This window comes from Pinus tabuliformis, chromosome 8 (genome assembly GCF_031772625.1).
Source record: "Pinus tabuliformis cultivar Carrire ecotype Pingquan chromosome 8, CPIR1, whole genome shotgun sequence".
NCBI lineage: Eukaryota > Viridiplantae > Streptophyta > Pinopsida > Pinales > Pinaceae > Pinus > Pinus tabuliformis.
This window is the reverse complement of record NC_142294.1, coordinates 17,976,361-18,048,449: the sequence shown is the minus strand read 5'-3', so window position 1 is coordinate 18,048,449 and position 72,089 is coordinate 17,976,361.

Here is a 72,089-nt window from a genome sequence, read left to right as displayed (position 1 = left end):
ATGCAGCAGGTGATCTTGCCGGTGATCCTACAGATCAGCGACGTACACGTTCTCAGTTTGAAAGAGCCTCTTCTTTACTGGCTCAAGCTCCAGTAAATCATGATCCTGACACTTTTGCAGAAGCTTCAGGCCATCCACATTGGGAAGCAGCTATGAATGAAGAATATCATTCATTAATGACAAATGATACATGGGATCTTGTTCCTCTACCAAAGGGACGCAAACTTGTTAGATGTAAATGGGTTTACAGAACCAAGTATGGACCAGATGGGAAAGTTGATAAACATAAAGCTCGTCTCGTTGCTAAGGGCTTTTCACAGGTTGAAGGCATTGACTACACTGAAACCTTCTCCCATGTTGCCAAAATGAACTCTATCCGCCTTGTTCTTTCCCTTGCTGCCTCTTTAAAATGGGAAGTCCATCAGATGGATGTTAAATCTGCCTTCTTGCATGGGGACTTGCAGGAAGAAATCTATATGGAACAACCCATTGGCTTCATACAAACAGACTCCAGCCTTGTTTGTCGACTTAAGAAATCCCTTTATGGCCTCAAGCAAGCTCCTCGGGCTTGGTATGCCAAAATGGATAGCTTTCTTTTAGAATCTGGCTTTTCTAGGTGTCATTCTGACAATACTGTCTACACCAAGAAAGTGGGCAACTCTCTTATCATCCTTGTTCTTTATGTTGATGATCTTATTCTTACTGGTAGTGATCCCAACCTTATAAACCATGTGAAGTCCAGCCTTAAAAAGAAATTTGAAATGACAGACTTAGGACACTTACACTATTTTCTTGGTCTTCAAGTCTTGCAATCCCAAGAGGGTATTTTCCTTTCCCAGTCCAAGTATGCTTTTGATATTCTTCGTCATTTTCACATGGAAGACTGTAAGCCAGCCCCTTCTCCCTTTCAGTTTGGAGTCAAAATTTCAGTCTCTTGTACTTCTCCTGAAGTTGATGCTACCTTATACCGTCAACTTGTCAGAAAACTCTTGTATTTAACCCATACTCGTCCTGATCTTTCCTTTGTTGTTGGCCTTGTTGCTCGTTTTATGCAAAACCCCCGTGAAAGTCATTGGAAAGCAGCTAAAAGAATACTTCGTTATGTTCGAGGTACATTACAGTTTGGGATTCATTACAGTGCCAAAGCAGCTCCTCTGTTAGTTGGTTTCACTGATTCTGATTGGGCTGGTGACCCTGATGATCGGAAGTCTACTGCCGGTTATGTCTTCACTTTTGGTTCAGGACCTATTACATGGGCTTGTAAGAAACAGGCCGCCATTTCTCTTTCGTCAGCAGAAGCAGAGTATCGTGGTGCCGTGGAAGCTAGTAAGGAAGCCTTGTGGCTTCGTCAGATCCTATCAGAGTTTGGCTTTGAGCAGCAACATCCAACCACACTTTGGCGTGATAATCAAAGTGCCATTCAGCTATGCAAAGATCCAGTCCAACATCAGCGCAGCAAACACATTGAACTACACATGCACTTCATCAGAAAGCTCATTCATGACCATGTTCTTGAAGTGCAATATTGTCCAACAGATGATCAGGTTGCAGACATCTTCACAAAGGCTCTCACAGAGGTGAAGTTCACTAAACTTCGATATATGCTTGGAGTTCAGGAAGTTGTCACTAAGGGGGGATAGGCTCTAGTGCCTCCTTCCTTCTCCTATTGTGTCATATTTGTAAATCCTTCAATCCTATCCCAAGTTGTTCTTAAGGGGGGATGTTAGGATATTCCGACACATAGGATATAGTTAAGTTCAACTTGGTCTAGTATAGAGTTAGGTTAGAGTTAGGTAAAGTGTGTTTCTTTACCATTGTACATTTTGTAACTTACAATCCCACGGTCACGATATGTAGTGATCCGACGGTTCACTCTCACCTCGGTATTACCGACACTTGATCCGTGGCTTGACACCCGATTGGTCCATGAGTTCTATTTAAAGCGCATGGAGGGTCATTGTTCGGGTAATCCGTGCATGAGAGAAGCTTATGTAAATTTTCATTCTTTCATTAATAAATTGCCTATAGTACCCACGTTGGGACAGGCCGTGGACTGTTTCTCTCCTTGCACTCTGAGGGTTTTAACCACGTCAAAAATACTGGTGTATTGATTTGAGATCTGGTTGTGAGCGGTGTCCTTTTGGTATTCTTTCTGTGGAACTTACCCTGTAAATTCCTACATGTGGCAAGAACTAACAGATTTTTTCCAAAACAATAGTGACCATAGGAACCTGACACTCAAGGATAAAATTTGAAATATCGAGATGTAGAAGAACGACACCATTATGTAATACCTAAGAAATTTCACACAATGTCGTGATGAAATTGGTAGCATTGGTGTTATTGTTGTAGAAGATGATATGGTAAGCATATCCCTTCTAAGCCTTCCCAAAAGCTGGCACAACTACCAAGATTCGGTGAATGGGAGGGAGAAACTACCAAATTGGGAATGCTTATGGTCTGATTTGGTATAGGAGGAAATAAGGCGGAATACTAGAGACGAGACTTCATCCAAGTGTGAGGATGAAGAAAATTGTGCCTTAGATGGAAAGGAAAAGAAAGGAAAAGGGAAGAAATCCCAATCCAAAGCAGAATCTAGTCAAGGGGGAAAAAATAAAGACTTGTCCAAAATTAAGTGATTTCATTATCATGAACTCAGACACTATCCCATGAAGTGTCCACATAAGAAGGTAAACAATAAGATCTCAAGAGGAGAGACACGTGAAGCTTCGGCTTCACAGTTCAAGCTTGACTCCACTCTCATCTCATGCATGACGAGCACAATGATGGGGAGTGTGTAGTAATTGGAATCAGGGGCCTCATTCCACATGACGGGGAACAAAGAATTTTTTAGTGACTTGTAGGAGAAAGATCTCTAGATGCACATCGATATGGGAGATGATGGAAGGTACAACATGACTAGTATTGGTACAATCACCTTTTAGAGGGAGTCGGGATCCCCTCTCAGGCTCAAGGATGTGATGTTTGTTCTGGGTCTAAAGAAGAATCTAATCTCTGTTGCAGTGTTGGAAAATTGTGGTTATGATGTGATCTTCAACAAAGGGAAAGCATTCCTATGACAAATAGCCACGAGATAAGTGAAGTAAATCAGGGTTTGTGTGAAGAACCTATACAAGCTAGGTGTGGAATACTGTGCTACATTGAGCACAAAGATGAAGAAGTTGCAGAGCCGAGATGTCAGTGAACTTTGGCATAGAAGACTTGGCCATTTGCATCATGGTGCTTTGAATATTATGTTGTATATTACCACTAGTATCCCCAAAGGAGAACTAGAGAAACAAGATACATGCGAAGGGTGTACCTTGGGGAAGTACACTAAATCCACTTTCCACGACCAAGATAAGAAAGCACATGTAGTCCTCAAAAGGATCCACTTTGATGCCTGTCTACCTTTCTTGACAATCTCCACTGCTAGGCAGTATATTATGTTATCTTTGTAGATGATTTCTCACGAAGTGCTCGATCTTCTTCATGCGGAAGAAAGATGAGACGTTCTCCAAGTTCTTTGAATTCAAGGCACTGGTTGAGAAGGAAACCGAGAAGAAGGTGAAGGCTCTTAGGAGAGATAATGAAGGTGAGTACGTGTCAAATGAGTTTAATTTTTTTTGTATAAGAAGGAATTCAATGAGATATGATAGCACCCCACAACCCAAAACAGAATGGAGTGGCTGAGAGGAAGAACCATAGTATTGTGGGAGAAACAAGGATGACGTTTCATGACCAAGGCTCACCTCTACACTTGTGGATTGAATCATGCAACACAATGGTTTATTTGTAGAACATGAGTCCTCATCGGATTCTTGGCATGAGTACACCAGAGGAAGCTTCCTTGTGGAGGAAGCCATATGTGTCACACTTTAGGATTTTTAGAGCCTCAGTTTATTGCCATGTCTCCAAAGAATCAAGGAAGAAGCTAGAGTCGACAACAAAGTTGGGGGTATTTTTTGGGTACACATAAACTCCTCACAACTACCCTGTGTACTTGCAACCCCTTAGAATGACAATTGTGTGAAGGGATGTGAAGTTTGATGAGGGTAAAACAATGAGATGTTCTCTTGAAGGGGAGATTCAGTTGAAACCATATCAGGAGCTTTTGGATCAACCTCAGGAAGTTGTGGAGCAACCACAAGTTGAGGAGCAAAGAGTGGATACAACCACTGAAGTAGAAACATCTAGAGAAGGAAGGAAAATAATGTTATGTCCCTATAATACTAGTGCATCCCCCTTATTTTTATTTTTAGTGTGGCCCCATATTGTTATTTTTGTGCCCATGTAGCCCCCATATTGTTATTGTTGTGCCCCATAGAAGCCCACACTATTGTTATTATTGTTGTGTACACTCTAATTATATCGTGACCCCTTAGACTCCTATATATACCAAGGAGGCCTTGTCAGCTGTATCATCCATGAATTGTTCATTTATGTAATGTAAAGGAGGTTCCCCCCTCAAAGAGGATACTTTTTAAGTCGTTGATGTATCTTTTTGTGAGTTTGTTGCATAACATTTGGTATCAGAGCTTTGGATTCTAGGGTTTCGCTTCTCCAAATAGGTGATCTTGGAATTTTCGCTATATTTTTTTTTTATATGAGTCTTTTGAAGCTGATATTTAGTACATGTAGAGTAAAAATCTTGGTGAATCTCCTGTACAAATTTTAGATCCTGTTTCTCTATATTTTAGAGATATGATCAGAGAAAGTTAGGGTTTTTGCAGGCTCCATAATTTAGTCTCGAACAAGTGACCTAGGGAAAATCGCCATAAATTTCTCTCTGAGCATTAGATTTGAATTTCATAAAAAGTGTCTAAAAGAGCACATACGTTAGTTTTTCTTGTATAATTTCAGAGCTGGAGGTAAAAACAGTGACATATGGAATTCTGTACAAATTTTCTCTACTGAACTAGTCTATAATCAGGTCATTATGGGAGATTGGGCATAAATATTTATTGAAGACTCCAATCTCAGTATAACATGTTGGGTTGGAAATAAGACTCAGAGGGATACCACAAGATGGAATTTCAGACCTTGGAGATACGAAATTACAGAGTTATAGTAGACTCAATATCGAGCTCTTACAAAGCATGAAAAAGGTGTGTATTTTTTTAAAATTTTCATAAGTTTTGCTTGAACAATCAGTTTGAAGTGATTCAAGGGGCATAATGAAGCATAAATATCATTGTTTTATTGCAAAATGACTCGAATCAAGAAAATTGAAAGACTTATTAAGCAACCAGAAAGCTCTCTTATGACGCATGAAGAAGAGGAAGAAATGCAACATGATATATCAAAATTACGAGACCAAGTGCAACAAATTTCACTCTCGCAAAGAGTAACAAAAAATGAAATGGAAGCTAAGATGGATGGTTTTAAGAATGTTTTAAAATTATACATGGAAGGTTTGAAGGATGGATTAAAAATAATCATTGAAGGTTTGAAGGATGGATTAAACACATATATGGAATGTAGTATACCTAGGGGGATATTATGGGGTACAGAGGGAGGTACCCAATGGAATAATGTAATAATGGGATGGGCCATAGTTAATAAATAAAGTGGTTAACCTACATCATGTAAGGGACCAAAAGTATCTAGGAATAATGTGATAACACATTGTATTAGATATATGGTATTGAGATACCCATGGTAATGACCCATGGTATTGTATGTATGAAGCCTATATAGAGGCTAGAGACTCCCCATTGAGAGACGTCAAGGATTATTGTATTGGAAAGCATATGGCTTGGCAGGTTAGATACATTACAAGTGGTATACAAAAGATGCATTTCTTCAAATTGAACGTGATCTGGTATCTGCAACATGTATCCAATATCAAGCGTATACTTGTGACATGGCGCTTTACTAGTCCGAACAACGTCCAGTCATCAAAGTACACTTCCAAGAACTTATGAATAAAATCCTTGAACGCCGCGATGACTACGCAAGAAAATATCACAGGCACATTCTTGAGTCCAAACGACATCACAGTGTATTGAAAACATCCCCATTCTATCACGAAGGTCATTTTGCTCCTATCCTTAGGCGCGATCTTAATCTGTTGATATCCCTAAAACCCATCAGTGAACGAGTAGGCCTCCTACCCTCCAACATTGTCTAATACCTCATTAGTAAATGGTGTTAGAAATGGATCATGGACACACGCATCGTTAAGCTTTCACAGATCCACACAAATCCTTATTTCACCCTTTTGTTTCTTCTCCTGAACCACCATTGGGCTTACCCAATCAGATTCTTCGACTGGTTCTATGATGCCTACTTCCAGCATCTTATCCAACTCTAAGCGAACCTTTTCCTTGCATTTAGGATTAAGGCGACTCAGGCTCTGTTTAATAGGATTCATGTCTGACTTCGGAGTGATTTTTGTAACGCCCAAGTCTATTACTATGCCCTTCAAATACAAAAATTTGGTAGGAAACATGTCCTGATATTCGTGAAGTAACTCAACAACATTTTCCACAGTAGCATCATCTTACTAATCTCCAATCTTTGTAAACTTCGGTTTTGCTTCAGTCCCAATGTTTACTTGCTTTATTTTCAATGACGCAGTGATGTCCGGGTTATCAATTTGTGGTCCCTCGACTTCACAATGCCATTCTGCCTCTGGAATGTTAATATTCCTTAGATATTCATCCTCCCCTTCATCAGTCACATTATAACATTCTAGTGCATGGCACAGCTGGGTGCTCCAATATGGCTGGACCCATTCCAGAGGGTCTTGTGGCATTGTGAAGATCACTACCTTAATCTCCTATAAGGCTTCATCGATGCTTACGAAGCCATCTTCAAAACTGAAGGTCAATAAGAATCCTTCCCTTAATATATCCCACTCTGCGGTGCCATGGAAAAGCTCTATTTCCAAATACCAGTTCATGGGGATTGTATCCAAAGTATGGAAAAATAAGTGTACCCATTCTAGCTATGGTTTTGTTCCATAAGATTTAGTCCACTTCGCTAGATGATCGCACGGATCATCTCTCCCATCATATTTCTCACTCAATCGAGTGCTAGGATGGCCAAACTGCAACCTCATCATCCTTCTGTACTCCCTCCATCCATCAAAGCTATCCTTGTGCATATCCCACAATCATGCAGGCGTAGCATGTAGTGCCAAATCTAACACTTGTAAGTGGTGATGCTTAGGGACTTCACGTTCAAATGCATCCAAAAACTTATCCACATTAGTTAAACCATCATAATAAGGTAAGTTTCTCACCTCCGACGAAACGCAGTGCAGCGATTTAGTCATCATATTGCATCGCAGCATGGATACTTCATGCAACTGATTCTGCCGATGCTCCAACTCTTCATCTGAATCAAAGGTGCAAGAACTCTCACGATCCCATGTGATCCTACCTTCTGCAGTTGGATTGATCCAGTCCTCGTCTCACACTATTATCTTGTAAATCTGATCCAGCTCATCTTCACTTTCTTCACAATTGCAGACTGATTCAGTGTAGTGCGTCCCTTCTGCAGGGTCCAACGACACTACAAATCGAAGAGATTTATTTTCAAATGACATTTTCATCTTATTCAAGTTGATGACTCCATTCATGTCAATGGCCCAGTCAATTCCAAGGAGCGCGGGGTATGGATTGCTGTCATAAACGATCTCTATCACTTCAAAGTCAACCATTGCGTTGGAACCTTCTATATCAATTGTTACTCCATGTAGTCATCCCATCAGAATGATCTTCTGCTGGTTTTCCATTATGAGATGAATCAAAGACCACTGCAGCACAGGTCTCCCCATTCTTTCACATGTTTTCTTTGGAAAAATGTTCGCATCGGATGCCAGGTCCAAGATGACATGGTCCATCTCATAATCTCCTATTTGTGTGGTGAGCCTCATCTTGCGCCCTGTTCTAGCCTTATGTTCGCCAAATATTCTAACTATGTGGTGTCCATCAGGGGTGTTTTCTTTGCCGGGGCATTTTCTTTGCCAGGGCATTTGTTTATTATCTCATGCAGGCCTTTCACAGCTTTACTATCACGCATGTGTTTCATGCAGGTATCCAAGAATGTTTGTAAGGATAGAGGGGTCAAATTCTGTAGGCGCGCTGGTTTCTTGCACTTTGTTCTGGCTTCCTGAGGTGGAAGCCTCAACGAATATTTTCTTGGCTTCCATAAAAGTTTCCTTAGTGCACACCAAATCAAAACCAGCTTCCTTTTCTGGGGCCTTGTGGACCCATACATCCTCTTTAGTCTATTTTCCTTTATTTTCACTAATGACTATCCCACTTCTCAGCACTATATTCATGATCTGGTCCTCCTCGGGGGGTTCAGATCTCATCATCTGTAAGTTTTGTATAGGTTGCTGAGGCTGCGTTGTTTTCTCCTGCATCTTAGCTATCAACATTGGGCATTCTTCTATAGTGTGATCAAACTGGCTACAGTATTGACATGATGGGCGTGTTTGATTCTGACACTCCCACACGTAGTGCCTTAGTGTTCCATAATTTTAACAAATAACCTAACCCTGACCTCTACGAGGCCCTCCTCCTCCTCAACCTCATCCTCATCCTCGATATCCTCCGTGCACTCCTTTGGGGCCCTGCTTTGGAGGCCAAGTTTCTGCTTGCATTTGATAGGTAGGTGTTCTTTCCATCATTAGCTCATAGCTGCAACAATGGCACTCATCGTGGCCCATTGATTTGCAGAAGTTACAAAACAACTACTGCGGTGTGTGCACAACCTTTTGAAGCAGATGACAATTATCCATCACATGTTGTCCAACAACCTGGCAGATAGCACACCATAGAGCAGCCCTGATGATCGGTCCTGTTGGAGCTTCTGGCCTCAGGGGCATCAGTACCCCTCCTATGATATAGTTCAAAAATACGAGACAATGGTATTTATCATGCCCCTGGCTCTTACACTTCAGAGACCAGACTTCTATGCGCACCTCTAGCTTAGCCTCCTTGTCTTTCTTGAAGCTCTACAATTCTAAGCATAGGATCTATAACTAAGAGTTAATTTGCTGTACCCCCAAGGTCGCATCCTGAATAAGTGTCGCATGCAACCTCATTGTGATTCCAGGGCTTTTACCTGAGTTCCTATCTTCTGTTGTTACATAGAAATCCTCAGGTGGGGTAGAAGTGAAGCTATAAACCACTCGCGGTGCTGACCATTTGTGAGCTGTATATTAGCTTCTCAAATTACGCATTTCAACCTTTGATCTAACTCCCAAAGCATCTCATCAACCCTCATTGTGATCTCCTTAAATCCAACTACTGATTGCAAGTCATACTTAGGCTAACTAAACTCTTTGTTCAAAGATGCCTTAGTCTCTGCGAGCGTTTCCAGAGGATTATCAGAGTAGTACTTAATATGCCAAGTCAACGCGCGATCCTACAGAGAAGTAATCAACTGTACCTTCTTTATATTATCATCAATAATCTGCTGTGCTGTCCACACAACATTCACAAAAAACCATAAATGCTTTGTGTATTCACTCCCTATGCCCTTAGAAATTGGAAAATTCATTGTGTTGGGCATGTTGAATGGCGGTGGCGGTGGTGGAGGTGTGGGCGAAGGTGTATGTGGTGGAGGTGGAGTGGAAGTATGATGTGTCTGTGGAAAACCCTATCTTATCAGCTGAACAACACTCTATGGTGAGGCCTGTACTGCACCCTCATCATCGCTCGAAGGAGGTCCAATCAATGGGCTATGTTCAGGACCTGATCTCTCTCGATATCTAAAGAGTTTTCCCCTTTGTGTAGCTCCGAACATAAAGGTAATGGCATAACCCGTTTTTCACATAATAACATCCTAATCTAGGTATTCAAAGATCTTAAATACTTACCTCACTGTCCTTTGAAAAGTTTCCACTCTGCTTCGCTGTAGCCGACTGAGGTATCAACTGTGAATTTTGTAACAAACCCTCCTATAGTGATTGATAACCTGCATGATTTTGACTTTAGAGGCTTATAATCATCGTACCAGTTATGGAGTCCACACTGTTGGACCGTCAAGCTTCCACCTCCCTTGACCATCTGCCAATTTGGCTAACCACTCATATAATTTGATCAGGAAGGTGCATAAGAAATTTTTGTGTATCTCCGTATACAAATACCTATCCAACCACTGCTCCTTTGATAGGCGCGGATTCCTATTTTCCTGCATCGCTAATTCGTTAATTTTTATATCCAACCACTTTTCAACTTATTTCTTCATCGAGTTCCAGTGATGTGACATCACACATCTCCTTCAAGCAAATCTCAGTCCCAACAATGGAACCAGTTGTTGGCTTAGGGAGTCTTGACCCAGGTTCAGAGTTAGTTGCACTAATCAATAAATCCCTACACTACTGGCCCTTTCGGCAACAACCCGTGTAGCGCAGGCTGCAGTCTCACCCGAAGAAGTATGGGGGAATGCAAGAACCAAGTTTCTGCATCCAGAGACGAGTGTGATGTCTTTTAATGCCTCAGATCTTCCTTCGTGCAAATCGATAAGCCCTTAGTGCTTGGTACTACAACCCTACTGATACAGTATCCATACCTTCTCAAAGGTCTACGATCGGCTTTTGCAGACCTTTATTAGTTGATCTATCCACTTATGTGCATCATAGAGAAATTCTCCATTAGCATTTGCACATATATACTTATGTTAATTAGAAAGCATAACATAATTCATCACAGTCCTCGTGAAAGTACTTAACATGCATTGCATACATATATTAAGGCTTATTCAAGTGAATCATGCATCATAGATCAATATTTCATAAACACATTATTCATCCACATCATATCTCCTAAGCAAAAGGTAAACAAGAATAAGCAGATATACACAATATTTCTTCGGTAATCTTCTTTATTGATCTTCAATATGGTATTATAGACTCAAAACTACCCTGCGCACTCAGTTATAGGTGTTTGCACATTCAACTGCAGACTCTACCTGGGCCTCTGCGCACTCAACTGCAGAGCCTTTCTCCCCTATCTAACCCACTTCTCTGCGCTAAGACTTCCATTCTATTGACCCATTACATCCTTCATTATGCCTTAGACTCTCTAAGATACACCTACTTATACAATCCCATGGTCTGCGGACCGTGGGTGGGTCTTCAAAGCCGACTCATATTTTACATGAAAAAAGGACTAAAACCCCTTTGACTCCTAACTATCTATGCGCTCTGCATCCACAAATCATGAAGACTTTAGATTACTTAAAAAAATACATCAACACTTGGGTTATTTTAACCCCAAAACTGACCCAGGGGACCCTAAATCGACAAAACACAACTAGGGAAACACAAGTATCATATATCTGGTGGCACTTTTGGTCACCATATAACACTTCCTTGTTTCATTAATTTGTATAGTAGATCTAGGATATTTTATTGCATTGCATTATAGATATGATTTTCTTTTGTAAGAAGGTGTGGCAACATGTGCATGTCTAGTCTATTGGAGTAACACTCTCTATTTAGAAAAGGGTGTAAACCATAGATTGAAAGAGTTTATAAAAACAATAGAAGAAGAAAAGATGTATTCCAAGATGATGGTGGTGTCTAGAGACACTTTTATAACATTTAAGAGACACAAATAATTATGATCGAAACATCACAATGCATGATAAGTAATTCATCATAATATTTTTACACATTACAACATGTTACAATAAATCCATAGGGTCTTTATTTATGCTCATTAGATATAACCAAATTTCTTGAATTAGGGAAGATCTGGTCCATAATAAACAATCCATGACCATATCTAATTTAAAAAAATATAGAACATTTCACCATATTACTCAATTGTCCTAGTCAACTAAACCATTTAGCCAAACATACCATTGACCATTTAGCTAATTGTGCCACTAGTCAGAATCATTAACGATATATTAAACCACTAAGTCATTTCTTCCATATTTCAATCCACTGACTATCCATTTGATCATATATTTGACTACTCTACTAGATGATCCATTGACTATACAGGTAATTGTCTTATCGATTTCTCTACTAGTCAACTTAACCCACTATCTCCAGTAGAGGTGTGATGAACCAATATAATCTAGGGCTTTGAGACAAGTTCCAACACTCTCTTATAGATCTATCATATCACTCATCTTTAGAAAAAGTGGATTCAACACCTAAAACAACATTTTCCATGCCAATTATTTCATTTTCTTGTATTTTTCATCTCAACAAGTAGGTTAATTAGTTTACTAATGGGAACTCATAAATTAACCTTGGTTATTTATTTTCTTTTGTTAATTTGAAATTCTTTCTTAGTTATGTCAAAACACAATTAAATTTCTACAATGAAATTTTGACATGGGAAAATGTCCCTTTTTCAGCTTGTTGTAGTGGCTACAACCACCCTCAAAATTTTTCCTTAGCCTTGTTTTGGAGACTTCCTTCCAACCTTCACAGCAACTTGCCTTGCTTCGTCAAGTTCACAAGCTTCAGTGTCTGTCTTGCACAAAGGCAACCTACCGGTCACAACTTGATCCATTCCCCTCACAGGTTGTTCACCCGGACTTGGTCCAGCTGTAGGCTGAGCAGCTTCCCCTTGAAAATTGCGCATTTTTGGAGGGCAACCAACCTTCCCTCTAGAAATTGCGCAATCCTCTCTTGCAGCTTGCTAGGCTCCAGGATTGTGAAATCCTGCTTGCCAACACTCCCAATAGGATTTGTGCAAATTTCCCCAGCAAGGCTCCTCAGCCCAGAATTTGCACAAATCTGGGCAGTAGTTAGCTACTCTCCCAGAAATTGTGCAAATCTCCTAGGTAGTCAACCCAACTCCCAGCTAGAAATGCACATTTCCTTCAAGTAGTCAACAACCTCTTGCATGTGTAGCTAAGTTGACCAGTTCCCTCCGGGACCAAGCAAAGCAGACTTGCATGCATAGGCTTCTTCTCCTAAGGAAACATGCAAAGGCATCCCTTGTCTCAGGGATCTATGTTTAGCAATTGGAGGTTACATGCAAGGATTCATTCAAAAACCTCCCACCAAGTGTCGCTTCCCCTAGATTTGTGGCATGCGCATCACAACCTTGATGTTATCAAAACTCATCAACCAGATGCTACAAAGCTCATTCCTCACATCAACCTTTCAGATTTGACATCCCACATCACATCTAGGAGTAGTCTGCACATTCAACTCAACTTTTTTTGGGTATGCTCGCTTCCCATGCCTTATGTTGCATTTCTGTCGTTTTTTGTGATTTCGCTTGTGGGAGTACTATTTTCTTGATTTCTTTGAGTGCTTGTTATCGTTTACATGTATACTAGCTTGTCCTATCTCTATTTCAATTTTCGTTGCTATCTCAGTGCTGTCGCATGCATGAAAATGTTTTGCATGGATGTTCACCCAACCGACAAACTGCCTCACCCACATGCATGTTGATCTGTTTGCTGAATTTTTCATTCATGTTTTGCATGCATTATCAATCACTTCTGCTATCACTTAATGTTGCCATGCATTTACTGTCTTAGTTTCCTTCAATTGCCCATCGTCGAGTTGGGCCAACCTTGGATCGGAATCTACCTTCACCAAGGTTGCATTGCGTAATATGGGGAAGGAAGGCTCTCCTTCCTCTCCAGATTTGTGCATTCCTGCCAAGAATCGGGCTCCAGGACTATTTTACACATTTCTCGAGGACATTGGTTGCTTGGCCCATGAAATTGCACAAATCTGTCCCTGGCCCAGTAGTCCTTCTCAGCTGGAATTGTGAATTGCACAATCCCAGAAGTCAGCAACCAGATTGGACTATGCATTGCATAGTTCCAATAGTGAGTCAATCTCCCATCAGCCCAGACTGTGCCTTATGCATTCTTGGAAGTCGGTCCCCCGACCTCCCGGTCGAAATTGTGCAACCTTCATGATCATTCACCCATGTATTTTGCAAGTTAGTTCTCATATTCATTTTGGTTTTCGATTGACAGATTTCTTGCCATGAGTGTTGCCATGTCTCTAGGTATCATAGGTGTTCATCTGCCTCTCAGCAGTATAGGTACAATGGTTTTCGGGAGAGCAGAGACGAAGGCATCGTTTAGAGCACACTTGGGGATGCAGTCGATCAAGTGTATATGGACTTGCATACCCATGAAGACATCAAGTTGTTCATAGAAAAGGACATAAAGATATGAAAAAGGTAGCATCACAATGAGAAACATCATGAACAACAGTTGACGATAGCATACCAAATGCAACGAATGCAAGAGGAGGGTTGTTGACAACGCGGAGGCGGAACAAGGTTTCAAGCTCAAGCAGATCCATTGTTGATGAAAGCAACTTTGGGGACTCCGGCTATGAGGTGACGACACGACATGAATATCGTGTGAAGACAGAGAATGGAACAAAGAAGGAGTTACATGTACTAAAGCAGTAACTCAGGAAGAACATGAAGCTGCACAGACAGACGAATGGGTTGTAGTAGGAACAAGAACAATGATGAGCACAACATGCACTCGCGGATGAAACTACGCCTGTACAAGTTAAAGATCCATCCCAACAGCTGACACAGAGAAGACATGGTGAGCAGTGTTTTTGATCGCATGCAAGGGATTCAACATCATGCATGACATTGAGCGTATGCATGCAATCCAACCCATTCACACACTCACCAAGGTGAAGACAAGAAGCAAGTCCAACTAGCACAGAACATGTACTTCGGCAAGTTGATGCGCATGACCACTAATACACACTTGAAGATTAGCACGAACACTATGCATCAGTGTGTTGCCAGTTTGACCGCACCCAAGAAGACCATAAGCATGTTAGCAGATGAGTTGGATGAAGGGGACGAACCAATGCATCGGTTGCAATAGAGGCAAGAGTTCGCTTCAGCAAGATGTCACCATGAGGTGCATACACACCACCATAGACAACCAAGATTAGCATCAGATCACCACCTTCACCATCACAAGCATGTCAAAGAGTTGGTCTCATCACAACGGACCGAGTGTCAGTGATGTCTTGTAAGGCTTGGTCAAGCCATGTTGTCTCACATGAGTACATGTGTATTGTAATGTTGAGTCATGTCAAGTGTAAGTCAAGTGTCAATGGTTGGATGTAATAGTCATAGAGTAGGTGATGAGTCATGAAGGTAGTTGAACTATCACAAAGGGGAATGTCAAGGGTCACCCCACCTTTTGCTATAAATAGTCCCTCATAACTCATTGTAGAGGATTTTGGTCAGTCAAGTTTCTACTAAGATTATCTTGAAGAAGGCTTGGACAGTATTGTAGCGTGCCTTGGCTTCTCCACTGCATGGAGCTATTACATCTCTTTGGGGGAGCAGGCGGATGTGGCTATAACATTTCACTGTTGGGGCTAGCAGGTTTACATGGATGTGTTGTATGATTGAGACTTACACTTCTTTATATAGTAAGAGCCAATGCATTTTCATGCATATGTTGTTATTGTAGTTGGACTGCTCTGGTTGCCTTAATGATATATGTTGTTTAACTTACATACTTGTGTATTAACTGATTCACATGCAATTATATGAATATTGTTGTTAATGTGCTATATACGTTGTTAATGCTGTCACCGTTTGTGTAGACTGCTCTGCCAGACATCAAACAAACCTTTCACATGAACCTTGCTATACCAACCATCACAGTCATCTCGGACTGACCCGTGAATGTTGTATGTGTTATCTTACCTTGTATGATGTGACTTCCGCATCCGAGTGGATTGCTCCACCAGAAGCTGTGCATGTGCTTTTGTGTTGTGTGTTCTTAGCCAAGTTGGGACTGATCCCTTTGAAACTGGAACTCACCTTCACTTCCTTCTCCCTTCGAAGTGTTAGAACCTCTCATACACCTTCCTTGAATCACTGCATCAGTCACACCCTTGCTACTGACAAAGTTATCTTACTTGCCTCTATGTGACATCGCGGTCAAGGCATTACCTTACGACCCACTGCTGGGACTCCTACACCAAACTGTCTGAGGTCTAATTGGGACTTCTTACTAGGGAGATCCCCTTGACATGTTGGCAGGTCCAACACCGTCAACACAACTTCACAAACTCCCTAAACAAAAAAGTTCCAATTAGACATTCCTCCATTAGAATGGAAAGCCCTTTGGTATGGCTTAAATACCATAATATAGTTTAATAAATCAAAATTAAATGTAACTAATAATGCAAATGCAAGAATAAAGAATGAGATACAACTAACTAAATCCTATATAGGAGTTGTAAGGAACAGGTTGACATGAAACAATATTTAAACACAAATGACAATAGAAACATTCCACCAACTACAACTATGCAAAGTCAAGGAAGATATACCCAATGGAAAGTAGTCTACAAATCATTGATAGATAATTTGTTTCATATCAAATGGTAACACTAGAAAGAAAATTAAGAGCATACATCACAAGCACAAGAATGGTATACAACTTGAAATGTATATGCCTGTAAGCATCAAGAGATCTAGGAAATGAAAAAACATTCTACAACTAATCAAACTTTGCAAGGATATTTCATCCAATAGCTAACACCATATCTAAATATAAACAAATATGGCTTGCAATGCGAGGAAGAGAATCATTTTCTTATGCTATGGTTACATTTATAACTTTGTCCATGGCCCTTGGTATTTAGACTTATATGAATATTTGTCTACCCAAAGTGACCTTTGAGATTCTCAGTGAATTTTTGGCCTCATTACAATTTATCTTAATCTTGCCTTATTAAATATGAATGCAAGATTGTATTTTTGGCATCACTAAAATTTTTCATAATATTTCCTTAAACATGAATGTGATATTGAGTAATTTATGAAATAAAAATATGCAAAATTTCCACATGTGAGAGGCTTTGTTAGATAATCTAATATGATGATATCTTCTTCCTCTATTTGGTGGTTTTCTTCTCTTTATGTTTGCACGCTTTTATCCCTTTGATTATAGTTATGATCTCATGCATCTACACTTGGTTGAATTCAATATCATTTTCACACTTTCTACCATCTTCACATGTTCATTAATTTTATGGTACCATACTTCTTAATTATTTGATATTTATGTTATTATTTAATATTTCGATGATTAATAGTGATGGAGATACGATCCTTGAGAAAAACATGCTAACATATGTAGCAAGAGGCACTATGCCTATTTTCTAGGGATGAGAACACTTTGTCAAGTTATGAATCCAACAATTAAACAATTATACTTTTCATGCACAAGTGAAACATAACTAGGCTTCTCTAAGGTGACAAACACAGTGGGGAAAACTAGAAATTAATTTTTCACGAGGAAACCACCTTTCCTAGAGAATAGGAGTGACAAACATCACTCTAGGGAATGAGAACTCAATACCACTAGCTAGAATAATATTTTTTAACCCTTAATCAAAAGGAGATAATGAGAAACATCAAATCATTCTCACCTACAATGGTGGAGTCAAAGACAGTCTACCTAGGTGTTGGGAATTAGGATAATGTTGATAGGGTAGGGTGAACTAGTATTATATAATTTTTAACAATTATTCAACCAACCAAACACATTCAATAACACCATGATGTACAGTTCAAATAACATATTAAACATAGGGAAATAGCATGGAAGCACATACAAGAGAAAACCACAATTCCTTTTTTATTATGATGTAACTGAAAGCATCAACTTCAAATAAATTATGTAGAAACCAACATATTGGAGACTCCAACCCCTCTTTATTTGTAAGGACCAACGCCATGGTCTATACCAACACCAAACTAAAGGAGACTCCAATATCTTGGTCTGCAGGAACCAACCTTTTGTAACCACTCACATCTCCTTTTCATTAATTTTCAAACTCAGATCCATAGCTATTAAACTATTCCAAAAAAAAAATTAAAAAAAAAATTATTTCTCAAATATACTCATTCTTTCCTACACCAGTATATCTTCTTTTAATTCATGCTTTCAATTCATTTTGCTTCAAATATGAAATCTTCAACTTCTACATTTTTGATTCCACCTTCTTTTCTTCATCTAGATCGAGTTGCATATTTTTCTCTATGTAAACAATGGCTACTTCTCTTAGTTTTGCATGGGAACCCTTTTTATTACATCGTCTGATTTTATTTTATATATGTTGCACCTTTAAATTTTCCTTTAATCAATTAACTGTATTTTTGTGGCCATACGCCAAATTTATGTTCACAACCATTCATGGTTAGCTTCCAAGTTCACATGATTGTGGGCCCAACCCATAAACTTAAGGCCCAAAGGGTGCTTAGCTCTAGACCGTTGTGAACCATTCACTGGTTAAACCATAGAAACATCTATAGGTGCACCAAGTACTTTGATTTCGATTAAGAATTGAAATGACATAGGGGGTCCATGAATTTGTTACGTATGCGATTAAATGAACCCCACCTTTTCTAAGCATAGCAAACTAATCCTGTGAGTTGGTTATATCTAACAACTAGAAAACCACCACGCCCCCCCCCCATCTATCCAATAATTAATAAAGGGTGGGTGTTGGGTGTGGTTTTTGTACCTATTTCCTACACGTTCTTTCCCCCGTTTTGATCCTCTTTCCCTCCAAGCCAACAAAACTTCACATGTTAATCACCCTTTTTCTCATTATATACAACCTATTTCGCCGTCATGTTATTTTTGTATGTTTGTTGAATATAACGATGAAATATTTCTTTTTGTGGCTAACTGGGGTAAGCATTGGATACATCTTTTGGATCTTCTTCCCCTTTTCAGGTGTTGCTTACGAGAACGATGTTATGGAGTGAACAAGCCGCGCTGATCGGTCTCGGAGAAGGGTAGAGCAGATTGCTGTTACACTCTATATGTTGTTACAGATTGCTGTTACACTCTGTATGCTGTTATAGATTGCTGTTACACACTATATGTTGTTACAAGTGTTGCTGTTACACCACGTGCTATTAAAGGTGACCGTTGTTACACCTCAGATTTCGTTACAAGGATGCTGTTACCCAATGATTGTTGTTACATCCCAAACCATCGTTTGACCATAGGATGTTGTTGCACTGTAGCTGGAAAATTCGTGGGTAATATTCACACAACAACTATCAGAAGTTATGAATTTTTCATTTAGAAGTAACAGATCCAAACAATTGTGATCTTAACCAATGTATCTGAATAACATTTGTACTTAGGAACATGTTATAATGATTTCTATTTTATGATCAGCATGAGAACCATGAGATTCTCTTGACTGATCTATTCATGATTTTGGGTATGTAATAACTATAATAGAAACTTAATCTCTCATGTATGGAGATGACATAGAGAGCATTGTTATTTTGATCTTGTAAATTTTAATTAATTTTAATGTTGAAGACACTACGGTGATGCTGTTACTATTTCTCATTTGATTCTTTACTCGTGTTCATTCCTGTGCCCCTACTAAGGAGGAAGGACCCTCCTCTTTAGTAGGGACTGAATCAATAGAAGTAGTTGTATAATATTGTTTCTTTTATTGTTTATATGGTTTTCTTTTGTTGCTGTATAAATTGTAGAATATATCCGCTTCAGTTCCAGAATTATGTTATGATGTTTGTTTGGTATAAAATGCGGATGAAAATTAGAGTTTCATTTACTTTTAATATAGGTAAGTAATCTTCGAGGATCATCCAATATATATGGACTTAGAGACAAACTAGACTAAGCTAGGTAAATAAATGCCAAAGCTCCCTTACAGGAGGTTTTTCATTGGGATCTCCAACATCTATTTAGTCATTTAACAAAATTAAATCTAAAAGCTAAAAGACATTGTGATAAGTGTAAGAAATATTAAAGCTCCCTTACAGGAGACTGCTCATTAATATTTCTAATCATCTTAATCAACAAAACCTAATTCTGATTGATTGCATGAAATATTAAAGCTCTCTTACAAGAGACTATTCATTTATATCTCAAGCATATAAATAAAAAACTTAAACTAATGAAATCAAACATTAAATAACAAATCAGATTCATTGAAGGAAACATTAATACTTTCTTATGAAAGGTCATTCATTAATATTTCAAACATATGAACCTAATAATTTAATCTAATGAAATTCACAAACAAACATAAAATAAAAGCCTACCAAAATAAAAGTGTACTTTCTAGGTGATGGGGATCCTTCCAAGGATTCAAAATCACACCAAAAGAGAATTCAAATGTAGAGGACCAAAGAAGCTCTGTTTTATTCATCATCAATTGAAAATTGCAATTACAACCATTACAATGATTCTCCAAATCTAACTTCTCATTACCAACCTATAAGATACTAAGATTACAAATGAAGGACTAGGTTCTAAAATTCTAAAAATTAAGATTACAAAATGAAGATTAAGATTACAAATGAAGGAGATAACACTCCTATTTATACAAAAGCTATGATAACAAACTCATAAATGTAAATCCACTATTCCCTCCTTTGATCCACATATTTCTCAACCAATGGTGACACATAACCCTATCCTCCATGATCTCCTCCATGAGGTCCATGATCTTCTCCATGAGGTCCATGATCTCCTCCCTGAGGTCCATGATCTTCTCCATGAGGTCCATGATGTCCTCAAATTCGAATTTGAACATAGAGTGCCACATAAAGATGCCTTGGAAGCTTCCTTTGTACCTACACATGTCAACAAACTCATTCTAATTGTTAGGTATAAGTATATGGATATTATTTTCTAAAGTTTAACCACAAATTCACTTAAAAATACTAAGAATTAATAATGTTTTGAAAAACACAATGGTAACCCATTTAATGATGAAAGTGAAGCTGATTTGGTGGCATGGTGGTGGAATAGAGGTGAGAAAATGTCTGAATGGAGTGAAAGTGGATGTATTTTAAGGATAATTCTTAGGCCCAACAATGTTCCACTGGTTTGATTAAGTAGTATGGTAGTTGACTAGTTGATGTAGTTATTAGTTTAGTGTGGGGCGCATCCTTGCTATGGTAATCGTGAAGTGTGATTTCATGTCTGTAGAATGTTTTAATTTCTACATGAATGATTTAATTTCTGCAATTGATTCAACGACATTCTTTATTGTTTTTTCGATTTTCATTCTTGGCTGTAGTGTATTGGCACATATAGTGCAAACTCCATTGAAACAACAAGACCTATCCTGGGTTGAAAATTAAATGGTTGCAGTCTTGGCCGATTAGGATTGATTAAGACAACACTACATTTTGGCGCCGTTGTCGGGGATGGTAGTTGACAATACAGTCAGCCAAGTTATTTGTTTGATGATAGAATGTTCCTAATTCATGATCGTTGGGAGGTAAGACGAGAGGTAAGAACCTGCGCATTGCTCTAACATACCTGGGCGGGCTCACCATTGTGATCACTAGGGAGCTTAGAGTGTGGCATTTTGGTGTTTTTCTTAAAGTGTGTCTTCAGCTCTTCAGTTGCTGGGCAGGAATGTGAGAGGTAAGAACTTGCACATCGCTCTAACATACCTGGGCGGGCTCACCGCTGTCGAAGACTAAGAAAATTAGAGTGTGAAATAACACACATAGAGTCCATGTGTGCAATTGTATAAATTATAGAAATACCAAAAATACCCCCCCACTCTAATTATTCACAGGAAAAATGGGTCATAAAAAGGAAAGGAAGAGTGTAGATTTGGGAAGGAAAACATTTATCTAGGAACTGATCTCAAAGGTAGAAAAAGAACAATCAAGTTCTCAAAGGGACACAAGGAAAACATGGCCACAAAAATCTGTTACTCCCATAACAAGGATAGAAACCTCTGATTCCTCTATCTTGGGGCCATACCATTCTAAAGCTAGTGAAAATACTCCCAAGATTAAGCATCCAATTCAGGAACAATAGGGGGAAGCTAGTAACCAGAACCTTAGGACTGAGGGACAAGGGGAAACTGAAGGGGGACATCAAAAACCTGAAATAGGAGAGCACCTATTGGTTTATCAATATCTAGATTCAGGCAGTGTAGTGAAACAACTAGCCCTAAAGTCACCTGAGCCATCAATTTCACCTGCAAGACAATCACAAGAACAATTTGAAGAACGTCTGTTACAGCAAGGATTAGAAGGGTTAGAAATGGGGGACAACAATGAAAACAACGCTAAAACAGATGCTACTATCACCACCTTTGAGTTCCCAATTGGGGATATCAAAGGCGAGGCTCCCACAAGAAATATTCCTTTATCATCCTTACCATCCTTTCAAGGAATAACTATGGAAGACCTAGACACCTTCTTATTCGAATTTGATGTCTTATGTAGGAGTTATGACTATGTTTCAAATGCTCAGAAATTAAAATTATTTCCTGCTACTCTAAAAGAAGCAGCCCTGAGATGGTTCATGGGGTTAGACTATGCTTCTATTCGAACATGGAGTGATATGAAGGAGACATTCTTATCAAAGTATCAAGACTATTGCAGAACCAAGGACTTAAGAGAAGAAGTATTTAGGATGACACAAAAGGAGGATGAGAGCCTGGAGGACTACGTAGAGTGGTTTCACTATAATTTGTAGAGGTCTAAACATAGTGATTTAGATCATGAGATCTTGAAGACCATATTTATAAGAGGAATGAGGATGACTGGCTTGATACCCTGAATCTACTAGGAAAAGGGGACATATCTTAGGAACCATTCACCAAAATTGTAAAACTCTGTATAAGATTCTCTAGAGGATCGTCGAAGGGAAGAAGCACAATCTGAGATGCCTCTGCCTGAATACAAAAATATGCAAGTGGAGGAGTAACCAGAGCAAAGATTGGGAATTTATTCAAAAATTTCAAAACTAAATCCTCAATACTCGATCTACCCAGATAATGACAACACATATCAAGAAGGCACAAGGAGAAGCTGATGCACCTCTGGTTGTGTTATTTCCAAATTGCTGAAAGAAACATCCCTTAAGGGAGTGTGAAATGAATAACATTAGTTTGTGCAATATTTGTGAGCTAGAACATTCTACAGGTTAATGTCCGGAGCTTCCCAGACTGAAATAAATACTTAGAGAATCGAGTGAAGAAGTTCAGTCCTATTATTTCATCGCACCTAGGAGACCAGGGTAGCCACGACCTCTAGGTATGTCCCAAGATTTTTATTCTTTTAATTCATGGAATAATGCATATAACACTCAAAAATATCCATGTTAATACTCTTCTCCTTCTCTAGAACATTTTCCTTCACCCTTGAACCAGTGGTCCCCATCTCCCTCTATTCAATATCCTCCATCTCAACCATACCCTTGGAATTAGAACTGGAGGGGGGATTCCCAGAGTACAGGTCCACCTGGACTACCAATGCAACATCAACTACAATTTCCCCCTTTCCAAACTCCTGTTCCTACACCGCCTGTGCGACCCCAACTACCTGTGCAACCTAACCCTAAATCTAATAATAAAGCAGCCCAAATCATAGAGGCTCTGAATACCTTCAAGTCTTATCTTATCACTCTTGTTGGACTTAATGAAATTCAACTATGGTCGGGTAAGGTAATTAAACCGAATCACTCCACTATCATTATCGAGGAGGAATGTGAACCTTCCAGAAGAGGTACAGGAGATAGTGAGGCGGTTGTTACAACTGTAACAACTGATACAGAGAAAAATATTATGTCTGTAATAACCAACCTGAGAAGAACTGTTAGTCCTGTAACAACCAACTTGGATAAGGTTGATACACCTGTAGCAACCGACTCGACTGTTATGACTCAGAATCCTCCATATCCTCAGAGATTAACTGAGACTTGAATGACCTCACAATGCAAATCTGATTTCCTTAGGGAGTTGCAAAACCTGCACGTATGAATTCCTCTGTTGCAAGCTCTTAAAGAAGTACCTATTTATGCTAAAATAGTACAATACCTATGCATTAAGAAACCTGGAACAAAGCCTAAGGACCCTACTACTATACACGTGATGGGAAAATTATTTGAATTAGTGTCTTCTCAACCTCTTCTAACCAAGTATAATGATTCGGGAAACCCTACGGTTACTGTCTATATTAATGACCAGCCCATAATTAACACATTGATTGATCTTGGGGCTGCCATTAATGTGATGATAAAGGACCTATTTACCACCTTGGGGCTACATGGGCTTAGACATATGCCTACTGTACTTGAATTAACAGATAGGTCCCATGTTAAACCTGAGGGGGTTTTATAAGACATAATAATCACAATAGCTTCCTGAAAGTATCCTGCTGCATTTCTTATATTACAAACCAAATCCAATCTAGGGGGACATCCTTTGATCCTAGGGAGTGTTTCCAGGAAAACTAGTGTCTATTCGATCTGCTAGTCCCACTAAGACGGGTAGCTATCTCAGAAACAAGCAATCAAAGCAATTCGAGATTTCCTTTAAGTGTAATAGATGAGAGGGAAGAAAAGAGGACCAACCTGGATCTTCCGCTTGGATCCTTGCTTGATTTCTCTTTCCCTTGATAGAATTTGCCACTCCTCTCCTACTTGTCCCGCTTTAAAGAGTACCTGTAGAGTCAAAGTAACAGAAAACCATCAAAGCATCTCTATCTAAAACATCATAAACAATGCATAATCAGAAACACATTGACCATACAATTGCATTCATAAACAGTAAGATTCACAAACACATGATTATATGGAGGAAAACTCAAAGAACTTTATTAATAGTAGAAGAGAGGATTACAACCCAACTGTTTAATCCAGCATCATCCTCCTAGCATAGAAGCCCTCTTCACCTCATGAAAATGTCTGTTCTCACAGATAAACCAACAACACTTCCTTACAAATTACAAAATTCCAGCCTCTAGATCTCTCATATGAGGGATCCATTTATAGATGTCTTGCAAGGGTGTGACCCAGCTCTGGGTTTTTGATTAGTGTCATTCCATTGATAGTTCTTGGTTCCATTTGGAGATTTCATAGCTCTTACTCATCCTTGGGTGAATTCAGAGAAGCAAGTGTCAAATGAGAAGTTTCTGGAAGATTTCATGATCATCCACTTAGCAAACTATCTCTTCCATTTGTCTATTCTCACTCATTGCACCCCACAGAAGGCTCTTTCAGTATGCATTGCACCTGGATAGTGTAGCAGCCAGTATGCATCACACCTTGACCATGGAGTAGTCAGTATGGTCCAGTTTTGGCCAGTTCTGAGTGGTTTGTTTGGTGGAACTTCTGGGAAATGATGTAATCAGTTGACCATGATCCTTTAGGGTATGAAACAACACTTTTCAGGGTTAAAGATCCCTTGGTTTATGGACATATGAGTTTGGGGTTGCAGTGCCCAAATATGTCTATAACAGTTGCCCCCTAAAGCATGAGGTCATAAATCTTTTGATGTGAGGTGAAATGCTTTATGATGAGGATCCGAGGTATTCGAACTAGAAGGTGACCTGTATAAGATACAATACAATACATTATCATCATATTATTTTTATGATCTAGCTGAGTTGGGCATTCCCATGCTCAATTTTATAAATTCATTTTCATGTACATAGGACAGACAATCGTCCGCTATTGTAGACTGGTGATTCTTCGCATGAAGAGTCATCTTCCCTGGCTTAGATGAATATCTGTGCAGCTTCTGTGTACAATTGATGTTTTTATTTTCCTGAATATATTGCAGCCCAAATGGATGAAACTAGATATGGGGTCTTCAAACTCGTTCAATCTTCACCCGATGTACAAGTCGATCCATGTGAAAAGATGTTCTGAAGTCGAACATGGAAAGACATCACCTAATTACCAGCCAATAATGTAAGCTGTTAACATGCGTGAGAGGAATCACTGATAATGATAATGACCCTCAAGGTACTATAGTACAATTCACATGGTGTGAATATATGATTTGATGTTGAACACCAGGGAAAATCTTTCGGTCAAAGGCCATTGATGTAAACCTGTCGCCGGAAGTGAGAAACTTGCCATTGAGGCATGCAAGCTTCAAAGTACTGAAAGGGTTGTTTCTAAGTCAACTTCTTGGATAATGAGATGATGTTGACAAGAAGTGACTCACCATTGGAGGGCCTTAATGTATCCCACATCTACGACATGAAACAGAACAAAAAGATCTTCTGGATGTGAAAACGATCTAGTGATATAAGGTTCAGGAATGGCGGTCATGAAAAATGAAGGGCAGAGGTATTGCAGTGGATGAGGCATTTGCTGGATGGTGAATTCTCTGAATGACTTCTCTTGAATATGTCGGCAAACTGAGATGGATTGGTAGCGTTAACCCCAAAAGATAGATGGTACGGAGGACCAATGGTGATATGACCGGTGAACGGAATAACCCAACCTGACTCAATCATGGTGATGGAGTGAAAGTGTCATGTTCAAGAGTGACCTTCTACCAATAAAATTCTTCAAATTTTCTTCCCTTTTTCCCCAGTCATTGCTGACCAGTACCTCTTTATTTTTTTTAAGCTTGAGGAGGATAACATATGCTAGGTCTATAATTTTCCATTCGAGAAAACCTGTCGCTATATTTTAGCGAGCCTAGCATCAATGAGACTCTTTCTTGTCTGGGTGGACAAGTTTGTCGCTATTGTTTTAACGAGTTTAACAACAAAGATAACTCGGTCCTTTTCATGTTTAGAGAGTTTGAAAAGGGACGAAAAGGAAACTGCAACAGTCCTTTTTCGTAGCATAATCCCTTAAGTCCAAAAAAGTATAAAATAATACGGAAGGGATGACTTTTCGATTGCTTTAGTGAGCCGAAAAAGACAAGCTCTCGATCTTTTTGTTTGATAATCCCTCAGGTCGAAAAAGATTAAAATATATAGGAGGGATGTCACTTCCCCTTAATTTAATGAGCCGGAGAGGCCAATAGCTAGAAAATCTTTTTATATTTAACGAGTCAAAAAAAAGTTTAAAAGAGACTCGTTTCTGAGGAACGAGTGGTGTTCTTGGGTAGAAACTGGTTCCAGGTAAGTTTGGAACTTCTCAAAACATGGCAGTGTGAAGAGGGTGGCTAATAGAACCACTCGTCGCAGCTGTTCCTCAAAAGGGTAAACAATCAAGTGGAAGCGTATGATCGGCCAAAAGAATGGAGGTGATGGTAAGAACACAACCAAAGCTCAAAAGACTGATAGCAGGGCGATCACGAAGGTTATTTACCGAGGGTTGATTCATTTTTTATTGAGCTTGAATCGGAAGAAACTATGCTCAGTGGTAGGTTTATTTTTTAACGAGCTTGAACCTTGCAGAAACATTTCTCTTGCTAGTTGTTTAAAGATGTCTCTTATTGGTAGGATTATTTTTTAATGAGCTTGAACTTTACTATAACATGTGCTCATCGCCTTTTTATGTAAGTTAGAAATGACCAAACTACAAAGCTAACTATGCTAAAAAGCTAAAAAATGAAATTGGTCATTTTTCACTTGCATATAAAAGGTTGCATGCCCCCAGGTATTTAAGAAAAGGAGAGTTCCTAGGTCACCAAATGGAAGTCCCTGTGGTTAGGTAGGACTTCCTTTGCTTTGTCCATCGAAATAGATGAAGGTGAATGGTGTGAGCTTCCAATCACATAACTTACAAGGAAATAGCTGTTTCAGACCGATCACATAACCTACAAGGAAATGGTTTTTCAGTCCAATCATATAACCTTCAAGGAAATCTCTCTTTTCATCTGGGTTTGCCTGTCGAAGTAGACCAGGGTGCATGCCCCCTAAACTTCGTTACATTCACCAAACTACTCGCGGTAATTAGGTGGATGGAATGAAGGTTGAAGAGACATTGTTGACGCAAAGAGACCATTTAGGGATGATGGTTGATTTATAGCTGTGTTTGAACTGGGAAATGAAAAATGGTCGACAAATTGCACCAGTTTTCCTTCATGTGGAAAACACATCACTAGAAAGAGTGTGGAAACAATAGCTTCCATGTTATATATATAGTCACGTCCAAGGAGTAGATTGTAATCTAGTGGCCCTTAGGCTACCATCACATTCAAGTGAGCGGTTTTCCTTTTCAAAGTTATTGAAAAATTTGGAAGGATCCCTAACAGTCAACTGGTTCCTTTGTTGAAGCTTGCAAATTTTGTGTTTCAGGCAGAAGTGATGGTGAATCAAGCGCTTTCCAAGTAGTTGAGGAAAGGATACTCACTGAAGCCCCTTCATCTATGATAGTGCCAGACACGATCATTTTGTAAAATTGTACTATGAACCGAAATGGTACATTAGATGGAAGGTGGGGTCTTGTTAGTTGATTCCAATTGAAGAAAACGACTAGACTGCTCAGAGGAGGTACCGGATAAACGGCTAGATAAATCTCATGAACTTGAGGGCTTTCCTCCTGTTGTAAAAGAACGGGTGGATTGCCCCCAAGTTCACCAAATTCTGTATTGACAAAAAGAATTTGAAAGGTGTCGTTCTCGTTCTCTTTGGAAATTATATCATTTGAAGGTGGACTTTCTGAAGGCAAGATTGGGTTGACTGCCATCTCGACCTGTTGACTTTGGTCCAGCATGGACTCAGAAGGTTCACTTTCAATGATAGGCATTTTGACTGACAATTGAGTTATGTCAGTCGGGTTTTCATCTAGCAATGGACTTGGTAAGAGTTTCTTGTATCCAAGTGAAAGTCGATGCGGTGAAGCAGGACGATTATACAAGATTCTCTTGGCCTCATCTAGAAATGGACAACGGGGAAGGTGATGGTCTCCCTCACATAGTAGACATGGAGGTTTGGCATTTCTTTCCTGTCCAGGAATTTCATTTTCACTAGTTAACGGTGTGTTATCAATCTGATTGTCAGAGGTTGATGACACCGGGTGGTGCGAACAGGGATACCATTCTCTCAAGATCCGCAGAATGCAAGGACAATCTCAATGAAAATGGTTTTCTTTGCAAATTAGACAAGGATATCTAGGAGATTTAATGTGTGGATTTTTTCCAGATGATTCATTATTTCCCCCTTGCTTAACTGGCTTCTTCTTCTTCTTCTCCTTCCCTTCTTCTCAGCTAGTTGGTTTTTAGTGTCACTAGTTTCACCAAGCGAAGAGGAAGAAGGGGAGGGAGAAACAAGCAAAGTAGAAGGTGAAGGGACAAATTCAATATCATCTGGTTGCTGATTTGATTGTTGAGGAATTACGGTGTTTTGAATGACAGAGGTCGAGAATAGCCATACCGGTAGGCCGATTGTGATTCCTGGAAGGGACAATGTAGCCATATACAGAGCACTAATATCTACCCAAGAGGAGAAAGGAATAGGATTCCTTGATTGGTGAACTCCATTATCTCAACCTAAGATCAACGAAGGAACGAGGATGTTATTCCAATTTAAATAAAGTTTAAGACACTTTGACACAAATTTCCTTTTTAAATTTTTAAGAGTTGAGAAAAAGCTAAAGGTGACTCTAGTCACCTTCGATTTTTAATGAACTTGAAGTGACAAGTGCTCAGATGGACCTTTTCTTTTAAGGAGTAAAAAAGGAACGAAACTGACTACTTTGGAAATCTAGACAGAGGGATTACCAAACCAATCGCAAAACTGCAATATACACCTTGGTAGTAAATTAAAGAGAAATTACCAAGGACTTTACATATGGCAGTCAATATTCCCAAATGGTGTGTTTAGTGCATTGCAATCGATAGGGTGGCAGACACGACTTCCTAAGGATAAAGGATAACAGCCTATTATGGTCTCCCAGTATATACTCAATGGTACATGAAGCACAAGTCCGTATTGGCACTTGTCATATGAAAGAGGAGGAATCACCCAACCTTCGATGAAAACAATAGTTACCAGGTTTTACGACGTCGGAACACATCTCTAGCCTAGACTTCTAGATGTGGTGCGTTAGGTCCCAAAGCGTTTTTATGTTCATTGAGATTTATTTTAGAGTTGATCTTGCTTAGAATTTTGTCTTTCAAGGTTCACTGTGTGATGTAGATGTAAAATTCTTAAATATGCAATCTAAAATGATAAATAGTTGTTTATTTTCTTTTAGCAATGAAAATCCTAGCTACTAAGGAAAGAAGATTACGATTCTTTTGATAGAGAGCAAAGAGCACACACTAAATGCACTTTTCCTAAATCATTTTTGCACACAGTCTAAATGCAAATGCAAATGCATGTATTTGTTTTTCATTTCCTTAATGTGAGAATGCTCAAAAGGAAAACTAAGTATAGATCTGAACTATTTTCTTTAAAGCGACATTTCGACAATTTATTTTCAAAACGAAAGGAAGACTTAAAACGACACTTTCAATTTCGAAAGAAGAACTGCTTTCGACACTTCAAAAATTAACAATCCAAATCAAATACAATGACAAAAGTATAATCAACTATCTAGAGGAGGAAGACTTTACAACACTCTTCTTTTTGACTAAAAATGACAGTTACGACACTTTTTGCATCAAAAATGACAGTTCGATTAAGCTACTTTCGACCAAAGAGGAAAATAAATGATGGAAACATACATAAAAAATTTACAAATCCTAATCAATTGAGGCTGAAATATATTAATGAATAAGGTTTCAGCAAGGAGATACTAATCATAAGTAGAAATACAATCAAACAGAGCTGAAAACAAGGTCCAAAAACTGTTAAACACAAATGGACAGTAAGAGAAATATGAAAGATAAAACATGAGAGTGCGATTTTTATTAACAAATGATTTACATTTATAGTACATGTTGTGACCCTTGGGTTTCACATCTCAAGGTCTCTTGGACTCCTTTTGTCCATTCGGCGTCCACACTAACCCATTGAGGATTAGGTGTCCAACATTCCCCCCTTTAATCCGAAGGGTTATGTATGAGTCCAAGAAGAGAGTTGTAATACAAAATGTGCAAAAATGCATGGTAGCACTAGGCTGAATGTGCTCTCTGAAATGTTGGTATAAAGGGCGATGGTTTAAGGATGACCACCAACACTGGAACGCGTAGTGCAGTTCCCGGAACTCTTCCAAAACTGGCAAGAAGCTGAAGTCTTCTGCGAGAGGAAGTGCTCCTATAGTTTTGAAGAGAGAAACCTTAAACCAATAAAGGGAGGTCTCACCTCGCATAAAAGGAAGAAATTCAACCTAAAAAGGGAAGTCTCAACCTGTGATGGTTTAAGGATGACCAACAACTCTAGAATGCTTAATGCAATTCTTGGAACTCTTCCAAAACTGACAAGAAGCTAGAGTCTTCTGCTAGAGGAAGTGTTCTCAATTTTGTTCCTGGAATTCTTCCGAAACTGGCAAGAAGCTGAAGTCTTCTGCTAGAGGAAGTGTCCTAGATTACCAACCGAAGGCATGCTCAGGGGCATCTTTGTTTCTGGCTACAACTCTGAATCTAGTGTGGCAGGTTGTGGCTCAGGCTCGCTTGATGTCACTTTGAAACTTGTAGATGACCATCATTTCCCCCCCTGTCAGATACAAGGTGAGATGACGGAACTGCAAGATTGTTCAATACTCTGGAACAAGTTCTGACATGTGTTTGGAATATCTTCTTGGTTGTTGATGCCCATTGCCAAGAAGCGATCCATCCAAGATGAATCTTTGTTCTTGCAGGACGTTTATTTCTGAAGCATCTGTGTGAAGAATGACTGGTTTTATGACAGTGCTTACATGGATGAAGATCAAAACAATGATCTTTCAAATGGCCAACTCGGTCACAATGTTGGCATTTCACAATCTGTTGTTGTTGTGGAAGAGGGGCAGAGTCTGGAACAACTGGAGGTGAACTGTCATCAGGAGCAGGTGGATTGTCATGAATGAATCTAGCACTCTCAAACTGAATTGGTTTGGAGTAGTCTGGAATATGAAAAGACAAGTCCTTCTCATATCCAAGACCAATTCTATGCTTGTTGTGGACAAGCTATTCCCAAGGTTTGATGATGGGCTTGGGAAGTGCAGGCTGAGTTTCTGCATCTGCATGTACAACTACTGCTTTATTGGGCATTGGATCTGAATGAACTTGTTGCTTATGGGAGACTGTATAGAAACAGGTTCATAATGATGACTCCACTCTTGTAATTCTTCCTGCTGTGGTTGAGATTCAAGCTGCAAAAATTCAATCTTGTCATGTACATCTTGTAAGCAACTGTGAATATCGGTTAGAAAATCCTTGCTGTTTTTGATTGTATTATCTATAGTAGAGAGTATTAGATTGTCCAGTGACTCTAATATTGCACCAATTGGAGCCATTTTTCAACCTCAAAAAAATAGTAAAACAATGAGGAAAATATGGACACCAATTTCTCTTTTATATAAACTTATGGCAACAACTTCAAATCAATCTTGACAGCTTGCAATAGATTCAACACACAAAGAATGGTAACATCGAGAAAACACACTCCTCATTCAAAAATGAATTTTCTCCAATTCACCTGAGAATTTAACTTCCAAAAAGGCAACGAGAAATTCAGGCCTCAAAAAGATAAGTTCTTGTACCAGCCTTGAAACCAAGAGAACCTGTCGTGGGAATAATTTTCTGAAGAATGGAATTTTGAATGCCAAATTGACAATATGACTGGGTGCTCAGAGTAATACAATAACAGGTATTCTGATCGACATAGACTAATTTTCTGTGAATTGTTCTTAAACCTTAATTTGACAACAAAATTGCAATGATGAATAAAGAAGACGATCAGAGGCAACAACTTCTTCAATCTGGTTACACAGGAAGAAAGGGCACCAGAACCTTCCCAAGGGCTTCCTTCAAAGCCTCCCACAACACTGTCCACTGGCTGTGTAAAAATAAACAGTATCCACAACATAAGCAACTGCCTGATCAATATTTCAATAGAAAGAAAGAGCATTCCTCAGTGGGTTTAACCATTACAACCATTTCAGGCTCCACCTCAACATCTAAATAGGTTATCAAGAGTGAGTTAGCTATTGTTAGAGAGCCTATTGTGCCAATCCACTGCTAACTGAAAACTCTACTAGAAATCTTACCAAAGATTTAAGAAATATATCTATATATCTATCTCTCTCTCTCTCTCTCTCTCTCTCTCTCTCTATATATATATATATATATATATATATATATATATATATATATATATATATATATATATATATATATATATATATATATATATAAGCAGAGTGGGATATTGACATGACGGGCACTGGCATGTGTTCTTTATTTGATCTCTGTTGTCTATTTATGAAATATTTCTAAACGTTATATGATTCAGATGGATATTTTAAACTCCAACCATTATTCTCATTTTTTTTCAAAAAACAGTAAAATATATGAAAGAAAAATTCGAATCGTAACATTATCACTCATCGATTTGCTTCTACATATTTTAACTATGCATGTTCATGTTTTTTTGAAACGCAGATACGAGTCTTGTACTCTCCACGAGAATTGAATGAAGCCACTAGGCTTGTCAATTCAGAAAACGTTTCGGCCTTCACATCACCAAGAATTGAATGAAGCGATGTTAATTCTAGCAGATGGTACTATAAATACTACTCGGGATATATGAATAATTCTTCCATCACCCCGAACAGAGAACCTTGCATGCATCACCTAGTACCGGTATCAATCCAAATCGATCCCAAGCATAATAACACCAGCTACTCTTCACAAGTGACTTCTTTCAAAGGGTCGACAAAGTCCTACGATTTTCCATCAATAAACATGGCAGTCACTGGTTACAAAAATAGATATTTATATGTGGGAGGATGCTCAAGCGGATGCAAATATTTACAACACTTTCCTTTCGATACAATTGTCAAATCGAAAGGTACAGAAAAAGAATCAGTTTCAACTTGGTGGGCAGGAAAGCGTTCATTTATAGGAAAGCCAATGTTTGTGTCCAAATTATTAGGCTTTTGCCAACCTTATCTCTCTGGATTTGAAAAAGAGAATGGATACATACTAGTCATACAGTACACAGGTTTGATACGTAACAACCTGCCACAACATTACAAGGCTTTACCAATGCAGCAGATGTTCATTCGATGGAGACAGTGCTGACATGAATCTCGTCGACTGAAATTAAGATGTTGACAAGACAAAAAATTCTAGTCGCCCGGTTAGCGATTCATCTTCCCAAAGAGAGCACCGACCAAACAGTTACTCGATGGATGCACAAATAGCTTAGGTTTCCGACTGCTGAACTCGCTAGACGGAGCCCTTTAGCAATTAAAAACAACGTTAATGTAATACCACAGACTTCAGGCAAATGCATAACATAATGAAACTTTTTAATCAGAGTGGAGCGACGTATGGATGTTTATGAGCAGCTAGAATAAATGGTGAATAGCAGGTGGAGCAACATATATATGGAAAACTAAATTTGGTCAGATGGGCAGGTGTGAATTCATTCAACGGTTTTCAAATTTAATGCAGGTTTCTACGGCTTCAACATCTTCAAGCTTTAAAAAACTACCCTCAACGCATTCTAGAACATTTACACGCAGACCTCTGAGCACACAGTGCACGGTCTCACATTCATTACAATGCAACAAACGCTCCAAATTCTGGCAGAGGGACAGGGAATAATGAGGACAATGACATAAAACTTACGGGAGTTACAACACAAAAAACTAATTTGGGAACCTGGGACCTGTGGTAGCATCAACGCATAGTAACGTGAGCCTTGTAATGAGCAGCATCAATGCATACCAATGTCAGAGCAGTGTACAACACACAGTAAAACACTTTATAAGGTGGCAATTCTGATAAACTTTGATTAGGAGAAAGGCAGAACTGACATGTATATAGAGACCACAAAACAAGTGGCTCACATTGGCACAGGACCAGTAATCGCCTGCTCTGATACCATGTTAAACACACATGGACAGTAAGAGAAATATGAAAGATAAAACACGAGAGTGCGATTTTTATTAACAAATGATTTACATTTATAGTACATGTTGTGACCGTTGGGTTTCACATCCAAAGGTCTCTTGGACTCCTTTTTTCCATTTGGCGTCCACACTAACCCATTGAGGATTAGGTGTCCAACAAAAACCAATTTTCAAGGAGAGAAAACAATATCACTCAGTTAGTGCACCTGTCCTTAAGGGAAACAGGGATGCATCTCACCTGCAACACATGGGAGGTGAGATGCATACAGGCTACTAGTTACAGGCAGTGCAATGGACCAGGGAGCGAAATTGAGCTGGGTTTTTGGCCAAATTTGTAGCTGAGTTCAGGGATTTAGGCTGAGCTATGATGGATAGTAAAAAAAAAGTATAAGGGTATGATCTTATGAGATTATGAGATACCACAAGGGCATTTAGAATTCTTGTAAGTCAGATGTTTAGTTCATAAACCAACCCGGAGATTGACTGAAGCATCGTTCATCTACTTCGCAATTGCATAGAAAAGGCGGTTCGAAAGCTAGCTGGCTAACTTCAGGCTCCATTTGTAGTTTATAAAGCAAACAAAAATAACAAGCAAACAAAATATTCACTCCCCAGCGGAGTCGCCATTTTTTTCGAGAAAACTAGTGTCTATTCGATCTGCTAGTCCCACTAAGACGGGTAGCTATCTTAGAAACAAACAATCAAAGCAATTCGAGATTTCCTTTAAGTGTAATAGATGAGAGGGAAGAAAAGAGGACCAACCTAGATCTTCCGCTTGGATCCTTGCTTGATTTCTCTTTCCCTTGATAGAATTTTCCACTCCTCTCCTACTTGTCCTGCTTTGAAGAGTACTTGTAGTCATAGTAATAGAAAACCATCAAATCATCTCTATCTAAAACATCATAAACAATGCGGAATCAGAAACACATTGACCATACAATATCATTCATAAATAGTAAGATTCACAAACACATGATTATATGGAGGAAAACTCAAGAGTCAAAGAACTTTATTAATAGTAGAAGAGAGGATTACAACCCAGCTATCTGATCCAGGATAGAAGCCCTCTTCACCTCATGAAAATAAAGATCACCCAACAATACAATGTCTCTTCTCACAGTTAAACCAACAACACTTACAAATTACAAAATTCCAGCCTCTAGATCTCTCAGATGAGGGATCCATTTATAGATGTCTTGTAAGGGTGTGAGTCAGCTCTAGGTTTTTGATTAGTGTCATTCCACTGATAATTCTTGGTTCCACTTGGAGATTTCATATCTCTTACTCATCCTTGGGCGAATTCAGAGAAGCAAGTGTCGAATGAGAAGTTTCTGGAAGATTCCATGATCATCCACTTAGAAAATTGTCTCTACCATTTGTCTATTCTCGCTCATAGCACCCCACATAAGGCTCTTTTAGTATGCATCACACCTGGCTAGTGTAGCAGCCAGTATGCATCACACCTTGACCATGGAGCAGTCAGTATGGTCTAGTTTTGGCCAGTTCTAAGTGGTTTTTCAGGTGGAACTTCTAGGAAATGATGTAATCCGTTGACCATGATCCTTTAGGGTATGAAACAACACTTTTAGGGGTTAAATATCCCTTGGTTTATGGACATATGAGTTTGGGGTTGCAATGCCCAAATATGTCTATAACAGGGAGACTTTGGCTGGCCAATGTAGATGCATTTATAGGATGTAGATCTAGATCTATGATGATCTGAGATGGCCAAGATACAAAGAACCTTAATCATTACCCCTAAAAAATAAATATGGATTTGAACGATCACTGGTGGATTGGATTTGAGACTGAACCAGATCTTTCCCTACCGCTCATCACTCTGGGAAAAGCCTAGTCTTTCAAGGATGAGATAAAAGATGATATCATTAATGGCTTTAATAGTAACTTGCTTTCTGTCACTTCCATTGAAAATTAAAAGGGGGAAGAGGAGGTAGAAGATAAAATTTTTGAACAAATGAGAACCATTCCGCATACTGACAGTAGTCCAGTTGAAATAGAACCAGGGAAGTTTCTGAACATTAACCCCAACCTGACTATTGAGAAAAACCAACCGCTGTTACGGCTGTTATAAAAATAAAAAAAGGAATTTGCATGGGACTATACGGATATGAAAGGGATTCATCCCAACCTGTGCACTCACCACATTTATTTGAAAGATGGCTGCAAACCAATTAGACAACCGCAACGCCGCATGAACCCTACGTTGAAGGAGGTAGTGAAGGAAGAATTACAAAAAATCCTGAGTGCTAACTTTATTTATCCGATATTTGACAGTCAGTGGGTGTCTCCGCTTGTCATTGTCCCTAAGAAGAATGGAAAGTGGAGAGTCTGTGTTGATTACAGAGAAATCAATAAGGCCACTTAAAAGGACCATTTTCCTTTACCATTTATAGATCAAGTTCTTGACACCCTTTATGGGAAAAAGGTTTTTTCATTTCTAGATGGGTTTAGTGGCTACAACCAGATACGGATTGCCCTAGAGGATCATGATAAAACAACCTTTAATTTCCCTTGGGTAACTTTCGCATACAGAGCACTCCGTTTTGGACTCTACAATGCTCTAGCAACTTTACAGAGGGCAATACTGGGGATTTTTTTTCTTCTGATTTGTTGAATGACTGTCTTGAAATCTTCATGGATGATTTTACACCTTATGGTGATGCTTTTGAAACAACATTAGCCAATTTAGAAAAAGTGCTGGAATGTTGTGTACAGACTAATGTTGCTTTGAGCATTGAAAAATATCACATGATGATGATTGAAGGGATCGTGCTAGGAAATTACATTTCTGCTGACGAGATCAAGGTAGACCCTGCTAAAATAGAGGTAATTTTGAAAATTCAAACTCCCAAAATGAAAAAATAGGTACATAGTTTCTTGGGACATGCAGGGTATTACAAAAGGTTTATAAAGAATTTGTCAAAAATTGCATCGCCATTGTTTTCTTTGCTCATGAAAGATGTCGACGTCTTGTGGATAGGAAAGTGTGAGCATGCCTTTTTGAAGTTGAAATGCTGTGTATCAATAGCTCCAGTTTTATGTGGACCTAATTGGGAGCTTCCATTTCACATAGCTACAGATGCATATGATATTGCTGTAGGTGTTGTTTTTGGCTGACTGGAGGACATGAAACCTTATGCTATTTATTACATAAGAAAGAATTTGACTCCAGCTGAGCTAAATTACACAGTGACCAAGAAGGAATTCTTAGTAGTAGTGCACATCATCAATACCGGGTATCAAGTATTTGGACACACTGACCACTTTGCCATTCGTTTTTTAATGAATAAGCCAATTACCAATGTTAGAATTACATGCTGGTTATTGCTGTTACAGGAATTTGATACCACAATTGTTGATAAACTTGGAAAGTGTAATGTAGTAGTTGATTTCCTTTCTAGGTTAACTATTGATGACAATTGCATTCCTACTGAGGATTCTTTCCCTGATGAGTATCTCTTTGCTATTTATACTTACTCACCATGGTATCCTGATATAGACAATTATCTTGTTGCAGGGAAGTTTCCAAAATATTTGTCCTCTAAGGAGAAGAGAAATATCATACAACATAGTGCTACCTATAACTGGATAAATGGGAATCTCTATCACACTGGACCATATTTCCAGATCAGATGTTGTGTTAGGGAAGATGAGATCTTTGATATCCTTAAGGCTTGTCATGAGGAACCTTGTGGAGGGCACTTCGCAGACAAGTGGATATGATACAAAGTTCTTTCAATAGGGTATTATTGGCCAACAATATTTCAGGATGCCAAGAAGTTCATGAAAGTATGTGATAGTTTCCAAAGAATGGGCCAAATGCTGCAGTCAGATGAGATGTTGTTACAGCCTCAAATCGTCTTAGAACCTTTTGAGAAATGGGCCTTGGATTTTGTGGGACCAATTAATCCTTCATCCAGACAGAAATCCTACATTTTTTTCTATTGTTATACAAAAAAATGACCCCCTCATCAGTTTAGAGGGGAAAGACAAGATGGTTGAAGCAAAGCCCAAGATCACATGCCTTGTTTCCACACTAACGCTGGCTATGCACTGACAAGCTGCTTTATAAAGTTTCTTTGCAAGCCTAAGGGTGTGTTAGTTACCCAACTAACTCTAGTTGCTAGTTCGGGAACAACATTAGTGGACCCTAATGAAGTTTTGCGGGCCAAAGGAGCGAATTGACTCATAAATATCTAGATATTTGCTCCTAGATCTACGCAAGAAAATCAAGGAAACATCTCAAGTTCGACCTATTTGGGGGATTTATAATCCTAATGAAGGAGGCAAATGGGAAAGAGCTGAAAAGCATGGCAACTTCATTGCTTTTACCCTAAGGAACTCATGGAGGAACTTGGCAACCATAACTCAATTGCTACTTAAGCAAAGCTAAGGCTATGGTGATAGAGGTCAGATCATTTGAAAGGATAGCATACTTGATTGTTGAGCATTGTCTCAAATCAGAAGAGGTTGGTAAGAAGAGAGAGAGAGAAGCTGGAGGGGTAAGAGAAGGCTGATGCAATAGATGGTCGTAATCACTGTTTCGACATTAATATAGAATTGCAGTTATACTGTCTACTCCATGGTGTTGGTACTATCATTCATTAACTTGTTTGTCCAATACCTTTTAGCATGAGTAGCTTAGTTATGTGTAACTAGATGTTCTTTTATGTATTCCTGTATTAGTTATCAAGGTTGTATGCTATGATTATGCTTGTCTCTTCTATGTGCAGGACTTGATCTGGAGCCAGCTTAGGGGACTTCCACCTAGCTGCATTGTGCTCTCCAACAAATCTACATGGAGCCTTGAGGTAATCTATTTGTCATACTTTGATAGTTAGTTATTGCTAAGGAACATGCATGTAACTTTGTGATGGTTGTAGATAATATTACAGTCTGCCAAAGGTCCTAGGAAGACCTTTGAGGGTATCTTCATTCTCCATACACTGTGCATTTTATCCTATAGCAGAATTAGCGACTCCACTGGGGACTATACATCTAGTTCCTGGTTTACCCAGAGATTTCTCAGTTTCCTCCTGCTTCTAAGAGATCCCTATACTTATGCATTCCATTTTTGACCCACCAAAACCTTGCTGCATCCTGCCTACATATATTCATCATTGAATCTGATCCAAGAAGCCCTGTTTTGAACTGTTTTCCCACACTAACGTAGGTTAGCAGACTACACAGTGCTTTATAAATCACTGTGTCTGCACACAAAGAGTGTTAGTGGACCCAGTAACTCTTTGTGGCCACTTCTAAAGAGCATTAGTCTCCCAAAATCTTGATTTCCAACTGTGTCTACAAACCCAAGGGGATAGGAAGCTTGCTCATGGACTGTAAGAGGATCTGCTACTGCATGTTGTTAGCAAGATAGGTGTCCTGAAAGGAATTTTTTCTAGGAATTAAGTTTTTTTTTCTTCCTTAAAAACATTTTTTATGAAAGAAGATCCACACTTTTTATTCATCCTTCTATTTAGCTGGTTAAAAGCTGCTTTATTTTGGTTTCAAATAGTTGTTAGGAAAGCATTGGAAATATTTCTGTTGGTTATGCATGTGTTCTAATGAATAAGATGCATGGAAAAAATATGAATATGTGAAAGACTCTCACCTATAGAATACAACTTGTTTTCATCGAATTGAATAATTTTAAAGCATTTTCTTGTGCATGATTTTTGAGTCAGAGTCCCATCACATTTCATATGCCAACTCCCCTACCGAAGACAATAAAAAAAAGTAAACATAAAATTTACCTAAAATCAATCAGTAACTCTTTATTGAGCAAACAAACAATAATTCAGGCTAGGATCTTGGGATAGGCAGTGTGAGTAAACTTCCCAAGGTCAGAAACCCAAACTAGTGTCATTAAAAGAGAGGAAATTCCTTTTGCACTCATACTACCAGGACCACTCTAGTCAAAGCAGAGAAAGATACGAGACAACATCAGACTGTAAGTGAAGGTAGCCTGCCTTCACTTGCAACTCCTTTGGGTATTCTGTGTATTGGGGATCCCTTCGGGGATTTCGGAGCTGAGTCGGGGACTCAGGTATCCTGCCCACACAGCGTACTGTCTGTGACTATGTCCCCCCCAGTAGTGTCTATGATCTGAGGTATCCTTAGTGGCCAAGATTTTAGGGACTTACACAAGGTGACTGGGGTGGGCTGCCCTGGTACCTGACACAAACGAACCTACTCTGTCTTCAGTTTTTGGGAGGGTGCTCGTCTTCATGAGAGTACTTGGCCCCTCAATATGAGGTTCGGGCGAAGCTCTAGAGTAACCATAACTGTACATTTGGCCAACCCTCTTTGTTATTCATTGTGATACTAGGTTTCATCTCCAGTGATTAGTGCTTATCAGACAAGGTCATTTCCCTCTGTTTGCTGATTGATCAACTTAGTGTATTTTTTATATTTTTTAGGCATCCGTGTGCTATCATTGAGACTTTAAAAAATATCACGATAAAATTTATTGGAAAAATTTAACGGTCACTATGGCTACATCCGACCCTCGTCATCAATCTAGATGATTGTTAGGACTTCCTTAACTCATTGTGGAAGATCCTCCGAGCTCCAGTGAACCAGATTCCCCATCTTCAGGGAATCAGTCTCCTAGATCTCACACAGAATTTGTTTGGACAATCGACTATTCATGTTTGCCGGAGGATTTCTATACCGAAGGATTTCTTCCTCCCTTTAACCCTTCGCTCATGAATCTGTTGGACCCACTCTTAGTTACCATGGCACCTGTACTCCTTGTCTCTTTAGAAGGAACATTTCCATTCATCCCATCGACGACTAACGGGTCATGGAACTTTGTGGACACTTTTGGTCCTCAACCACTTCCTGAATCGATAGTCACCACCACACCATTGATGGCGAACCCCGCTATCCCATTTGTCCCAGGTACAACCACTCACATGACACCCTCCACGAGTGGAAACCAATCAATGCTAGGTTCCACCCCTTTAGTGTCAAACTGTATACCTTTGACAAGTGCTACATACAACGCTCCTTATAACACCCAACATAACACTATTAGCGTGGTTCCTGTCCACAAACAAAATGGTCGGAAGCCATTGCACAGTTCAATCCCCCAGATTCAAGTATTTGAGGGCATTCCCAATCTGCACATACCGGTCGGGAACGTAACATTTCCCCCTCCATTCTCAGGCATGCATGGTTAGTCATTGGTTGACATGAGCGTTCCTTATGTCAATCAAGGACATATGGTTAGTTCTGTGGCGGGCGGTAATCCTCAAGGAGGACCCAATCAATCCATGGGGATCCCCTACTCACAACATCAAATGAGTCAAGGGGGCACCATTTATCCTGGGGGCAATGCTATAATCCAGTATCAAAATCCCCATGGAAACCCACATTACAATGCCATACCCTAAGGCAGCTACTATACCATGCATCCTATGTATAATATTGGGACTCAAACAATGGGAGGACTGCAAGGTTCCTCAAGTCATATGTCATCGACTTGGTCTGAGCCGGGGGCACCACAAAATATGCCTTTCTTGGCAACGTTGGATATCCCCGACTTATACAAACTTACAAATGACCCCATGTATCATAACTTACAATGGCTGCCAATCCCGCATAAAATACCAACAGACATCCCCAAGTTCGATGGGAAACAAGGGAGGATCTGAGCACTCAAATCACCACCTGCCATATTTGAAGTGTTTCTAACTCCATGATGGATGATAGTGTTCGGTTACGTCTTTTTCCTTGCACCTTCACTGGTAACGCAGCTAAGTGGTACATTGAGTTACCACACATGCCATTAAATACCTTCAATGCTCTAGAGATGGAATTCTTAAAGCACTTCTAGCTACCCATCCACTATGAGACTGGAATAGAGCTCATCACTTCATTACATCAGGATACCACCACCCACATCTCTGATCATATACATTAATGGAGACATAGGTGAAGGTTAGTTAAAGCTCCCCTCCCAGACTATCTCTTAGTGGACTAGTTCTGCAAGTCCCTACTCCCTCAAATCGCTAAGGATGTCGCCTTAGGTGGTGCGTTTGCAGAAGACCAATCCATATGTCATGCCTAGCACTTAGATCTGATATATTCATAGTCTGGCACTCTTTATGATGTAATCCCCAATGCTCCTCGCAACTCCAATGCTTCCACTACTCAGCACCCCGGAGCGCACGCCGATGGGATTGTCGGTGCAACCTCTAGGACTGCTGTAAAACAACTGAGTGGTCACATTGCCTAGATGTCAGTGGACCCCTCTACCAAATCGATTTCTCTTCCTACCATTGCAATAAACTCTGTGCGGTCTACACAAAATCCCGGTGGTAAGAACAAGAAGAATAAGAAAAAGACCGCTCCTTCTGAAGAGCAGTCAACAAAGCAGTATAGTCCAAAGCAGAAGGCTATTGCACCCTTTGATGATGGAAAGGATAAACCCGCCTAATTCCCTTGCAAAATATGTGCGTAAGACCACATGACATATCTATGTCCACGTCTTCAGGAATGCACAAATTTCATTGCTAAAAAGGATGCTGGTAGGACCCCTGTTGTCCTGAATAATCCTTTCCCCACTCAGCAGCAACAACACTTGATTGCAAACCAACCGTTACCCCTGCAAGGGGGCAATGGTAGTTTGCAACATCCTTCAGCTGGTGAAGGATCCTTTATCGTTTACACCTTTGAAATGGTAGATATACAAACAAGAGCCAAATCCTATGAAGCTCTTGTCGCTCATGTAGAGGAACCTTCCTCAAGTCAAAACCCACCACCTCCCAATGATTTACATATTGAAAGGTCGGTTGCTGACCTTGTAATTCACCCTACCAAAGGGGCACTTCGATGCACAATGCACAATACATCTACATGTGCCACCCAAAATTACAGCATTGTAGAAGACTTAGCGCAAGCGCCGTCGGCTATGTTAGTGATCAAATTATTGCAAACATGCTCAGCACAAAGGAAAGCTTTGCTTTTGGCTATTGGTGGTATCGACCCATAGGATTCCATGCTTGTAGTTTTTGACATGGAAAAGTGTAAACCTCCCCTTTCCCACCAGCTTGCATTTCAAGTGCAAATTACTTCAAAAGGTAAAGTTATACACAGAACTGTCATCGACGAAGGTGATTCTACCTGCATCATGTCGGCTTCATGTTGGCTTGCTTTGGGTTCTTCAAACCTATCCCCGTCATTGAATTCCCTTAAATTTTTCTTTCATCCCAAAAGGTTACCTTGCTGACTACCCCATCACTCTTAGTGGGAAAACGGTAACGGTGGATATCAAAGTTGTGGATCATAAACTCGACTATAATATGCTTTTGGGCTGCACTTGGACTTATGCCATGAAGTCCATTGTGTCTTCGGTCTTCTGTATCATCCTATTTCCCTTAGATGGAAATATAGTCACAATAGACCAACTGTCCTTTTGCACCCCAGACTACTCCCCGTTACCTAGCAACTCTATACCCTTAGTGGGTGGTGTACCTGACTCTTACGTGAGTATCGGTACCGGTCTACTAAAGGCTTCTTCCCTCATGGGTTGTTTCCCTCTTTAGCCGCCCAAGGTTTCACAGATGGTCAATATGATTTCATCTATTCCTCATGAATAGACTGATCCATGGATCCTACTAGCTCCTTCAGACATTGACACTTACGGAGAACAAATGCCGCTGTCACCAGCTGAATTGGCCTACCAAGCCATTCAATCTGCATTCGAGTCTCCGGTCACTTTGGTCACGGCCAACGGTACCATTTCCCCTCCCATAACTGCTCCTTCTTTCGATCCCCTCAATCAAGTCCTACCTAAGGATGAAGCTATTAGAGAGATCATAAGTTTAGAAGAGCGACTTTGGTAGGACTCGCACCATCGTGTTTCGATATCTGATTTGGACATGATGCCTCTTCAAATCCTGTCACCTAACACACCTGAAATTGTTTCCTCACCATATACAACTATCCAAACTTTGGACTCAGAAGGAAACATGGGAAATATTTCAAAAACATTGCTCATATATATTTCTGTCATGACAGGCATCATGGAAAAGATACAGATTGGTGCCAATCACAATCCTGAGGAACTTGTGAGCTTCAACTACCCTTTTAAGGATTTCTACGATGTTTTCCCTTGGTATTATGAGGAAATGCATGGCATAGACCCTCCTATTATCAAGCATGAGATCAAGAAGTGTCGAGCATTCTTTTTACAGTACTTTTCTTGCTTTTTAATCCGAAAAAACCTCGAAGAAGATCGAGTGTTCTTTTTATGGTATTTTTCTTGCTTGTTGATCCGCAAAAACATCGAGTCTCCTTCTTTGGGCTCGTTAAACTACTACAAAGAAGATATGAGCACTATTATTTTATGGGATGTTTTCTCACTCTAAAAACTAAAAAATCCCCAAGTTTGTCATCATTAGGCTCGTTAAACACATACAACGACATTCTGAGCAACTCTTTTTCGCTTTTTTTCTAGCTCATTAAACTAAAAAAGACCGTTAGAGCATTCTTTTTAGGAACCTTTTTCTTGCTCATAAAACTGAAAAAATCTCGAGTTTTTCTTTAGGCTCGTTAAATATTTATAAAGATGACCTGAGCATTCTTTTAGGTAGTTTTATCGCTCGTTAAACTGAAAAATCCCGAGTTTTTGTCACAAGGCTCGTTAAACATATATGACAGAAACAAGCGAACTTTCTTTTTTGGGACCATTTCTCGCTCTTAAAATTGAAAAATCCCCGAGTTTTTCCCCTTCTTTGGGCCCGTTAAATGTATGAAGAAGGAATGAGCAGTTCTTTTACCTCCTTTTCCTTGCTCAATAAACTGAAAAAGATACCTGGAGTTTTCTTCATTTGACCTGTTAAAATTTGATGAAGGTATTTAGTTTGTCGTCATGTGACTCATTAAAAATTGACGATGAAAAATGAGTTTAATCCGTCTCCTTCTACTCATAACAAAATGAGGTCGACATCTATTGAACATAGGTTTCTCTTTATCCGGATTCAATAGATTAACTCACGAAAAAGTAACCGATCCAGGTATACTATTAACCTTTTGTCGCACCTGGTTAACAAACATGACAAAGGGACCACCATCGAGTCGTTCTTTACGATCTTTTCAGACTCTCTAAATATGAAAAGACCACTGAGTTGTCTAGTCTAGACTCATTAAATTACACACACAAGATATAGAGTCACTCTTTTTACGATCCTTTTTAGACTCTTAAAACATGAAAAGATCAACGAGTTTTCCTATTTGGACTCATTAAACTAATTAGATAGGGCATAGAGTCACTCCTTTTGCGGTCCTTTTCATACTCTTAAAATATGAAAAGATTGATGAGTTTACCTGTCCGAACTCACTAAACTAATCAGACAGGGAAAGTGGACAATACAACTACATTCAGTATTAGAAAGCGTGGTTTGGCAGTAGTTGTTCCCTTTAACATAACACTCCCTCAGATAAACCTTCCTTGTGATGGCCTCTCAAATATGAATCCTACCATTCTATGAGTTTAGCCTAAATACCTCGATGTTCTTGCATCTTTGTATCCTAACACTCTTTGGTGTTCATGAGTCTAGTGCTGCATGGTTAAAACCATTGTCATGCCTACTATTGTTCAAAGGTTAACCTTTTGTTTCCTCCATCGACCCATCAAGCATGTCCTTTCATTACACCCTCTGTTGTTTAGACCCAATGCTCAAAGATTCCTAAAAAAAAAATCATTCTTGTCCCATTTCGTGTCGATTGATGTAGGACACATTATTGCGTACCTTTCGACAAGTATCTTGCTTTTGAATTCAACACTCTATCTAGGAAGACAACCCAGAAACACATTCAGTGCCTTGGTACTTGCAGACATTAGTAGCAGGTCGCCTTGTGTTTGATCAGGGGTTCTCATTATTGGCTCTTGGTTAAACGATTCTATGGGTGTTCGAAGACAAAAACATCTTTCACACTCGCTAGATTGTACTGTGCATCTTGGAGACCATCACCATTATTGGTGGCCTTCCTCGCATATGTTAACGGTCTCCATTATTGACTGGTAATCAGATGATTTCGTTCATGTTCGACATCAACACATATATTCACATGTACCGATCTATGCTGTTCAGTGAAGCAGAAATCAAGACCTTGGGTAGAGGCTTGCATCACTCAACCTTGTTTCCTCTCCCAAGTTGTGTATATTGTTTTTTGGAGACAACTTATCAGGATGATTCTATTATGACACCGGATTCGCATGTGCTTATTGGCGGCCATCATTGTCATATCTCTTTGGAGAAAATCACTCTAACATAGCTACTGAGCATGGGAATGCCGGATTCAGGACATGATTTTAGTAGTTATATATATATATATATATATATATATATGTATATGTGTGTGTGTGTGTGTGTGTGTGTGTGTGTGTGTGTGTGTGTGTTGTATCAAGTTTCCAGTACCACTTGAAGCTACGATCCTCTCTCTCTTTTTGTCAAAGAAGGAAAATTACAGTTCAGTAAATTATTTTGGCCATTGTTGTAGCCTCTGATCTCACACTTTAGGGGGCATCTGTTATACAACAAAATGACACCCTCATCATCTTAGAGGGGGAAGACATGATGGCTGAAGCAAATACCAAGATCACATGCCTTGTTTCCACATTAATGCTGGCTATGCACTGACAACCTGCTTTATAAAGCTTCTCTGCAAGCCTAAGGGTGTGTTAGTGACTAATCCAAAATGGATTTTGGATAGACTCCTAAGTCTAAGTGTTACTCACAGAGGAAAAATGAAAGTCCAAGGAAGTTCCTAGAAATAGCCCCATTGTAGAGATCATTTCATTCTGAATCTATTGCAACTTGAATGGGAAAAAATGGACTTAGGATGCAAAAGTTATGGCAGAAAGAAGATGCCCTTGCTTATATGGAAAAAGAGGCAAATATTCAAAAAAATGGCCTAAACGGCTTTATGAAGAAAATCGCATCAGAGGAGGTCCAAGGCAGATTTAAGCGGAAAGGGGAAGCACCCCCGATTGCTGATCCCCAACATATCGGGTCGGAGGCGGGCATATGCATATAATATGAGCAAAAGACCTGGGCCGATGTGACACTGTGATCGCTAATCGACAGACTGACATCGGAAAGGGCATGGAACATAAGAAAAGGACTGGGTCATTGCAATATCGTGATTGCGGATATCGGTGGATCGCAATTGGTGATGCCATATGGAAAGACCCCAGGTCCATGCCATATAGGATTGTGATCAATCACATCGCAATATCGCATTGGAGTCATACGACAGAGTGGGGCCACACACACACACACACACACACACACACACACACACACACACACACACAGATATACATATGCGATGCGATATAGCTGGACCCGATGGGGTTTATTAATAAAAACACATATATTTTGAGTTCCGGGAAACGAAGTTTTTATGTGTATTTTGTGTTTTCGTTAAATAAATGAAATACAAAGGATAAAGTGCCGATGTGATGAAACCAGACCCGAAAGGGTTTATTAATGTTGCTGCATATTATTTCAAGTCCGTCTAAAGCCATTTTACGGGGTTTTTCAACGTTTTAATGTATTTTTAAATATAAAAGGGAAATCATGATACAAGTGGGTTTTCGGGCGGGCCAAAGGCAGTAAGTGGTTTTGGCCAGGCTCCGCCCAATCCCATACACTGGCTGCCACATGTCCAGGCTAAGGAGAGAGAAAACCACCCTTATCGGGCAGTTAACCCCCGTACGAAAGAGTCGCCCGAAATGAACCATAGTTGTTGGATCCAGATCTCCCAAATCAGTGGTGGAGATGTGATGCGATTAAAAGGCGGATTCGATAGGAGTTTTAAGGCAAGATTTATATCTTTTCAAATCCGATAAAAGGCATATTGACGGGTTTCCTGTGTTTTTAGTGTATTTCTCTGTGAAAACAAAGAATGCTATTTCTGGAGATTTCAGAGGCCCGATGACCCATTCTATTACATAACAGGTGGTCACCATCCCTAAAATCATTTAGCAATGATTTCTAATGCTTAGAGGGGGATCTGAGCGAACAGAGGCCAGAAGCTAGAGAGCCTAAGAGCTGAAACGAATAAACAAGTACTGATAGGCTTAAAAGCTGTTCAATGACAGAGACAGAGGGGTTGCTAAGTCTGCGAGCACTATTGAGAAGCTAATGCAGAAGGTAGAAGCAAAGAGTAAAAATTGAAGTGCAGGGAAACTAAGATAGTCACTTGGAGCTCAAGCAGAATGCTGACAACTCAGAGAAGCCAGAGCCGAAGAGCCAAAGCCAGAGCCAGAGTCGAAGAGCCAGAGCCAGAGCCAAGAGTAAGAGCTAGAGCCAAAGCCAGAGCCAGAGCCAGAGCCAAGAGTAAGAGCTAGAGCCAGAGCCAAGAGTAAGAGCTAGAGTCAGAGCCAAGAGTAAGAGCTAGAGCCAGAGCGAGAGCCGAGAGCCAGAACGAGATCTAGAGCCAGAAAGCCGAGAGCTTTATAGCCAGAGATCAATTATGCCTAAACCCATTGTTTCTGTGTAAAACAGTGGAGTTGAGCCAAGAGCTTGTAAAAAGGACTTAGACCATAATCCCAGAGAGCCTAGTTGGGTTGACTAGAGCTCAAGGAGATGTAGCCCAAGAGTTTTGGGTGAACTCCATATCAAATTATTGTCTTATGTGTTTATTAATTGCTGTATTGTTGCACTATTACATGTATTTACATATCAGCACAAACAACAGATTTTAAAGCACATAAATAGTTAAATAACCATATGCATACACCTTGTTTTCAAGAACATATTTAATTCCGCATTGGTTAATCATAAAGACTTGGGAATATTTATGCTTTGGAAGTGGGAGAGGTTCTTGTAAGTTAGACAAGAAGCCTAAGTGACCCATTTTCGGATCAGGTGGTATCAGAGCTTGATATTGATTAACCCTACCTTCAAAGAAGGTTATATCAGAATGCTTGATTGACAGAGAAAAGATTGCTTGTCTGAAAGGTGTTTGGGCAGTCAAGGATTGATTGTCTGATTGATTGTATGCTTGTTGCAAACTGATTATTTTCTAAGTTTGCAGAGGTGAATGGAAAGCCATTGATAGCTCAGTCTAGGAAGGACAAGAAGGAAGAAGGGATGAAGGCATTCTTCTATTCCAAAGGACCTCAAAGCAATCCTTGAAGCACAAGAAGTTTGTTGCAAAAGGTTTCTTAATAAAGCACTTTATTAATCTTGTTTGAAGTTCTTTTGGTTCATTGGTATAATGACAAATTATACAAGTGAATCCTCAAATTCCTTCTTCATCGCAAGACTCTATGATGGAGACTTGAAGCAAGACTTTTTCATCATGATGGATAGGGTGATAGAAATTTATGAGGATGGAAGGAAGAGCAACATACTTAGAGAGCAGGTTAATTCCATGAAGGAAGAGAAGTAGTTGCTTTCTGACAGGTTGCAGGAAATGGAGAGGCAACTTCATATTGCAAATATGAACCTGAAAAGGATGCATGAGTTGGAGTCATAGCTCTTTGTTTCCAAAGAATCCTTGGTCAAGAATCAGCTTGAAGAAGAGGCAAACTATTCCAGTTTGTCTTCAAATTCTTCTGAGAATGCTTATATTGGTTATTTTGAAAAACATACTAGAGGCATAGGTTCCAAGCTAATGTCTGAGATGGGCTATGAAGGAAAGGGCTTGGGAAAGCATGCACAAGGTATTGTTGAGCCAATAATAATTGATAAAGGCCTAAGTATTTGGGTCTTGGCTATGGACAGTCTTATGGAGAGAGTTCCAAAGCTGCCATGAAGGCCATTGAAATAGCTCCAAGAAGGAGTTGCATCACAGGGTGTGAAGATTGTGTTCGGGAGGAATGCAATAGCTTGAAACATCATTTGTAGGATGTAGGTGTTCAGAAGCACACACTTGAACCAGAGAGTTGTGGGAACTCTAATAGCCTTGAAGAGATTGATGGTGTTCCAAAGGGAGGCACTTCTTCATTTGCTTCACCTCCTCATGAAGGCAATAAAGGTAAAGAGGAAGGTATAAATTTGGTTCTAAATACATTCCTTTTGATTTTTCAAAGCATGGTAAATTTCCACATAAGCATGGGAAAAAAATTGCATGTTCCTTCTGTGGTTTGAATAACCAACATGTTTCTAGATGTTGGAAGAGAATGGCCACATACAGGAAACTTTTGAAGGAAAAGAAGTAAAGAGCCAAAGGTCCAGTGGAAAAGGAAAATCATGCTGTCAAGAGGATGCACATGTGTTGCACTTACTGCCATAAGCAAGGGCATCTTGCTGAAAGATGTTGGACTCTGAATCCAGCAATGCTTCCACAAAAGCTGAAGAAAGTGGAAAGAGAAGATGGCAGAAATGGAGAGGAAGTTTCCATGAATGAAGTGCTTCAGAATGATTCACATGTTGCTGCTGATGTGCAGACAAAGGAAAGACCTTCGAACTGGATTTGTAAGAAATGGTTAGAGTTATTTTCCAATTAAGGTTTCATGTCTATTGATGCATCTATTTGCATTTCTTTGTTGATGAGATGCAAGTTGCAGGTTTCTACCAAGAAGTTGAATGGAAAAGGGGTTGAGTAGGAGACTCACTTTGTTTCTGCAACATTATATTTCATTTCAGCTTTGAAAGTACAATGTACTTAAGTGAAAGTTGAAGGAAGAAATGCATGCATGAGCATGATGTGCATGAACACAGGGATGCTGATGTTTTCCTTGTATTTGAACATGTATGTGTGATTAACATGCAGGGTTGATTGCCTTGACATGCATGTGATGTAATATTGACTTGAGGAAAGTTGACTTGGTCTCTAAGATGGAGATAGTGATGAAATGTTTCATCTTTCGAAAAGAGTCCTAATGGTCCTTTTCTACATGCTTGACTTGAAGGGTCATTTGTTTTACAGGAATGTTTTGTGGGATGGTTTTCTAGTCCATCCTTTGTATGTAGATGTAAGGCAAGGAGGTGTTCACAAGATGTGAAATCCATTTATTTGTTGAAGCAAGAGTTTATGCCATCCAGTTGTTCTTTGTATTTCAGTTGTGGTTAACAGTTGTTATTGATAGCTTTTCAAATAGGTACAAGTGAAAGTTTTGTGGAGCAGGTGTACTTCACATTTTTTTGAGCCACCTTGGATCAATGATCAAGGCAAAGAAGTTCAAACTACCTTCTGTGACCATATAAGCAGGAGTTCTGCAAGGAGGCAAAGAAGAAGGCAACTCTTCCTAGGAAGACCAGCCCATCCAAGAAGGGAAGTGGTTAGAAACTTTGGTTCAGAGGCACTATGCAAGGCAAGTGTAGGGAGGCTGAAATAAGAGGGTCAATCACTCTAATTTACTGTTCAGATTAGTATATCAGTCTTTTGGAGACCAAAATTTCTTGTAGTGGGAAGGTGTGATCCAAAATGGATTTTGGATAGACTCCTAAGTCTAAGTGTTCCTCAAAGAGGAAAAATGAAAGTCCAAGGAAGTTCCTAGAAATAGCCCCATTGAAGAGATCATTTCATTCTGAATCTACTGCAACTTGAATGGGCAAAAATGGACTCAGGATTCAAAAGTTATGGCTGAAAGAAGATGCCCTTGCTTATTTTGAAAAAGAGGAAAATATTCAAAAAAATGGCCTAAAAGGCTTTATGAAGAGAATCGCATCGGAGGAGGTCCAAGGCGGACTTAAGCGGAAAGAGGAAGCACCCCTGATTGCCGATCCCTGACATATTAGGTCAGAGGCAGGCATAGGCATATAATATGAACAAAAGACCCGGGCAGATGTGACACTGCGATTGCTGATCGGCAGATCAAAATCGGCAACTGCATGGAACATAAGGAAAGGACCGGGCCGATGTGATATCGCGATCGCCAATATCAGCAGATTGCAATCGGCGATGCCATATGGAAAGACCCCGGGTCCATGCGATACACGATTGCAATCAATCACATTGCAATATCGCGTCAGAGTTATATGACGGAGCGGGGCCACACATATATATATGCGATGTGATATAGCCGGACCCAATGGAGTTTATTAATAAAAACACATATATTGAGTTCCAGGAAATAAAGTTTTTCTGTGTATTTCGTGTTTTTGTTAAATAAATGAAACACAATGGATAAAGCACTGATGTGATGAAACCAGACCCGAAAGGGTTTATTAATGCTGCTGTATATTATTTCAAGTCCGTCTAAAGCCATTTTATGGGGTTTTTCAATGTTTTAATGTATTTTTAAATATAAAAGGGAAATCATGATACAAGCGGGTTTTCGGGCAGGCCAAAGGCAGTAATGGTTTTGGCCAGGCTCCGCCCAATCCCATACACTGGCTACCACGTGTCCAGGCTAAGGAGAGAGAAACCACCCTTATGGGGCGGTTAACCCTCGTACAAAAGAGTCGCCTGAAATGAACCATAGTCGTTGGATCCAGATCTCCTAGATCAACGGTGGAGATGCGATGCACTTAAAAGGTGGACCCGATAGGAGTTTTAAGGTGGGATTTATATCTTTTCAGATCCGATAAACGACAGATTGGCGGATTTCCTGTGTTTTTAGTGTATTTCTCTGTGAAAATAGAGAACGCTGTTTCTGGGTATTTCAAAGGCCCGATGACCCATTCTGTTACAGAACAGGTGGCCACCATCCCCGAAAGATTTTAACAATGATTGCTAATGCTCAGAGGGGGATTTGAGTGGACTGAGGCCAAAAGCCAGAGAGCCCAAGAGCTGAAACGAACAGAAAAGTGCCGATAGGATTAAAAGTCATTCAATGACAGAGGCAAAGGGGTTGCTGAGTCTGAGAGCACTATTGAGAAACTAATGCAGAAGGAAGAAGAAAAGAGCAAAAAATGAAGTACAGAGCAGCTGAGACATTCGCTTGGAGGTCAAGTGGACTGCTTAGAGCTCAGAGAAGCCAGAGCCAGAGTTAGAGCCAAGAGCAAGAGCATGAGCCAGAGCTAGAGCTGAGAGCCAGAGTGAGAGCTAGAGCCAGAAATCTGAGAGCTTCAGAGCCAGGGATCAAATGGTGCCTAAACCCATTGTTTCTGTGTAAAATAGTGGAGTTGAGCCAAGATCTTGTAAAAAGGACTTAGACCATAATACCAGAGAGCTTAGTTGAGTTGACTATAGCTCAAGGAGATGTAGCCCAAGAGCTTTGTGTGAACTCCATATCAAATTACTATCTTATGTGTTTATTAATTGCTATATTGTTGCACTGTTACATGTATTTACATATCAGCACAAACAACATATTTTAAAGCACATAAATAGTTAAATAACCATAAGCATACACCTTGTTTTCAAGCACATATTTAATTCCACATTGGTTAATCATAAAGACTTGGGAATATTTAAGATTTGGAAGTGGGAGAGGTTCTTATAAGTCAGACACGAAGCCTAAGTGCCCCATTTTCAGATCAGCAACCCAACTAACTCTATTTACTAGTTCGGGAACAATGTTAGTGGACCCTAATGAAGTTCTGAGGGTCAAAGGAGTGAATTGGCTCATAAATATCTAGATATTTGCTCCTAGATCTACTCAAGAAAAGTAAGGAAACATCTCAAGTTTGACCTATATTGGGGATTTCTAATCCTAATGAAGGAGGCAAACGGGAAAGAGCTAAAAAGCATGGAAAATTCATTGCTTTTACCCTAAGGAACTCATGGAGGAACTTGGCAACCCTAACTCAATTGCTACATAAGAAAATCTAGGGATATGGTGATAGAGGTTAGATCATTTGAAAGGATAACATACTTTATTGTCGAGCATTGTCTCAAATCAGAAGAGATTGGTAAAGAGAGAGAGAGAGAGAGAAGCTAGAGGGGTAAGGGAAGGCTGATGCAACAGATGGTTGTAATCACTCTTTCAACATTAATATAGAACTCTAGTTGTACTGTCTACTCCGTGGTGTTGGTACTATCATTCATTAACTTGTTTGTCCAATACCTTTTAGCATGAGTAGCTTAGTTATGTGTAACTAGATGTTCTTTTATGTATTCATGTCTTAGTTATCAAGGTTGTATGCTGTGATTATGCTTGTCTCTTCTATATGCAGGACTTGATCTACAGTCGGCTCAGGGGACTTCTGTTTATGGGAAAACTAGTGTCTTTTTGAGCGACTAGCCCTCTAGGTTTGGCAGCTACCATAGAAACAATAGTTTAAAGCAATTCACGATTTCTTCTATGTATAATAGATAAGAGAAAGACAATGGGACCAACCTGGAACTTCCACTTAATACCTTGCTTGATCTCTCTCCCCCTTGACAGAGCTTGCAACTCCTTTCTGTACTTATCCCGCTTGGAGAGTACTTGTAGAAACACAGTAACAAAGAACCGTCAAAGCATATTGATCTATTATAACATAAACATTACAAAATTAGATATATAATGAACATACAATAAAATTCACACTTGAACAATCATATGGAAGAAAACTTGAAGAAATTTATTAAATAGAAGGGAGAATTGCAACCCAGTTGTCTGATCTAGCATCATCCTCCCAACATCAAGCCCTCTTCACCTCATGAAATAGCAAGATCACACCAACAATACAATGCTCTTTCCTCAATTACAAACTATCAACACTTCCTTGCAATTCACAACATTCCAGCCTCTGGATCTCTTAGATGAGGGATCCATTTATAGATGTGTGCAAGGGTGTGAGTCATCTCTAGGGTTTTTATTAGTGTCATTCCAATTGGTTCCACTTGGAGATTTCTTAGGTCTCTTACTCATCCCTGGGCGAATTTAGAGAGGCAAGTGTCATAGGGGAAGTTTCTAGAATCCCATGAGCATCCACTTAGCAAACTGTATTGGAAATTTTTCCATCCTTACTCATCGCACCCTATAGAAGGTCTAATCAGTATGCATCACACCTGAGAAGTGTGCCACTCAGTATGCATCGCACCTAGCCAGTGTAGAAGTTAGTATGGTTCAGTTTAGGCCATTTCTTGATGGTTTTTCAAGTGGAACTTTTGGGGAATGATGTAATCAGATGACCATGTTATTTTAGGGTATGAAACAACTCTTTTAGGGGTTGATGAGCCCTAGCTTATTGACATATGGTTTTTGGGGTTGAAGTGCCCAAATATGTCTATAACAGTTGCCCCCTAAAGCATGAAGTCGTAAATCTTGATGTCAGGTGAAATGCTTTATCATGAGGATCCGAGGTTTCGAAACTGGAAAGTGACCTGTATAAGATACAATACAATACATCATGATAATAATTTTCATGATCTAGCTGAGGTGGGCATTCCCATGCTCAGCTTTATAAATTCATTTCATGTACATAGATCAGATAGTCGTCAACAGATGTAGACTGGTGATTCTTCAGATGTAGAGTCATCATCCTTGGTTTGGATGACCATCTTTGCAGCGTCTTTGTACATTTGATGTTTTTATATCCCTGAATATATCACAGCCCGGATGGATGAAACTAGATCTGGGGTCTTCAAACTCGTTCAATCTTCGCCCGATGTACAAGTCAATCCATGTGAAAAGATGTTCTAAAGTCGAACATGGAAAGACATCGTCTGATTACCAGCCAATAATGTGAGCTGTTAATAGACATGAGAGGAATCACCAATAATCATGATGACCCTCAAGGTACTATAGTACAATTCACATGGTGTGAATATATGATCCAATGTCGAACACCATGCAAAATCTTTCGGTCGAAGGCCATTGATGTCAACTTGTCGCCGGAAGTGAGAAACTTGCCATTGAGGCATGCAAGCTTCAAAGCACGTAAAGGGTTGTTTCTAAGTCAACTTCTTGGATAATGAGCTGATGTTGACAAGAAGTGACTCCTCATAGGAGGGCCTTGATGTATCCCACACCTACGCCACGAAACGAAGCAAAACATTTTCTGGAGGTGAAACGATATGACGACACAAGGTTCAGGAATGGCGGTCATGAAAAATGAAGGTTGAGGGTATTGTAGTGGATGAGACATTAATTGGATGGTGAATTCATGAATGAATGACTTATTTTGAATGTATCGACGACACTGAGATGAATTGGTAGCGTTAACCCCAAAAATGGATGGTGTAGAAGACCAATGGTGAGACGACCGGTGAACAAAATAACCCAACCCAACTCAATCATGGAGATGAAGTGAAAGTGTCATGTTCAAGAGCAACCTGCTATCATAAAGTTTTCAAGTTTTCTTCCCTTTTCCCCAGTCATTGCTGACTAGTACCTCTTTATTTTTTTCAAGCTTGAGGAGGATAACATATGCTTGTTCTATAATTTTCCCTTCGAGCAAACCTATCACTATGTTTTAACGAGTCTACCAACAGTGAAACTCATTCTTGTCTGGGTGGACAAGTTTGTCGCTATTGTTTTAACGAGTTTAACGACAAGAATAACTCAATCCTTTTAATATTTAGAGAGTTTGAAAAGGGTTGAAAAGGAAACTCCAGAGGTTCTTTTTCATAGTATAATACCTTAAGTCCTAAAATGATTAAAATAATAAAAAAAGGATGACTTTTCGACCACTTTAATGAGGCGAAAGAGACAAGTGCTCGAACTTTTTCGTGAGATAATCCCTTAGGTCCGAAAAATATTAAAATATATAGGAGGGACGACACTTCCAATCACTTTAATGAGCTGCAAAGGCCAATTACTCAACAATCTTTTCATATTTAATGAGTCTAAAAATAGTTTAACGGGGACTTGGTTTTGAGGAACGAGTGGTGTGTAGGGTAGCAACTGGTTCTGGGTAAGCTTGGAACTTCTCAAAACATGGTCATTTCTGGGAAAAGGTTGGCTAACAAGACCACTCATCACAGCTGTTCCTCAAAATGGTAAACAACCAAGTGGAAGTGTATGATTGGCCAAAAGAATGGAGGTGATGGGAGGTACACAACCAAGGCTCAAAAGGCTGATAGCATGGCAATCACAAAGGTTATTTACTAAAGGTGGGTTCATTTTTTAATGAGCTTGAACCGTGGGGGAACTATGCTTGGTTTCAGTTTCATTTTTTTACAAGCTTAAAATGGAAAGATATGCTTGAACTAGTTTCTATTTCTACGCAAGCTCAAAACTAAAAAGCTAGAAACGACAAAGCTAAAAAGCTAGAAAAGTCAAAACTAAAAAGCTAGAAATGAAAAAACTAAAATTTAAAAAGAAATTGAAAAAAAGTTTGCATGCCCCTAGCATGATGAAAAGGAGAGTCTCCAGTAGCCATATGGAAACTTACTGAGGTTAGGTAGGACGGTTTTGTTAGCAGAATAGAAAAAACACTTCCTTGGCTTTATCCGCAGAATAGACAAAGGTGAATGGTGTGTCAGACAAGTCACATAACCTACAGGGAAACTTATCTTTTCAGCAGGGTTTGTCCGCAGAATAGACGAGGGTGCATGCCCCCTAAGCTTCATTACATTCACCATAATACTCATGGAAATTAGGTGGATGGAATGAAGGTTCAAGAGACACTGTTGATATAAAAGGACCATTTAGGGATGACTGAATTGGAGCTATGCTTGAACCGGGAAATGAAAGCTGGTCAATTGTGACAATTTTTTCTTCATGTGGGAAACACATCACTCGGAAGAGTGTTGAAACAATAGCTTCCATGTTATAAAAATAGTCAAGTCCAAGGAGTAGATTGTAATCTAACGGTCCTGGGACTACCATCACATTCAGCTGAGCGGTTTTCCTTCTCAAAGTGATCGGTAACTTAGGAAAGATTCCTAACTGTCGACTGGTTCCTTTGTTAAAGCCTAATAGATTTTGTGTAACATGCATAAGCGATGGTGAACCAAGCTCTTTCCAAGCAATTGAGGAAAGGATACTCACTGATGCCCCTTCATCTATAATAGTGCCATATACGATCATTTTGTAAACTTGTACTATGATCCGGAAAGGTACATAAGAAGGAAGGCGGGATCTTGCTAGTCGATTCCAATCAAAGGAAGTGACTAGACTGCTTGGAGGGGGTATTGAATAAATGGTTGAATTAACCCCTTGAGTTTCAAGAACTGGAGGATTTTCCTCCTGTTGTGAAGGAATGGGTGGATTGCCCCCAAGTTCATCAGACTCTGATGTAACAAAAAGAATTTGAACAGTATCGTTCTCACTCTCTTCGGGAAGGGTTCGATTTTCTGAAGGTAAAACTAGGTCAATTGTCACTTCGATTGGTTGACTTTGGTTGGGTATAGACTCATGAGATTCACTTTCAGAGGTAGTGATTTCAACCGACGATTGATTTAAGTCAGTCGGTTTTTCAACTAGTAAAGGACTTCGGGAGAGCTTCTGGTAACCAGATGGAAGTCGTTGCGGTGAAGCAGGACGGTTATCCAAAACTATTTTGGCTTCATCCAAAAAAGGACAACGGTGAAGGGAATTATTACCTTCACATAACCTACATGGAACTTTGACCTTTCCTTTCTGTCCATGAGCTTCACTATCACTAGTCAAAGGAGTGTTACCAACATGATCACCAGAGGTTGATGACACCAGACAGTGCGAATGGGGAGACCATTCTCTCAAGATCTGAGGAAAGCAGGGACAATCTCTATGAAAATGGTCTCCTCTACAAATTATGCAAGGAAATTTGGGTTTAGGAGCTTTAGTGTGCGGATTTTCACCAGCTGATGCATCCAAAGCAATGGTTGCTTGGTTGCCCCCTTGCTGAATTGGCTTCTTCTTCTTCTCCTTCCCTTTCTTCTTCTTCTTCTCCTTCCCTTTCTTCTTCTTCTTATCCACTTGGTTACTAGCATCACTATTTTCACCAAGCGAAGAGGAAGAAGGGGAGGGAGAAACAAACGAAGAAGAAGGTGAAGGGTCAACTTCAGTATCAACTGGATGCTGATTTGATTGCTGAGGAATCATGGTATTTTGAACCACAGAGGTTGAGAACAGCCATACTGGCAGGCCAATGGTAAGTCCTAGAAGGGACAATGTGGCCATATGAGGAGCACCAATATTTCCCCAAGAAGTAAAAGGACTAGGATTCCCCTCAAGAGGGATTCCTTGATTGGTGGACTCCATATATCTCAACCTAAGATCAACTAAGGAACAAGGATTTTATTCCGAATTTAATTAATTTTAATGACGCTTTGACACAACTTTGCTTTTCTAGTTTTTAAGAGTTGAGAAAAAGCTAAAGATGACTCTAGTCCCCTTCGATTTTTAATGAGCCTGAAGTGACAAGTGCTCAGATGGACCTTTTCTTTTAAAGAGTCGAAAAGGAACGAAAGTGACTACTCTAGAAAATCTAGATAGAGGGATTACCAAACCAATTGAAAAACTGCAAAATACACCTTGGTGATAAATTAAAGAGAAATTACCAAGGACTTATGTACGGTAGTCAATCTTCTTGAATGTTGTGTTCAGTGCATTACGATCAATAAGGCGGTAGACTTAGCTTCCTATGGATAAAGGATATAAGCCTATTGTGATCTACCAATATATACACGACAGTACGAGGAGCACAAGTCCGTGCTAGCACTTGTCGTATCAATGAGGAAAAATCACCCAACCTTTGATGAAAATGATAGTTACTAGTTTTTACGACGCCGAAACACGGCTCTAGCCTAGACCTCTAGATGTGTTACTGTTACACTAAAAAATGTCACCATGGCTATTTACAGTTGGTATGGCTCTATCAACAGTCATACTACCCTCTTGAGCAAGTCTTATGCCTCTGTTATTCATGTCAAACTCCAAGAAAGAGAGAAAGTCTTTATAAATATGTTTATCTCTGGGTACGCAGGTTCTCTCAAACCTTGCCTGCGGGTACACACCTATTGTTCATAAGGTCTGCGTCCAAGGACGCTCTGTATCTAAAGGGGCAGGTGCGTCCCTCTGAAAAGGTTAAAATGCGCAAGTTTTATCTTCAAAAACTTACTTGTGGTCATTTCTAGAGCATTCTAGAAGGTTGTTTGATGTGTATTGAGCGCCTCCAGATGGTTCATGCACTCCTACCAAAGAGGAACTTATCCCATCAATAAGGGAGTGATCCCATCCAAAGAGGGGACTATCCCATTGATGGTGGACCTGATTAACTTCCTCTTGAGCACTATAAGTACAGGCATTGGGCCAGAAGGAGAAGAGGTTGAAAGCTATAGATTTCTAAGGGTAAATGCTGCAGGAATTAGGACTGCCATTTAGAAGCTTGTGAGGAGAGATTGTCATCTTTACTTGTTCTATTTGCAAGTGGGTGAGCTTTGTCAAAGTAGAGGAAGACTCTTGTGGACCCTGGAAGGAGCTTGCACAACACCAAGGCTCAGGTTGTAATGGTTCCTTTTGATTACCTTTAATGCAAATTGGTCCATTCTTCTCAATAGCTTGTTGTTAATGGGTTATTTCATGTACTCCTTGGTCTATGTGTTGAATATGCTTTGTTTTATGTTATAATCAGGTGCTATTTAATTGTTTGACTGTTGGTGATTACAGGTTTTGGAGAAACGGAGGAGCTCATCCAGATCAACAAAGCTTGGACTTCTACAACATCGTTTGGACAAAGGTAAGAACGAAACACTTGATTTCTCATATCATAACGTATGTTTAGAGAAGGATAGCTCCAGTTTGTTTTGTTTGTGATTAGAATGTCTTAGACTTCTAGGAAGGTCAGCTGTGTCCGCACCCTTGACTGATTCCGTGTGACAGTTACATTAAGTTCCAAAGCATTGTTAAGTTAATTGAAATTTATTTTAAAGTTGATCTTGTTTAAAGTTTACCTTTCAATGGTTCACTACGTGATGATGATTTTGAAATTCCTAAAATTCAATCTACAATGATAAACAATCTTTGTTTATTTTGATCAATGAAAATCTTAGCTACTAGGGAGAGAAGATTACAATTCTTTCAAACAAAGAGCAAAGAGCACACACTAGTGCATTTTCCTAAATCATTTTTCGCACACAACTAAATGAAAATGCAAATGCATTTATTTGTTTTTGTTCCCCTTAATGTGAAAAATGCCAAAAAGGAAAACTAAATGCATCAAAGATCTGAAATATTTCTTTCAAAGCAACATTTTCAACAATTTCTTATTCAAAAGCGAAAGTGTTATAGACATTTTTGGGCACTGCAACCCCAATCAAAACATGTCCATAAACCAAGGGCTCCCAAGTCCCTAAAAATATTGTTTCATACCCTAAAGGAACAAGGTCAACTGATTACATCATCTCCCAGAAGTTCTCCACAGAAAACTGCTCAGAACTGGTCAAAACTGGACCACACAGGTTGCTTAGTGCTAAGGGTGCAATGCATCCCACCTGCCCAGTGTAAAAGGTGCAATGCATACTGAAAAGCCCTTCTGTAGGGTGCGATGGGCGAGAGTGGACAAATGGCAGAGACAGTTTACGAGGTGGATGATCATAAAATCTTCCAGAAACTTCTCCTATGACACTTGCCTCTCTAAATTCACCCAGGGATGAGTAAGAGATCATCAATATCCAAGTGGAACCAAGAACTATCAGAGAGATGACACTAATCAAAATCCCAAAAGCTGACTCACCCCCCTGCAATCATCTATATATGGATCCCTCATCCAAGAGATCCATAGGCTAGAATTTTGTATCTTGTAAGGAAGTGTTGTTGGTTTCTTGTTGGAATATCATAGTGTTGGGTGGTCTAAGCTTTTCATGAGGTGAAAGAAGCGCTTTCATGCTGGAGGATGACACTGGGTCAGAAAAATTGGTTGTAATCCTCTTTGCTTATTCTTGATATTAATAAGGCTATTCAAGTTTGCCTCCACATTCTTGTATGTTTGATGATATATGCATTTGTGTGGTCAATATATATCTAGTCCTATATTGTTTATGATTGTAGATCTCTGTTCTTCGATAGTATTATGCTGCTTTGATTCCACAAGTGCTCTTTGAAGCTGGGTAGATGAAGGAGAAAGCGGCAAGGGTCTGTCAGAAGGGAGAGGAATCGAGCAAGGAACCAAGCACAAGACTGAGGTTGGTGTCCTTCGTTCCTCTCTTATCTACTTATCATAAAGGAAAACAAAAGTAGTTTTAGTTTTTTTTTTCTAAGATAGCTACCAGTCTTAGTGGGACTAGTAGTTCCGAGTGGACACTAGATTTCCCGATAACAAAATGGCGACTCCGCTGGGGAGCGAATAGATTGTTTGTTTGTTTATATTTGTTTGTTTTATAAACTTACAGATGGAGCCTGAAGTCAAGCTAGCTAGCCTTCGAATTGCATTTTCTATGCAAGTGCAAAGTAGATCAATGCTGCTTCAGTCTATCTCCGGGTTTTTTTTATAAACTGAACAATCGATTTTCAAACCTTCTAATTGCCCTAGTGGTGGCTCTAGTAACCTCATTAGATCAGCCCCTGTGATTTATATTTACTGTACATCACTTGCTCGGCCTAAATCCCTGAACTGAGCTGCAAACTGTGACCCGAAACCCAGTTGAAGTCTCGTCCCTGGACCATCACACCTTCTCCTCTTGGGAATCTGGATGCATTGCACTTCTAATGTGCAGTAGGTGCGCTGCATCGCACTTTCCCTGTGTTATAGGTGCGCTGGTCAGAAATGACCTCTTCTGCTCTCAGTTTTTTGGTTTCTGTGTCACTCTTTCAGCTCTATTCAGAAGTTTTTCTGTCTATGATCAGTATACCACTGTGGAAACCCCCTTCCTTTCCATCATTCCGCCTCCATTGTGCAAATAACTGTGAATTTTTTTACGTATTTTGTGCCATTTTCAGTTCTCTTTTACAAAGAAGTAGCATAATCAAACTATCGTCTTCTGATTTGAAAGTGTCACAAGTGTCGTTTTCAGTCAAAGAAAAGAATTCTATTGTTCTTGATGGTGGATTATATAGTTACTCTTGTATTTGATATGAATTAGTAGTTTTTCAAGTGTCAAAAGCAGTTTTCAATTCAAAATAGCAAAGTGTCGTCATTATCTTCCTTTCATTTTTGAAGAGAAATTTGTTAGTACTGTCGCTTTGAAAAGATAATTCAGATTTGTACTTAGCATTCTTCTTGTCATTCACACATTAAGAAAGATGAAAACAAATACATGCATATGCATTTGAATTTAGACGGTTTGTTGGTTTTATTTAGGATAGTGCATCTAGTGTGTGCTCTCTGCTCTATGTTGAAAGAATACCGTCTCTCTTTCTTTAGTAGCTAGGATTTTCATTGCAAAAAGAAGATTAAACGATTGTTTATCATCTTAGATTGCATTTCAGGAATTATATCTACATCATGCGGTGAACCTGAAAGGAAAATTTCTTAATAAAGATCAACTGTAAAGTAAATTTAATGAACCTAAAAACGCTTTGGAACCTAACACACAACATCTAGAAGTCTATGCTAGAGACGTATTCTGGCGTCGTAAAACCTGGTAACTGTTGCTTTCACTCTTGGTTGGGTGATTCCTCCTCTTTGAGATGACAAGTGCTAGTACAGACTTGTTCTCCCACATACCGTCGAGTATATATTGGGAGACCACAATAGGCTATATCCTTTATCCATAGGAAGCCATGTCTACTGCCCTATCGATCGCAATGCACTGAACACAACATTCGGGAAGATTGACTTCCGTACCATAAAAAGTATTCTGCAGTTTTGCGATTGGTTTGGTAATCCCTCTATCTAGATTTCCAGAGTAGTCTCTTTTGTTCCTTTTCAGACTCCTTAAAGGAAAAGGTCCATCTGAGCACTTGTCACTTAAGGCTCATTAAAAATCAAAGGCGACTAGAGTCATCTTTTGTTTTTTCTCGACTCTTAAAAATTGAAAAAACAAGTTGTGTCAAAGCGTCTAAAATTTATTTTAATCGGAATAACATCACCATTCCCGTGTTGGTCTTAGGTTGAGAAAAATGGAGTCCACAAACCAAGGAGTTCCCCTCGGAGGAAATCCTAGTCCTTTCTCCTCTTGGGGAGATGTTGGTGCACCTCATATGGCCACATTGTCAAATCCAGGATTGACTATTGGCTTGCCAATATGGCTCTTCTCAACCTCCGTCGTTCAAAACACCATGATTCCTGAACAATCAAGTCAGCAACTGGATGATACTAAAGTTACTCCCCATCCTTCTACTTCATCCAATTCTACCTCTCCTCCTTACTCTTCGCTAGATAAAGCCGGTAAAGCCAAAAATCAAGTAACTAAGAAGGAGAAGAAGGGGAAGGAGAAGAAAGAGAAGAAGAAGAAGGAGCCAAAGGCAAAAAGGGGTAACTAGGCATCGTCTAGTGAAAATCCACACATTGCACCATCTAAGCCTAAGTCTCCATGTGTCATTTGCAAAGGAGACCACTATCATTGAGATTGTCCTTGCATCCCTCAGATCTTAAGGGACTGGTCTCCTCGTTTGCACAACCCGGTGTCATCAACCTCTGAAGACCATGTTGAAAGTACACCATCAACTAGTGAAAGCGAAGCATTTGGACAAAAAAGGAAATGTAAATTTCCTTGTAAACTATGTGAAGGCGATCACGCCGTCCACCGTTGTCCCTTCCTAGACGAAGCTAAAAGAGTTTTGGATGACTGTCTGGATTCACCGCTACGGCTTCCTCCTGGATATAAGAAACGCTTTCCGAGTCCGTCACAGGTTGAAAAAATAACTGACACACCTTTGTGGTTGGTCGAAGCACCTGTCATTGAAGATAAACCCACTGAATCCATACAAGACGAAAGTCAAAAGGTTGAGGCAGCAGTCAACCCGGTCTTGCCTTCGGAAGGTCCATCTTCAGATGACACAATCACCGAAGAGAATGAGAACGATACCGTTCAAATTCTTTTCATAAATAAAGACTTCGATGAACATGGGGGTAGTATACCCATTCCTTTAATGCAGGAAGGAAGTTCGTCAGAGTCATATTCGGCCATTTATTCAGTCCCACCTCCAAGCAACCTAGTCGTTTCCTTCGATTGGAATCTACTAGGCAGACCCCGTGTACCAACTAATGTACCATTTTGAATCATTGTACAACTGCTTGGGAAGTGCTTGGCTCGCCATCGCTTCTGCCTGAGATGAGAAATCTGATAGGCTTCGACAAAGGAACCAGTCGACCGTTAGGGATCCTTCCCAGTGTGCCCATAACATTGAGAAGGAAAACCATTTACATGAACGTAATGGTAGTCCAAGGACCCCTAGATTATAATCTACTCCTTGGACGTGACTATATTTATAGCATGGGAACCATTGTCTCCTCACGCTTTAGAGTAATGTGTTTTCTGCATGAAGGCCAAGTGGTCAAGCTCGTAGACCAGCTTTCGTTCCCCGGCTCACACATAGCTAATAGTAAAATGCCATCCCTAAATGGTCTTTTCACACAAGGAATGTCTCATCAATATCCAGTCTGTCCACCTGAAGAGTGCGAGTGATTCTGGAGGACATGGCTGAAACCCAGGGGGTATGCACCCTGGTTTGTTTCGGCAGGAAAACCTTGGGTATAGGGTAGGTTTCCACAGAGGATATATGACTAGTCTGACACACCCGTCCATTTAGGAAAATGGGATTAGACTGGAATAAGATTCCCTCGTCAAAGTTATGTGAGTGGAGGTGACCGTGCCACTCACCTTTGTCTATTTCGGTAGACATCGCCAAGGAAGCATTTTGTCTGCAACGTGGATGGAGAGCTTTCATATGGTAGCCTGGAAAATTTTCGCTATACTTGGGGGCATGCAAACCTTTTTGCATGCAAGCGAAGAGCGACCATTTATTTTCTTAGTTTTTAGTTTCTCAACCCTTTAAACTCATAGGATTCGTCGTTCCTAATTGGCATAAAGAAAGGATCTGGGGCAAAGCTTTGAAAGGTGCAAGCTCCATAAAAAATGGCATCTTAGATGAGATATCCTTATCATATGACTGGTACAAGTAGTTTTAATGTGGAGTTCAAGCTCGTTAAAAATTAAACCTAAGCAATGAGAAAATGTTTCCCCCAGAGTTTAAGCTCATTAAAAAATGAACCAATTTCCGGTAAATAACCATTGTGAATGCATTATCATCAGCTTTTGAGCCCTGGTCGTGTTCTCATCATCACCTCCACTCTGTTTTGGCCGATCATTCACCTCCATTTGATTGTTTACCCCTCTTGAGGAACAACTGTGAAGAGTGATCCTGTTAGCCATCCTTGTGACATTGTTGTGATTGGAAAATTTCAAACCTTACCTAGAATCAGCTGCTGCCCGAAATCATCACTCGTTCCTCAAAAAACGAGTCTCCTTTAAGCTCTTTTCACCTGACTCGTAAAATATGAAAATATTGCCGAGCGATTGGCCTCTCCAGCTCATTAAAGCGACCGGAAGTGTTATCCTTCGTCTATATTTTAATCTTTTTGGACCTGAGGGATTATTACACAAAAAGATCGAGCGCTTGTTTTGTTCGGCTCGTTAAAAATACCGAAAATTCATCCCTTTTGTATATTTTTATACTTTTTTCGGACTTAAGGGATTACATGATGAAAAAGGATTATTGGAGTTTCCTTTACGTCCCTTTCAGACTCTGTAAAATTGAAAAGGATCGAGTTATCTTTGTCGTTGAACTCGTTAAAACCAAATAGCGACGAACTTGTCCATACAGACAAGAACGAGTTTCACTGTTGCTAGGCTCGTTAAAACATAGCGATTGGTTTTCCCGAAGGGCAAATTATAGAACAAGCATATGTTATCCTCCTCAAGCTTGAAAAAAATAAAGAGGTACTGGTCAATAATGACTAGGGAAAAATTGGGAAGCAAACTTGAGGAAACTTTATTAGTAGCAAGTCGCTCTTGAACATGACACTTTCACTCCGCATCCGAGTCGGGTTGGGTTGTTCCGTTCACTGGTCATATCAACATTGGCCCACTGCACCATCCATATTTGGGGTTAATGCTACCAATCCATGTCAGTTTCTCTGGTATGTTCAAGAGAAGTCGCTCAGAGAATTCACCTGTCTCATCCACTGCAATACATTCACGCTCCATTCTTTCATGACTGCCACCCTGAACCTTGTATCATCAGATCGTTTTCACCTCCAAAATCATTTACTTCGTTCCATGTCGTAGATGTGGGATTCATTAAGGCCCTCCTACGACGGGTCGCTTCTTGTCGACATTAGCTCTTTATCCAAGAAGTCGACTTAGGAACAACCCTTTCAGTACTTTGAAGCTTGCATGCCTCAATGGCAGGTTTCTCACTTCCGGCGACAAGTTTACATCATTGGCCTTCGACCGAAAGATTTTGCGTGATGTTTGATGCCAAGTTCCTTTTCACAGCACGCGAATTATACTGTAGTACCTTGAGGTTCATCATCATTATCGGTGATTCCTCTCGCGCCTGTTAACAACTTACATCATTGGCTGGTAATCAGGCGATGTCTTTCCATGTTCGACCCCAGAACATCTTTCACATGGATCGACTTATACTCCAAGTGAAGATTGGATGAGTTTGAAGACCCCGGATCTAGTTTCATCCATCTAGGCTGCGATATATTCAGGAAAATAAAGACATCAAATGTACATTGTTGCTGCATAGACGATCATCTGAATCAAAGGATGATGACTCTATCAGAATCATCAGTTTCCCGCATAGACGGTTGTCTGTATTATGTACATGAAATAAATTTATAAAGCTGAGCATGGGAATGCCCGCCTCAGCTAGATCATGAAAAATATTATGAAGATAATGTATTGTATTGTATCTTATTACAGGTCGCCTTCCAGCTCGAAAAAACTTCAGATCCTCATGATAAAGCATTTCACCCGACATCAAAAGATTAATGACCTCATGCTTTAGGGGGAAACTGTTATAGACATTTTTGGGCACTGCAACCCCAATCAAACATGTCCATGAAAAAATGGCTCCTAAGTCCCTAAAATTGTTGTTTCATACCCTAAAGGAACAAGGTCAAGTGATTACATCATCTCCCAGAAGTTCTCCATAGAAAACTGCTTAGAACTGGTCAAAACTGGACCATACAGGTTGCTCAGTTCTAAGGGTGTGATGCATCCCACCTGCCCAATGTAAAATGTGCGATGCATACTAAAACGCCCTTCTGTAGGGTACGATGGGCGAGAGTGGACAAATGGCAGAGACAGTTTGTGAGGTGGATGATCATAGAATCTTCCAGAAACTTCTCCTATGACACTTGCCTCTCTGAATTCGCCCAGGGATGAGTAATAGATCATCTGTCTCCAAGTGGAACCAAGAAATATCAGAGAGAGGACACTAATCAAAATCCCAGAAGCTGACTCACCCCCCTGCAATCATCTATATATGGATCCCTCATCCAAGAGATCCAGAGGCTGGAATTTTGTATCTTCTGAGGAAGTGCTATTGGTTTCTTGTTGGAATATCATAGTGTTGGGTGGTCTAAGCTTTTCATGAGGTGAAAGAAAGGCTTTCATGCTGGAGGATGACACTGGGTCAGAACAATTGGTTGTAATCCTCTTTTCTTATTCTTGATATTAATAAATCTATTCACGTTTTCCTCCACATTCTTGTATGTTTGATGATATATTTATTTTTGTGGTCAATATATATCTGGTCCTATATTGTTTATGATTGTAGATCTTTGTTCTTTGATAGTATTATGCTGCTTTGATTCCACAGGTACTCTTTGAAGCTGGGTAGATGAAGGAGAAAGCGGCAAGGATCTGTCAGAAGGGAGAGGAACCGAGCAAGGAACCAAGTGCAAGACTGAGGTTGGTGTCCTTCATTCCTCTCTTATCTACTTCTCATAAAGGAAAACGAAAGTAGTTTTAGTTTGTTTGTTTCTAAGATAGCTACCAGTCTTAGTGGGACTAGCAGCTCCAAGTGGACACTAGATTTCCCGATAACAGAAAGGAAGACTAAACGACACTTTTCAATTTTTAATTAAAAAAAATGATTTCGACACTTCGAATATCAACAAATCAAATCAAATAGATGAAAAAAATTTCAATCTACTATCCAGGAAGGAAGAATCCAAGACACTTCTCTTTTTGACACAAAATGACAGTTACGACATTTTTTGTACCAAAGCGACAGATCCATTTAAGCAACTTTTCTACAAAGGATTTTAAATGATGAACAAATACATAAATTTTTTTACTGATCCTAATCAATGAAGGCTTATCTAAGTGATACAAGCAGGCTTTATTAAGGAGGCATTTCTCATAAGCAGCAAAAACAACTAAACAGAACTGAAAACAAGGACAAAATCCCCCAATTTCTAGAATGGAAAAAGACTCATTTAGTCATCGCACCTGGGCCTCACAGAAACAGGGATGCATTGCACTTTATACACTTGGGAGGTGCGATGCATAATGGTTACAGTGATAGACAATGCGATGGGCCAGGGAGTGCAACTGAAGTAGGTTTTGGCTTAGATGTGCAACTGTTTTTAGTGAGTATAGCTGAGCTATGACGGATAGTAAAGAGAAAAGTACAAAGGAATGTCTTGAGAGGTTACTGAGCTACCAAAAGGGAATCTATAATTATTGTAAGTCAAATGTTTAATTCATAAACTAAACCAGAGCTTGACTGAAGCAACATTCATCTACTATGCAATTGCAGAGCAAGATCAGTTTGAAGGCTACTTGGCTGACTTTAGGCTCTGTCTATAGTTTATAAAACAAACAATAACAACAAAAACGCATCTATTCGCTTCCCCAGCAGAGTCACCAATTTGTTTATGGGAAAACTAGCGTGTTTTCGAGTAACTAACCCTCTAGGTTTGGCAGCTACCCTAGAAACAACAGTTTAAAGCAATTCACAATTTCTTCTATGTATAATAGATAAGAGAAAGACAATGGGACCAACTTGGAACTTTTGCTTAATACCTTGCTTGATCTCTCTCCCCCTTGACAGAGCTTGCAACTCCTCTCCGTACTTATCCCGATTGGAGAGTACTTGTAGAAACACAATAACAAAGAACCATCAAAGCATCTTGATCTATTATAACATAAACATTATAGAATCAGATATATAATGAACATACAATAACATTCAAAATTGTACAATCATATGGAAGAAAACTTGAAGAACTTTATTAAATAGAAGGGAGAATCACAACCCAATTTTCTGATCCAGCATCATCCTCCCAACATCAAGCCCTCTTCACCTCATGAAATAGCAAGATCACACCAACAATACAATGCTCTTTCCTCAATTACAAACTATCAACACTTCCTTGCAATTCACAACATTCCAGTCTCTGGATCTCTTAGATGAGGGATCCATTTATAGATGTGTGCAAGGGTGTGAGTCATATCTGGGGTTTTGATTAGTGTCATTTCACTTGTTACAATTGGTTCCACTTGGATATTTCTTGGGTCTCTTACCCATCCCTAGGTGAATTCAGAGAGGCAAGTGTCATAGGAGTAGTTTCTAGAAGATCCCATGAGCATTCACTTAGAAAAATGTCTCAGACATTTGTCCATCCTTGTTCATCACACCCTATAGAAGGCCTAATCGTATGCATCACACCTGAGCAGTGTATTAGTATGAATCGCACCTCGCCAATGTAGCAGTCAATATTGTTCAGTTTAGGCCATTTCTTGATGGTTTTTCAAGTGGAACTTTGGGGAATGATGTAATCAGATGGCCATGTTCTTTTAGGGTCTGAAACAACTCTTTTAGGGGTTGATGAGCCCTAGTTTATTGACATATGATTTTTGGGGTTGAAGTGCCCAAATATGTCTATAACAACTTCCACCTAGTTGCATTGTGCTCTCCAGCAAATCTACACGGAGGCTTGAGGTAATCTATTTGTCCTACTTTGATAGTTAGTTATTGTTTATGAACATTTATGTAACTTTGTGACGGTTGCAGATAATCTTATAGTATGCCGAAGGTCCCAAGAAGACCTTTGAGGGTATCTTCATTCTCCATACACTGTGCATTTTATCCTATAGCATCTGCATCGACTATGTCACAAAATGGGTTGAGTCAGAAGAACTAACCAGAGCTACAGAGAAGGTTGTTTCAGACTTCCTATTTGAATACATCTTCATCCATTTTGGTATACGTAGGGAGATAGTTGTTAGGGTCCTATAATTTATAGGATATCAAGGTGATTGAGTATTTCACAGTCTACAAATTTCAAATTTTTCATAGATTCCAATATTCAATTGATTCCACAAAAAACAAGAGAAAAGAAAAGAAATGAAAAGAGGGTATATAAAAAGAAGAAAAAGAACAAAAGAGAAAAAATAAGAAGAAAAAGAAAACCCCAAATGTTGTTCAAATCATACAGTCTAAGCATGATTGAACAAATTTCAATTTCTATTGATAGGGTAGAAAATAAAGATCTTCCAAATAGTTTAATCTTGGAAAATCAGTAGCTAGTTAGAAATAAAATTGGTTCAACTGTTTAATTTGGACCAATGGGAGAAATAAGTGATAGAGTAGGTTAGAAATAAAAGGAAAAAATGAAAAGTTCTGCCAGTCCAAGTGCACCTTGCAAATGAAAAAGAAAAAAATGCTAGATTAGAAAAATAAGGGTAGGTAGATTGAGGAAAATCCAAAGAAAGAA